General features: G+C 38.2%; 1 pseudogene; it reads right to left on the bottom strand.

Annotated features, from left to right (window-relative positions):
* Positions 1–37,087: 37,087 nt before the first annotated feature.
* LOC149177855 (signal peptidase complex subunit 2 pseudogene) lies at positions 37,088–37,657 on the bottom strand (annotated as a pseudogene).
* Positions 37,658–72,089: the final 34,432 nt, after the last annotated feature.

The following is a 72,089-nucleotide window of genomic DNA, read 5'->3' as shown; positions in this document are numbered from 1 at the left end:
AATTGGGCATTTCTTTGGGAGTCTAACCTGAAGATTTTGATACAATGTTTGTTAAGAGTTTTAGTTATATTCGGAGATTTTGATACAATGCTTATTAAGAGGTTTGATTGTATTTGGGTATGTGTCTTGAAATTTCTAGCTTTTTATTTTTGGTAAAATATTTTTAAATAAAAATTAATTTTTGTTTTGGTTTTTGTTTGGATTTAGGGTTATGTTAGACTCTTTTTTTCTTCTGGAATTTTTTTTAGAATTGTACATACATAATGTTAAGCTTGGTGGCTAGCTTTAGTGATTGAATGCTTTGAACATCATGCAAGAGGTGTCAAAGCCAATTCCTTGGAATCATGCCTTTTGTTGCAGGAGTCATTTAATGTCCTTGCCAAATTAAGAGCTATAACAAATGTTAATGGTAATGGGCTTGCATTGGATACTATTGACAACTATGGTGAAGTGCTTAAGCTTTTGTTTAGATTAGTGTATTATTTGTAGAATTGACGTTTTTTCAAATGAACAATTTTGATTCTCTTCTTATTCTACAATTGATTAACCCATAATAATTATAGGTAAATGAACATTAGTTAAATAAAGAAAAGACCTATTAATTTTATATTTAAATCTTATATCTTTGAGGATAGATCAAGAAAGCCGATACATTCTTCAAAATTGCCTTGCTGAACAAATTCAGTGTTAGTGTTAACAATTTTTTTTAAGTGCTCATTCAAATCATTGGCTAAATATACACTAGGCAAAATCCTGCCCTGCTATGAAATTATTGGTTAAAGATATGCTATACAAAATCCTTGAATAACAACCCATTAATGAGGCTTGTAAATAAAATATAGGAAAAGATGGAAAAGTAATTTTAATCATCTTTGTGTTAATAAGTTGACAAAGACATCACTATTAACTTTACAATATAGTCCACAATATTGTTAAGTATGAGATCCCAAGTTCAAAAATACTTGTAAGTTAATGTAATCTACTCCATGGTTGTTGGCAATATGTCCTTTTTGTGTGTTATATAGCATTTTTAAATGTGAAGAAAATTTATAAAGGTCAAAATTTCAAGAAATGAGGTAAAGAAGTTATCACAGTGTTTTCATTATGATGTTTTTGTTTACAATTTTGTAATTATAATAAGCATGCTTATTGAATTTGACCTAAATGATATTAAAATTAGTTATGGTTATTTGAAAGGAAAAATAATAATAATTAGTAGTAATAATAACTCTAATCTATGAATAATAATAATTAATAATAATATTATTGGGGTTATCTTACTTGGCAAGAGGAAGAGTAGGACAGGTATGGAAAGAGAAGAAAAAGGAGTGGGAGAGAGAAAAATATGAAGAAAAAGAGGAGGAAGAAGATTTGGGTAGGGTAAGAAAAATAGGAATGAAAAGAAAATGGAGGAGGAGGTGGGAGGAAAGGAAAGGGAAAGAGGAATGATATGGATAAAAGAGAGGAAAATTAGGACGGGAAAAGGAGGAGGGAGATAGAGAAGTAAAAGAGGGTGGGGGATGAATGTGAAGGAAAAATGATAGGGAGTTGAGGGAGAAAAAGAGGAAGAGGGAGAGGAAGGAGAAGCCAAGGGAGTTTAAGAAGGGGATGATCATAATGACTAGAGGAAGAAAGAGGAGATGGACAGGAAGAATGGTGGAACCTCAGATTTATGTGAAAATTAAGTGATAAAGACCTTTTTCACTCTATGTTTGAAATTGATAGATAGGGACACACTATAATTGCTTATGTCCTTTTTTCCAAATCCCATGCAATTTTGTTGTCTTAGTGTCATTTAAGTGATGCACAACCCATATTTGTATTGATTTTTTTGACACAATGGAAAATGTTATGTTGTATTGATATTGTAGAGCATTGGGAAGGTATGTTTTAATAAATAATTTAGTGATGTTTTAAGCAATAGTTGTAATCTTTTCTTTATTATAAAGTAGGGAAAACGCAATGAGAACGAGTCCAAGATGATACAATCACTAATAGTTGTCTTCTCTACGCAGGGAAAGGTAAAAGCAGGAAGGCGCAACGCAAAACGAGAATTTGATGAGAAGATAACGGCGGTCCCTCCAATTCTAAATAAGGTTCAGACCAGGTCGAGTAAATCAAGGAAGATCAGTCCGGAACGAGATGAAGGACTGCCAGTTCGGAAATACAGGCCGAGTAAAGGAAGGCGTTAACAGTTTAGCGGATCACTCAGGATCAAAGATCCTGAGGGATCGCTACGTTCAATCGTTTTGTCGTCTGGTGAACTCCGCCGTTAATTGTATAAAAGGGGGGCAGCATTGAAGATTAAGGAGTTGGGAATTATTTTGTATCTTTAACTTTCTGTTCACGGATTTTACTGTCAGTTGAACTCAGACTATTGAGTCTCTCTGAGACTTAGTTTTGTACTCTCGTTGATGCGTTAATATAATATCTTTGGTGTTAATTTCTCCCTGCGTCTGAAGTAGTTTATGGCAGTGCGCCATTGGAAGCTTCGGGCCCGGCTCCAACGGACACTGGCTGATTGTACCATTACAATTCTGTTTTGTGTGGTTTGTTTCTTATAATCTGTTATGATTGCATGTCGTTTCATACTTATTCATCTGTAGATTTCTTGTTATAAATCTCTGTAACAAGTTTACATCATACTTTCAGGATTCTTCGCATACTGTTGATCTAAGTTGTTTGCATCAATTACAGAATTCATAAGTAGAATATTTCAGCTACAGGTGATTGGGGGTAATGGACTATTGGTGATTATCGCAGATCATGTACATATGATTGACGTTTCCTGTCTTTAATGATTTGCTGTTCCATTTGATATGTATATGATTGACGTTTCCTGTCTTTAATAATTTGCTGTTCCATTTGATTAAGCTGCAAACTTGTATAAACGATTGCTTTCCCTTTGTATGTAAGTGTGTGCCAAGCATTGGAAGTGTTGACCTCGAGAGACTTAGTTTCTTTACTGCCGTTCCATTTACTGCCGTTCCTTTTTATTGCTATTCCATTTCTGAAGTTGCTGTTCCATTCTGTTTTCTTGTTGTTCCTTTTTGCTTGCATTTATTGAAGTGGCATGAGAGGAGGATCAAGGCTGTTGTGAGATACAGCAGACGCTATAATGCTCCCAGATTGTGATCCATACTCCTTCATCAGTTTCTAGGGGGATAGGTTACTAATTCCATACCCTCGACCGACGAAGTTGCTGCGTGTGTGATTTCTTTATGCACAAGTAATTTAGCATAGCCTAGCATCCATTTACTCTTGTATTCTTTAGATCTATACTACGAAGCATTATCCTGACAAATAGCCTCAAATTGAGATATCCTTTACAATAACAAAACGCTCCCGGATTGACTTGTAATGTGAGATAACTAGAGGTGAAAAAGACCGTTGTTACAGCTCCACATTTTGGCGCCGTTGCCGGGGAAAGGGTATAGCCATTTGTCTTTTAACAGGGTAGTGTGCGAATCTGTTAGGGGAGAACTGGATTTTAAAAACGGAAGGTAAGAACCTGCGTGCGGAGCATGTAAAAGCCCTGCTCCACCGTCTGCTTTCCTAGCAGAATTGATTTAGTAGTTTAATTGGAGTGCATGACTAAGCAGAAAAAGCCAGAAAAGAATCAAAAGCCTCCATCCAAAATCGAAAAAGCCAAGGGGTCGGCGACCCTTGGACGAAAGACCTTTATAGACGAAATTTATAAGAAAGCCGAATCTCAGCCATCAGTAGGTTATAGGAAAGTAAACTCTAAACAACCTGCTAGTTCCCTTCAGGCCTCAGAATCACCATCTGAAGCCTTTGCTGAGGTGCACAGTCAGACAGAGGAGCAGGACTTTCAAGAACTTGAAAATTCGACTCCTGGACCAGTGCACGAAGGAAATTTTAGCAACCTTTGCGAAGGAGAAGGAGAAACAGGGGAAATCGAGGAACCTAGATCTCCTATTGAACCAAACCAGCCTTTAAACAGTCCGGATAAAGGAAGCGCTGCAAAAATCCTCGTTGAAGGAATTCATTCACCTCAGACAGTAGGGGCCATCATTATCCCTGATAAAGGGAGTGCTGTAAAAACAGTTCCCACTAAGATTACCCCTCCTCAACCAAGGAATACTCTCTTAGAAATTCCTGAAGATTACTGGCATATATTTGATTCCATGGCGCAGAATCAGCCAAATACCCAAACCTCTACTTTGCAATATCCCATAGTAGATTCCGCTGTGAATGCACCAATGAAGGCAATTCCGCTTCAACATATCCCGACGTTTCATGGACTCACATCAGAAGACCCTGATGCGTTTTTATTCGAATTTGATGTGTTATGCAGGGGATACGATTACACCACTGACCCCCAGAAGCTAAAGTTGTTTCCCTCTACCTTGAAGGGAGTGGCTCTGAGATGGTTCATGGGTTTAGGTGGTGGAGTCATAAACAATTGGGAAGAAATGAAAGTGGCCTTCTTAAAAAAATATCAGGATTACTGTAGATCAAGAGAACTAAAGGATGAAATCTTTCAAATGTCAGCCAGACCAAACGAAACTTTAGAAGAATATGTAGAACGTTTCCAATATAACTTGCAAAGATCTCCCTATGCATTGTTACCTCTGCTCGATCACGTGTTGAAAACTGCATTGATTAGAGGTATGAAAGAGCAATGGATTGAAACGTTGAATATTATGGGAAAAGGAGACATTTATCAGGAAAATTTTGCTGACATCATTAATCTGTGTATCAGGAGCTCAAGAGGCAGCACAAGGATAAAACCAGCAGAATATGATCGCTTCACTAGAGACAATAGAACATCAACAGAAGGAGTATCACGAGTGGAACTTGGAAATCTGCTAGAAAATTTTAAAACTGATATCATGGGGACATTAACTACACAGCTTGATATTGTGCAGGCTAAACAGAAGCAAGCAGAGGCGGAACAGAATCTGGCAATTTTCTGCCCTCGGTGCAGGAAGAAACATAGCCAGAAAGAATGCCCGCTCGATACAGTTCAAATATGTGCTATTTGTACCAAGGACCATCTGACTGAAAGCTGTCCCTCGCTTCTTGGTTTGAAGGCGGTGTACAAAGAAGCAGAAGAGGAACCAGAATCAGCATATTTTATTAACCAGCGTCGTCAATGGCAGCCTAGGCAATCTGGTATGTTTCAAGATCCCTCCTCTTCTTTTCAATCTCCGCAATTTAATGCTCAGCAACAGAATATGTGGCAAAATCAGTCTCAGCACCTGTTTTCAAATTGGTCGCCTCAAATGTTTCCTACTCCGAACCCTTGGATGAACCAAGCTGGTTGGCCAAACTTTCCTTATCCTCCACCATGTTGGCCAAATAATTCATATCCTCCGCAGTGGACCCCTTCCACTTCGCAAAGTTCACCCTGGCAGAGCAACTGGCCAAGATCGACATATCAAACACCAGGATCAATTCCGCTCCCTCAACCAACTCTGCCAGCCTTGCAACAAAATCCCCAGCCCAACCTAAGACCGCAGCTCCCAGCCCAACCCAACCCTAATCCAAATAATCGACCAGTTCAATCTCTTCAAATTATAGAATCTTCCGAGATTGAATCTGCTCTGCAGGAGTGCAATGATCTTCAGTTGAGATCTGGGCGAATAATAGAAACTGAGGGACATAGAACCGCTCATATTGAAAACCAGTTACCGATAGAACAACCATCACAACAAGAAGATGTAAGTAAAGACCAGGATCATCAGCAAGTAATTACATCTTCTCCACCTTTCCCAGAACGACTGGCCATTCCGAGACAAATGCAATATCCGGATTTTGATATTCTGGGAGAACTCCAAAACTTGTATATAAGAATTCCATTTCTTCAGGCTATACAGGATATCCCCATATATGCAAAAACCATAAAAGACCTGTGTAGCAGAAAATCAAAAAGAAATATAACCCCTAACCCTAGAGTCCAGGTAGTCGGCACCTTATCCGACCTCTTATCAGGGAAAGAAACACCAATTAAATATGAGGATCCTGGAAACCCAATTGTCACTGTTCAAGTCCGTGGGCAGACCCTGACCAACGTTTTAGTAGATCTAGGGGCTGCAATTAATATCCTGACAACATCAACCTGCCAGAAGCTTGGAATCACATCGGTAGAGCCTACTTCCACTTTACTAGAGCTAGCTGACCGATCAGTAATAAGACCAGAAGGCACCTTGTATGATGTCATGGTTTCAGTGGACTCTTGGGAATACCCGACCGATTTTCTGGTGATTAATCCAAAAACCCGACTAGATGGACATCCGCTAATTCTAGGTAGACCATGGCTCGCTACTGCTGACGCCTACATTGGATGCCGGCAGGGAAACATGACCATAACCAGAGGGCCGGATATCAAAAATTTAATCTTGTACCCGCCAGCCCAGCCAAGCATCACACCTCATATATCACTGACCAATCTGCGCCCTGCCTCATATATTACTGATAATATTAGACCACCATTAACAGTCCAGGAAGCGCTAGATTTTAAAGATCAAACGGAAGATGATGCCATCAACAAATTCATTAATCAAACAGAATCCACATCGTATACACAATGCTTTATGATAAAAGCGGCATTTGATAACGAATTAGAGGAAGATCCTCTAAAAGATGACCATGACCCAATTATACCTGTAACCTCTGTTGCTAACAGCAAAGTAGTGCAAATTGAACCGGGCAAAACTCTAAATATTAACGCTAATCTGACACCAGAGCAAGAGACCAAACTCATCCAGCTGCTACGAAAGTATCAGGAGGCATTTGCTTGGGACTATCCCGATATGAAAGGGATTGATCCCCAGCTATGTACACATCGTATCTATATCGAGAAAGATGCAAGACCTGTTCGCCAACCACAGAGAAGACTCAATCCCCATTTAAAAGATGTTGTAAAAGATGAGCTGCAGAAATTATTAGACGTTAATTTTATTTATCCTATTTCTAACAGCAAATGGGTCTCCCCACTTGTGGTAGTACCTAAAAAGAACGGGAAATGGAGGATCTGTGTCGATTACAGAGAATTAAACAAAGCTACACAAAAAGATCACTTCCCTCTCCCTTTCATAGACCAGGTATTGGACACCTTAGCAGGCAAGAAATTCTTTTCTTTCTTGGATGGCTTCAGCGGATATAACCAGATTCAGATTGCCCCTGAAGACCAGGACAAGACTACCTTTACTTGCCCCTGGGGAACGTTCGCCTACTGAGTCTTACCCTTTGGATTATGTAATGCTCCGGCTACATTCCAACGGGCTGTTCTTAGCATCTTTGCAGATTTAATTAATGATGGATTGGAAGTCTATGTGGATGATTTCACACCATATGGAGATGACTTTGATCCAGCCCTGGACACTCTCGAAAAAGTTCTAGAGCGCTGTATCGCTACCAGGCTTTGCTTGAGTCACGAAAAATGTTACATGATGATGACCGAAGGACTCATTCTGGGACATTACATCTCAGCAGCTGGCATTCAGGTAGACCCGGCTAAAATTCAAATACTCATGCTTATCCCAACCCCCACTAATCAAACAGAGGTACGCAGTTTTCTTGGTTTTTTTGGGTATTATAGACGATTTATACAACATTACTCACATATTGCCGCACCCCTACATGCATTAACTGGAAATGTTGATTTCTTATGGACAGAGAAATGTGATCGAGCCTTCACAGAATTAAAGAAGTTGCTATCTACAGCTCCAGTTCTCAGAGGACCTAATTGGAACTTACCATTCCAAATTTCAACCGACGCCTCAGACACAGCAATCGGTGCAGTTTTGGGCCAAGAAGAAGAGAAAAGACCATACGCTATCTATTACATCAGCAAAAATTTGGCTCCGACTGAATTAAATTACACTGTCACCGAAAAAGAATTTTTAGCTGTGATACATGCTATTAATAAATTTAGACACTATATTACAGGCTATCCCGTTATTTTGTATACAGACCATTCTGCTATTAGGTATTTAGCAAACAAGCCTGTTACAAATGGAAGAATAACCAGGTGGTTGATCTTGTTGCAGGAATTCGACATTACAATCAGAGACCGACTGGGGAAGGAGAACCCTGTAGCTGATTTTCTTTCACGAATACCAAAATCAGTTGAAACAGCAGCAGTTGAGGACCAATTCCCAGATGAACACTTATTTGCTGTCGCTGTTCAGACTCCCTGGTACGCTGATGTGGCTAATTATCTTGCAGTAGGTAAGCTTCCAAAACATTTAACTCCCAATGAACGGAAACAGATCGTCTAGAAAAGCAATCGATTTTCGTGGGTTGGGGGCTATCTGTTTCACACAGGCGCAGATATGGAAATCAGAAGATGTATTCGAGAAGACGAAATCTTTGATATCTTGAAAGCCTGCCATGACGGGCCATGTGGAGGACATTTCGCTGAACGAAGAACAGCACACAAAGTATTACAAACGGGATATTACTAGCCTACAATTTTCAAAGATGCCAAAAAATTTGTCCAGGCCTGTGATAGTTGTCAGCGTGCAGGACGACCTGGCCCAGCAGACGAAATGCCTTTGCGGCCTCAATTAGTGATCGAAGCTTTCGAACGCTGGGCTCTGGACTTTGTTGGACCCATCAACCCCCCATCAAACCAAAAAACCTACATTTTGGTGGCAACTGAATATGTTACCAAATGGGTTGAGGCGGAGGCATTATCCAGAGCCACAGAGGAGTCGGTAATACAGTTCTTGTTCCATTTGTTTGTACGTTATGGTCTTCCAAGGGAAGTGGTTACAGATGGAGGACCACAATTTGTGGGACATAAATTAGCTGCAACACTCAATAACCATCACATCCACCACAAAATTACTACCCCATACCATCCGCAGGCAAATGGGCAAGTCGAGAACAGTAATAAGATAATAGAGTCAATTTTGACAAAAACTATTGCCTCACATCGCCGCGATTGGGCCGCCCGACTACCGGAGGCACTGTGGGCTTATCGAACCACATGGAGAAGTACCACCGGCTATTCACCATATCACTTAGTGTTTGGAAAGCAACCCATTTTTCCTATAGAATTTGAGATCCAAACCCTGCGAACTGCCCAAGAAGTTGGATTGGATTTAAGTGAAGCACAGAAAAATCGATTACAGCAAATTAATGAGTTGGACGAAACAAGGCTCGCTGCATTACAGAATACAGCACTCATCCAGCAGCAGCGAGCCAAGTGGCATGATGCGCTCATCAAAAACAAGATATTTCACGAAGGAGACTGGGCTCTGTTATATGATTCTAGATTTCAGGATTTCCCAGGGAAGCTTCAGACTCGATGGTTGGGACCATACGAGATTCAAAAAGTCCATGACAATGGGACCCTTACTTTGATTACAATCGATGGATCTGGATATACATTTAAGGTAAACGGCCACCGAGTCCGTCTGTATCGCAAACCGCTCACTCGGGAATCATTTTGCCAGCAGCTACGCCAAGATACTAACATCGAGATTATGGGAGAGGAAGCAAAAACTTCCTCCCCTATAGATTGGTAAGAAGTTCATTCTTTATTACCACATTTTGTATATAAGATTGTAAATTTTGTATATATGTTTCGAGTGTGTGTTTTCGCTGTTCCTTTTCAAAAGGAACAGCACTTGCGTGTTTTGCTGTTCCTTTTCAAAAGGAACAGCACTCTTGAATTTTTGCTGTTCCTTTTCAAAAGGAACAGCACTTTTTGCTGTTCCTTTTCAAAAGGAACAACACTCGTGTGTTTTGCTGTTCCTTTTCAACAGGAACAGCACTTGTGTGTTTTGCTGTTCCTTTTCAAAAGGAACAGCACTTGCGTGTTTTGCTGTTCCTTTTCAAAAGGAACAGCACTTTTGAATTTTTGCTGTTCCTTTTTCAAAAGGAACGACACCCTTGAGTTTTTGCTGTCCCTTTTCAAAAGGAACAACACTTTTGAATTTTTGCTGTTCCTTTTCAAAAGGAACAACACTTTTGAATTTTTTGCTGTTCCTTTTTAGAAGGAACAACATTTGTGTGTTTTTTTCAGTTCTTTTTTTAGCAAGCAGCATTTGAGTGCTTTTGTTATCTTAGGACATTGCATCAAAAGAACCCTCCCACCCTCCCTTGTAAGAAAGAAATAGTATGCCCTCGTCCTTTCTATAAGAAGAAAACGTTGTCCATCCTTTTCCCGAGGCCATAAGTAGCAGCTATATATTTATGCAACAAATATAAAAGGCATGATATATCGAGATCAGCACATCATAAATCGCTATCTATAACAGCCCTAGTATTGATGCAACAAAGGAAGGATCCATACACTCATCATTTTTTTCAGCCATAAGTCTCACCTCCTCTGCCCTGTTGGAAAATTTCATCATGTTACGTTCCTACAATTTTCTTCATTATTACTTGGAAATAAGAATAGAAAATTTATATCTTCCTATTGGGATAACAAGACTTCTTCCGCCATTCCCACTATTAAGGAGGGCTGAACCACCCTTATGTGTAACTATACAAGAGCAAAAGTCCATCTCAAAAGAAAAAAAAGCAAAAGCAAAATAAAAAGAAATTATTTGTCAAATGCAGGATAGGGGGTTTCATTAAAGAACCAGCCTACTATGATCATAAGATTGGAAGCGAAGTGGCATTCCCATCATGGCCACCACACCAGGGATATGGTCCAAAAGGTTCATTATAGAAACAAACCTTGGAACAAGGGGTCTCATCACGAGCCAGCCTGCCCACGTTTCGCGCCTCTCTGGTGAATGGCGTCATGGTTATCTGGTTACCAAGCCAGCATGATGGCCTGCATGTTGACAAGAATTGCTCTTCAAAACTACACAAAGGACTATGGTTCCGGGGTGAAATAAACAACTCTGCCACGGTTATAAACACCGGTCGGCAGCAGAGCTCTGTTAATGGTATTGGAGTCATAACATATACACCAATTTGGATCTTATTAAATATTTCTTTCTATCCTCGTAATAATTATATCTTACACCTTAATGGATACGTCACATGAACATCTATCATTACCAATTATGGCAAAGGCATTGACTATGACTATCTCAGACTTTCCATGAGTGCTAGACGTCCTATCCTTATGTTCTGCATCACATCACGAAGGCTTATGTTAAACGCGATCTATCTGTCGCATCGATCTCGGTATTTCTTTGTCTAATCTGAAACATGGCAAAATTTTATAAGCTGTTCCATTATGACTCGGTGACGGGATGACCGCCTTCTTCTATTTGACGGCTGAGGCAGCCTATCATTTTGCGCGGGGGGGGAGGTGACTTCATTACTCCGCCGGCCACGTGTTAACACATCATTCAGAAATGATATGATACGAAGGTACGATATGCGTTAACGGCATGACAATGCTATTTTTGCAAAAGTTGTTATTTATGATTAATTATTCATGCATGCTCTGTGTCTCTTCTTTTTTTTGCCGCGATTACGTTCTTTGCATTGCTGTTCCATCTAGACCCTGAAACAGAACCATGGGGGGAAAGGCTATCAGAAGCGAGCCGAGCGAGCTAGTAGTCTCCGAAGCCGCTCGGAAGATCTTAGAAAAGGCAGGGTGGTTAACTTATTTTGGCCGCCTGCGCAAATCAAATGAAATAGTGGCCATGGAATTCCTGCAGAATTTGCAGGAAGAACACTCAGTGGTAGGTGGGAAGCAGATAGCAGTCACGAAGGAAATAATCGCGGAAGTAACCGGATTACCAGACTCAGGTCCAATATGGATGACAAAGAAAGAAAGACTGCAAAAGATCGTAGAAATCTTCCAAGATGAAGGGCAGAAGCTGACAGTGAAGGGAAAAGGAGTGTTGCCGACAACACTGGGAGAACCTTGGAGCGAACTGGCAAAGGTAGTACAGAGCTACATCACCTGCGAAGGGCGAAAAGATGTGGTAAGGCCGCGTCACCTTAAGCTCTTAGCTGTGTTAAAAGGAAAATGTGTTGTGAATCTCCCTGCATTGTTAAATTCATTGCTGCATGATGCCTCTCGGAGCCTGAAAAAGGCACACCATGAAGATGCAGTGGTTAGCCACCACGGGTTGATCTGCCTGATAGTGACATACAGTCTCGCTCAGCAGCAGAGTAGCTGGCGGGAACTTATTACAGCAATTGGAGGGGAAGTAGCATCACCATCCCCAAAGGCGAAGCACCCCGCTAGCACATCTGAAACACCTAAAAAACCCAGAGAATCGCCAAAACCTAAGCAACCCTCGGGCACAACCGAGCAAACGAAGAAACACATAAAGCTACGGAAACAAAAATGTACCCCTAAAGTAACTAGACATGCAGAAAAATGTAAGGAATTGCCCGCAGAAAGACGTGCTACCTTAAAGCGAAGGCATTCCTCTGGCACGCCAGAACAGTTTGAAAAAAGCAGAAAGGTGGAGGTGGAAGAACAGGTGGCCAACACACCCGAACAGCCCGAGAGGCCTAGAAAGTCAACTCGGTTGGCAAAGATAAGAGGTAGGCTGGAAAAAATCCAGCCAAACATTGACCAGCCGATTGAAATAATAGAGGAACCTCCAGCGCCAGAACAAATACCTGGGGAAAATGTGGGACAAACAGAGAACGAAGTAGAAGCTGAAGAAGGAAATAAGAATGATGACTCTGCGGCTAAGACCAGCGATCCAGAGGCAGCTACTGAGCAGCCAATTCAGGAGAAGGAGATGGAACAATTGGGGGGTAGCCATCCACAAACCCCTGTGGAGGAAGAAGAGCTGGCCACCATCTTGGCCAGCCTTAGAGGTTATCCTTCACCCTCCAGTCCGGCAGAGCCTCCCGAAGGACCCTCTGAGGAAGAGACGCGTGAAGAATTGCATGATGGAATGGCAGGGGAAGAAAACCCCCCTGTCGTTGACAAAGAAAATGTGAATACCAATCAGGAACAAGCCATTCCCAAAACACCAGAAGGAAATCCACCTGCTGATGGCGTGGAGAATGAAAATGTTTGTCGGGAACAGGACGTTCCCCGAATGACAGAAGAAACCCTCGATGAAAGAGGAGCAGAACTGAGGGCCACTCATGTGCCCACAGACGAGGAAAGAGAAATTAAGAAGTTGAGAAGAAAACAGCAGAAATTGCTGAATATTATAACCCAGCTTCGGCAGAAAATTCGAAGTCTGAAAGCCAGCTTGAGAATAAGGAGGACTGTAAGAAGAAAAAGAAGGACAAATACAGCTGGGTCCTGTCAGAGGAGAAGGCAGAGCACTTATAGGCATCTAGTAGGTCGATATTCTGCCAACAAACCTGCAGCTGTTCCAATTAGTACTGAGGAACAAAATGCTGTTCCATCTGGAACAGAGCACCAGAATGCCGTTCCTATTGACATAGAGGAGCAGGCTGATATTCCAAACAGCCCATTAGAACCAACTGCCGTTCCAATTAAAACTGAGCCACAAGACGACATCACATTTACAGAGGGACCATCGTACCCCTTTATACACGTCAAGAAGGAAGGGGAAAATAGAGCAGTTCACACTGAGACACCACCTTCAGGGAAAATTAAGCGACGAAATGTGAAGGTCCAGGCGAAACTTCCTGCCTCCAAGGAATCATGGGAAAGGGATCCAAAAACCAAGGCCTTGCGCCGCGAGATAAGACAGGCCCAACAGGAGGCTGAACAGCTACGGGAACAAATGATTCCTCGAGAAAAATACGAGGAACTGTAACAAGCAGTTGAGCAGAGGATCCCTCGAGAGAAATATGAGGAACTGCAACAAGCAGTTGAACAAATGATTCCTCGAGAAAAATATGAGGAGCTGCAACAAGAAGTTGAGCAGAGGATTCCTCGAGAAAAATACGAAGAATTGCAGCAGAGGGCTGAGCAGTTAGAGGAACAAAGGATCCCTCTGGAAAAACATGAATAACTCCAACAGCAGCTGAGAAACATGAGTCAATCGGAGAGTCAGGCTTTTGAAGGATGGCAGAAGGAACAGGAAAAGGTTGCTAAGGTAACACGTCGACTAGATGCTGTTATTAAACAATTGGACACTGTATGTTCGCTGTATGATGATGTTTTGACTTGCAGGGCCCCCACGAAGAATTATGCTTTATTCCTCCTTGAAAGATACCTAAGATTGAAAATAAAAGCTGTCAGGGCAGGTGCCCCCATTCAGATTAATACTGTTAATGATTTTATTGATTGTTGCAAACATTATGGGGTTAAGGTCCAACGATTATTATGCGAATTTTATTTGCACAATATGGTGCTTGAGCAGGAAACTGATCTAAACCCTGGTCCCTTTGTGGGAGATATACAGCTGCAAGCCTTTGTTTCATTCGGGGTCAATCAGTTAAAGTGGCTCAGGGCTTACAATGCCTTTCAGAGGCAGGAGCACAGCCTAGATCTATGGGTCAGGGCTGAGCCTCAAGACCCAGTTCGCCTATGGCAATCACACAAAAGCCTTATGAGAAACCCAAGCGTTATGGAACTACTAGGACCCATGCATGAGGAGTTGATCCGAAATAGCTTAGAATACTTTCTGGTTATTAAAGATTCCGCCTTGGAGGCTGCCAAATTCCGTTATCGGATTTCCACCCCAAGCATCCAGCTCAGGGAGCCCTTCAAATATGAGAACTTTGAGCTGGCTGCTGAACGATTGCCCTTTTATGGCCAGTGCATTCTGCAAGCTGGACCATCATGGTTAGGATACCGGTTCCGTAGCCCAATTATCTGGCACCCTGCACCGGGGTACCAGGCCTTGTATAATATGCCTGCAGATCAGTTGCATTACTTCTTTGATAATCTGGTTGCCTATCATGGTTGCAGACCTCCTCATGAAGTACCCTCTCCAGCCTATTCTCTTACTGCTCTCCATGTTAATTATAACGTTTTCATGAGGCCATGAAACAGAGTAAGTCGGGGGGTGTGTAGATCATTGGGAAGGTATGTTTTAATAAATAATTTAGTGATGTTTTAAGCAATAGTTGTAATCTTTTCTTTATTATAAAGTAGGGAAAACGCAATGAGAATGATTCCAAGATGATCCAATCACTAATAGTTGTCTTCTCTACGCAGGGAAAGGTAAAAGCAGGAAGGCGCAACGCAAAACGAGAATTTGATGAGAAGATAACGATGGTCCCTCCAATTCTAAATAAGGTTCAGACCAGGTCGAGTAAATCAAGGAAGATCAGTCCGGAACGAGATGAAGGACTGCCAGTTCGGAAATACAGGCCGAGTAAAGGAAGGCGTTAACAGTTTAGCGGATCACTCAGGATCAAAGATCCTGAGGGATCGCTACGTTCAATCGTTTTGTCGTCTGGTGAACTCCGCCGTTAATTGTATAAAAGGGGGGCAGCATTGAAGATTAAGGAGTTGGGAATTATTTTGTATCTTTAACTTTCTGTTCACGGATTTTACTGTCAGTTGAACTCAGACTATTGAGTCTCTCTGAGACTTAGTTTTGTACTCTCGTTGATGCGTTAATATAATATCTTTGGTGTTAATTTCTCCCTGCGTCTGAAGTAGTTTACGGCAGTGCGCCATTGGAAGCTTCGGGCCCGGCTCCAACGGACACTGGCTGATTGTACCATTACAATTCTGCTTTGTGTGGTTTGTTTCTTATAATCTGTTATGATTGCATGTCGTTTCATACTTATTCATCTGTAGCTTTCCTGTTATAAATCTCTGTAACAAGTTTACATCATACTTTCAGGATTCTTCGCATACTATTGATCTAAGTTGTTTGCATCAATTACAGAATTCATAAGTAGAATATTTCAGCTACAGGTGATTGGGGGTAATGGACTATTGGTGATTATCGCAGATCATGTACATATGATTGACGTTTCCTGTCTTTAATGATTTGCTGTTCCATTTGATATGTATATGATTGACGTTTCCTGTCTTTAATAATTTGCTGTTCCATTTGATTAAGCTGCAAACTTGTATAAACGATTGCTTTCCCTTTGTATGTAAGTGTGTGCCAAGGATTGGAAGTGTTGACCTCGCGAGACTTAGTTTCTTTACTGCCATTCCATTTACTGCCGTTCCTTTTATTGCTGTTCCATTTCTGAAGTTGCTGTTCCATTCTGTTTTCTTGTTGTTCCTTTTTGCTTGCATTTATTGAAGTGGCATGAGAGGAGGATCAAGGCTGTTGTGAGATATAGCAGACGCTATAATGCTCCCAGATCGTGATCCATACTCCTTCATCAGTTTCTAGGGGGATAGGTTACTAATTCCATACCCTCGACCGACGAAGTTGCTGCGTGTGTGATTTCTTTATGCACAAGTAATTTAGCATAGCCTAGCATCCATTTACTCTTGTATTCTTTAGATCTATACTACGAAGCATTATCCTGACAAATAGCCTCAAATTGAGATATCCTTTACAATAACAAAACGCTCCCAGATTGACTTGTAATGTGAGATAACTAGAGGTGAAAAAGACCCTTGTTACAGCTCCACAGATATCAATTTCATTTTTTGAGTTGAAATATTAATATAATAAATTATGTTTATAATATTAAATAAAATAATTGGAAAATCATCATCATCATATTATAATAATAATGATGATGACGACAATAATAATAATATTGAATAAATTGAATAATAATAATAATTTAATTGAATTTTATAGCGTAGCTAGACACTGAATAATAATAATAGATACATTTGAAACATATATATAGTTAGATGTGCACATAGAAGGAGATAGTATGGTCAAATGTATGGATCATTTTTTTTAACAATTATAAACCATTGAGAAAACAACCTACGATGGGCTGCACCTTAATATGAAAAACGAAGTAGATGCTAAATTTAGTAAATATCACACGTTGAAAACTCACTTTCCCTATTGTTAGCGATAATTTCTAATGTTAGAAGAAATGGACTTTGAGAAGTCACAATGTTATAAAACATGAGGTATAGGGAATGGCATAGGGTAACTAATATTTTCATTATTTATTAATATGTAAACTATCGTGGATATTCTGTCGGACAATTCATCACAATGTATCTATTAAAAAAAATTGGAATTTATACTATGAAGGGTTACTTCCTTTAGAGCCTGAATTTGTTATTATTGATTTCGTTGTTAATGCAAAAATAGAGAATAGTGAAATACACGTAGAGACACACCAATCACATTGAACACCAAGATGTGCTCTAGAAAACCCAATTCAAAGGTGAGACTACTATGCTTTTTTCGGTTTGGAATGGAAATAATGAAAATATAAAGAAGACACTATCTATGGAATTACCTAAGTGTTGTGACTCATGGTCTGCTACAAAATACTAACCTCCTATGTCCTTATCTCTCTCTATCCACTCTCATCTACTTTTCTCTACCATGGAATAAAATGAGCTTCGATAGAATAGAGCCTCTTTTCTTCATAGTGGCCTAATTATAACACAACTTGATGACCAACTAGGGTTAAGTTTGACCCCTTCAACTTTCAATTAGAGTTATAATTTTGACCCTTCAAGAGTTTTCTTTATAGTCTTCACATAAATAGCCCCATTTCCATGAAAAATGGGGGTTAAAATGGCATCCTTTCAAATTATGGTGATCAATCATAATAGGTCAACTTCCGAGATACATAAATTTTGCATCCAAACACTAATTGGTGTCTTTATTGTAGCGTCGGAAAGGTTTTTGAGTGTAAAATAATGTCACAAGGTCCTATGCTTAAGCGATAAAGTTTTACTCCAATAAACGTTATATAATGATTCAAATTAGCCCATAAAGTTTTATATCACAATTCTCCAAACTGGGTCCTGTCAATAACACTGCTCTTGTAAGCCAATTCCTTCAAAATTTCCACTTTGAAAGCGTTGAAATGGATGAAAAATTATAGAGTGATCCAATCCACATCATTTATCATCACAAAATGTGTCATTAGTGGATGGTGATGTTATATGAGATAACCATGATGATGCTTGCACACATATGAGAGGACTTAAGGAATCTATACATATTTATATATCTGTGGATTTGTTCTAGGTCTACTTTTTCTCCTTCAATATTTTCTAGTTTTCTTATCCAAAGTGAAGAAAATAAGATATATTTGGTTCCCTGTTGATTTTTTTTCACCTTTTTTTTCTTATTTGAAGGCATTAACTTGGGAAATGAGGTCCTCACTTTTCAATCTATTACATTGTGTAGGTTTAAAATTTTTCTTAGCATGTTTAAATATTAATACAACAAATTTATTTCGTAGTCTATGGAGATGTACATAATTTAAAATTAATAATATTTATTAAGTTAGACTCTTATTTAAAGATTTGTTAGGTTTCCTTAATTGATTAATTATCAAGAGACCTTTAATCTAATTCATCTACTTGCATAAGCGACCAATAACATAAGTAATTCTCTATGTTTGCATTGTAATTTCTTCGAGATATGTGTTGTTTATCTATTTTCTTGTTGCTTATAATTACAAGAAGCTAAAAGTAAATAAAAATACATTGGCAATTTTTAATAATTTATCATTTTGTCATTTCCTTCAAGAAATTTTTCATGTTCAACAATTTCCCCTTTTCATTTATGCCATTTATTTTAATGCAATTTTTCATGTTCAACAGTATCCCCTCATTCATTGCATACAAAGATTACAAAATAGATTAGATTAGACTAGGACCTTGGAGTTAGGCATCCATATAGCACTTCAAGGTTGAAAAAAATGGAAGACAGTTATCCAATAGAGCCTAAAAGTCCTTTATAGTGAGAGTGTTTTACCAGTACAAGGGATGCACCATATTTTTGATGTTAATACTTAGGGTGGGTTGACATATTTTCATGAGTCTCCTAGTTTATTCAAATTTTGCTTCATCTATTAGGTAGGTAAACCATTATCCATGACTTCTAAAGAGACATTTTAGTGGTTAGTCATTATCTTGGACACAACTTACTATGACTACTCATTCATTTGTTCACTTGTCTTGCCTTGTTCATGGATTTTGTCACACTTGACAATAAATCATTTGGAGGCACCCTTTTTGCTCCTATGGATTGTTTTTGTTTTCTTAATATAAGTGTGTGCTTTTGTTTTTTGTTTAAATATAATATTTAATTGACAAACAATCATTGATATAATTACTATCAATTAAACAAAAGGATAATAATGCTCTTAGTACATCACTTCAACTTCAAAAGATTGTAACATGTTTTCTCACTTGGATTTGATTTGATGTAAATCCAAATAGTTTTGTGTACCCAATCATGATGAGTTTTGTATTTATTCCTCAACATATATTAAATTTTGTCATCCACATGAATTTCATACAAAACTAAGCAATACTTTTTCAATGCCTATGACTACCCCCCATAATATTGTGTATATATATGTATGAGAGAGAGAGAGAGAGAGAGAGAGTTGCATTTATGACTCTAGTATCGAACAAAAAACACTCGTTTGGTGCATTGTGGTACATTATATATATATATATATATATATATATATATATATATATATATATATATGGAAATGAATAGATTATCCAAGTATAACCAAAAACAAACTATGCAACAATAAATATTGGAACACATAGAGATACTGGGCGGGGGGGCATGCGGGCGGGGTGAACCAATATCAAAACAAAGACATCAATGATTATAACGATAAATAATAATGAACACAAATACTTATTTTCAAAATATTTTTATAAGAATGTTTGAGTACAATGTATGATGACATCAATACTCCTTAACAAATCTAGGCTCCAACCCAAACATACAAGTCTATGCACCAACTTGGTCTACATCATAAGGACACCAATCCTCAACGACAACTATAAGCACCATCATGTACCTTTTGTAGGCTCCAACCTACATGAGATTCCAATCCCCCAAACTGAGCACCAATTCAGTGAGTGTGGGTACCAACCCATGGGAGACTCCTATGACAACCCCAATTATTTTTCACTCATGTATGCAATGTAAATAATTTTATAAAAAAATGGGGTTGAGTAATGGGACACAAATTCCAAAGGCTAGGGAGATTACTTGCTAGCATATTTGTAAATTGTCCCTTACAATAGAAAAATACGAGTTGGTACATAACAATTGATAGCTGGGCAAAAGGGACAATTTGTATTTTCTTATCAGCTATGCTTTTTACAGCAGTGGACAAGAAAAATGGGACAAGAAATTTTAAAAAGGAAAAAGGGTGGGTTTCCCGCTAGTATTGAGTGTTGGCCACCCATTGTAACTAATTAAACAACATTTAACACCCTAGGAATAAACATGAAGGTGGCATCCTCCATATTGGATGACAAGATTCTACTGGCATGAGTCACCATCTAAAAAGAGAATCCAAACAGTAAGAAAAAAGATCAACATACAGATGGGGGACAACACAACAACTATGGGAAAAGACAATTCACAATGGCTAGGACAAGGCAAAAAAAAAAACAAGAGAAGAAAGCCAGTGGTTTTATTTTCCAAGGAGAAGCATAGAGGACAAGAGAGAAGTCAAATTACTGAAGGAAGAGAATAGAGAAAGAGGATTCGAATTGAAAAAAGGAAGACTGAACTTTGAATTACAAAGGATATACATTCGAAGAGGAGAAGAGAAGCAAAGCTAGAGTGAGTAGAACATAAAGGAAAATAAGTGGAAAAGTTAGGAATAATGTAGAGCAACAAAAAAACAACTTTTGGTTGGCAAGAAGTCAGGAAGAAATCATTCCCGATGAGGAAGTAATTTCCTCTCAAGTTCCCATTGATCAAAGGGTGGAGATGGTGTTTTTTAAAAATCCCCGAGGGTTGGGATGGAGGAATTATACCTGGAAAATTTCTTGGAAAATTTCTGAAGGATTCCTTGTTGTATGTTTGATTTTGTTGCGGTTATGGAGTCCTCAAGTTGGGTGGAACCATAGTGCCAAATTTGAAGGGTGGAGACAACAAGTCTCTAGACTCCTTGTGTACTTTGTTCCTTGTAACTCAGTTGGTGGGTGGAGGTGGAAGAATCTTTAGAGTCCTTGATTCAACTGGTAGTTGTGTTCAAATCCCTGAGCAAAAGGCCCCTCGGTCTCTAGAATATGGCTTGGGGGTGATAGATGAAAGTGAGAACCGACGACAACTATCAATGGTTGGGTGGAGAGTCATTGTCCCAGACTTAATTGCCCAATATTTTTCAAGATAAGTGTTCTTTATGTTTTCAATGATAATGAGTGTGTATTTTCATTTTAGATGTGAGTTAATATCACCATTGCATGAAACTTGGTTGAGTTTTAATGCTCTTATAAGCTAACTGGTATGTGGTTGATACCACTGAAAATATGTTGGAATCAAGCAATGAGTTCATAAATTGTGAGCTGAATTTATTTATAATGCTCATCTAAGTTTATGTCTCAATAATGTGTGTGCGTTTCTTACTCTATAATAGTAAACAATATAGATATTCTAACATGACTATAACAACATACTCCTTGTTTCACTATAAGCTCTCATTGGTACTAACCATGAATCTATGTTGTAATGCTGATATATTCTTCCTCTCTAAGTCTATTGGTCTGTTTACCTCATATGGATGCTAATCCAAGTATTCCAGTGAATATGCACATGATTTTGGGCATGTACTCCTATTTTCTTATTGTTTGAGTAGGGATAACATCTTGCTTCTTTGTGTTGTAATGAGATTGCCTAATAAGTCTTGATGATCTAGTTTTATGTCCTCGACTAGACGTCAATTTCAAGACCTGTGATGTGCATTCATTGTTTTTGATAGAGATAATTGAAAATCTCTATAAGGAATCATAATTATGAATAAGCCAAGCCTGAGAAGAGCTTTATTTACTGCATTTAGAATGTAGAAGTTTCAATGGGAAACTATAGGAGTATGCATTTTGTTAATTACAATGCTTATATATGTAATTTCGTTATCATCCCATGTTGCAATGAAGATATACCGTTGAAAGGAAACATAATATGAGACTCCAATGATATAATATTGACAATATAGAATGAACACTGGGTCTTTATAATATATATATCTGGAGAGAGAGAGAGAGAGAGAGAGAGAGAGAGAGAGAGAGGTGTATCTAGATTATGACGAATAAGCATAAGTGTAGGAAATCCCATATTCTAGCCATCCGAGATACCAAACGACTCTCACAACCATAAGAAGTGTTATTATTGGCCTAATTTGATGAAAAAAGCGATTGATTTTGTTGCTAATTGCACATAACGCCATCAAGTGAAGGATGAATGTAAACATTTAGCAGGTTTATTGCAGCCCATTCCCATTCTACAATGGAAGTGGGAAGTAATCTCCATGGATTTCATCACTGATTTTCCAAGAACCTCCAGGCAACATGATGCAATTATTGCGGTGATTGACAATTTGAGCAAGGTGTCTCATTTTGTGGCGGTTAAATCCACCAATTCAACTAGTGAGGTGGCTTAATTTTTCATAAAGGAGATTGTGAGATTGCATGGAGTTCCCAAGAAAATCATTTCAGATAGCGATGCCAAGTTCACTTCAATTTTTTTGAAGGAACTTTTTGCAGGCTTGGGGACAGAATTGGCCTTTAGTACAACTTATCATCCAAAGGCTGATGGGAAAAAAGAGAGGACAAATAGGATCCTCGAAGACATGTTGAGGATGTATATTATGCATCAACCCAAGAAGTGGGAAGAATATCTTCCTCTTATAGATTTTGCATACAATAATGGGTACCAAGAATCAAAATGAGCCCATTTGAGGCACTTAATAGAAGGAGTTGGAATACTCCTATCAGATGGAATGATCCCATGAACAAGGACCTCATTGGGCCTGATATGTTGAAAGAGATGGAGCAACAAATGCAAATCATAAGACAAAATTTGAATGTGGCATAGGACAAGAAGAAAAACTCTGCAAATCAGCATAGGGTGCATAAATAATTCCAAGTTGGGGAACATGTTTACTTGAGGATTAAACCCAAGAAAAGTTCCTTAAAGATTGGGTCATGAGCCAAGTTGGAAGCACACTTTTTTGGAACTTTTTAGATCCTTCAAAGGATTGGACCAATGTCTTATAGGATGGCCTTACCTCCATTAGTAAAATTCCATGATGTTTTCCATGTTTCTTTACTTAAAAGATGTGTACAAGATTCTAATCATGTGTCAATTGATTGGTTTGTGCTACATGTGGAACCAGAGGGAGCATTCCAGCTAGAGAAACCATGCATCCTAGAACAGAGGAAAATCACGCTCCATAATCGAGAAATAGAGAAAGTCAAAGTGTAGTGGAGGCATTTTAGGCTTGATGAAGCCCCTTGGGAAATCACTGATTCAATGAGGGCAACTGTTCACACCTAATCTTCAACGGTTGGGTAAACTGGAACGTGAACAGTCATCAAGAAGATGAACTGATCCATCCCATTTTATGTATATAAATGATAGTTATCTAATGAAATAATCAATCAGTTTTCTTCTACCCATTCTGGAGTTACCCTGGCCTGACATGGTATCAGAGCGCAGGTCCCAGATTCCTTGTAACTCCTCTGGCCATAACGCCTCTGTCTGAACGTTTGCCTGGCGCCTCTGTCTGAACGTTTGCCTGGCGCCTCTGCCTGAACGCTTGTCTCTGCCTCTGCCAGCGCTAACGCTTGTCTCTGCCTCTGCCAGCGCTAACGCTTGTCTCTGGTTAGAATATCATTTGGTCTCTGAAAATTGACACGCCCTTTTCTTGGATGTTATCACTATGGAGTAATTTGTCGTTGAAAATTCAGAAATGGCTACATTTCCCATTGCAAACCGCAGATAGCATGTTTTTTTGATTTGAATATGCGCTGTTTTAGAATACGCACTGTCTGGTTGTTAATGCAACAGGCGCAGATATACAATTAGTGTGTTGTCCATTGGTTTCTTAGAGAGAGGAGGCCCTGCTCCCATCTGCACTGTTCTTGGTTAATCGTTGTGCGCTGTTCTTGAAGTCTTGAATATCTGGTTGCTGAGGTTCTCGAAATTGCTAGTAATGCTGCCCGAGATGGTGATGGTGGCGACGACAACGGTGGTGGAGACACCTGATATCAGTGCAGTGACTTGGTAAATGCTAGTGTGTTTCATACATAAATGCTATTGAACACTATGCGTTGTTTTCATATTTGGCTGCTTTCTCCACGCTGGTATAAACACTCCATCCATACGCTGTATATCACACTACTCCATCCATACGCTGCTTCTCTCTCCACGCTGGTATATCACGCTGCTCTCTCCATTGCCAGACCTGCTTTCACATAAGTCCGCTCGCTGGTCTTGATTTGTGTCCCTAGAAGACTTGCTTGAAAGTCTAGAAGTTGAGTTTGAAAAGAGAGAGGTCTGTCATTCTACAAGTGCACAGCTCAAGGTTCTTGCCAGCCCGTACACACCCAAAATGTGTGTTAGCTATGCAGCCGAACTGAGACTAGACACATTTTTTTAATTAGAGCATCAGGCATCATTGAAGACTGAGAGACAAAAAAAAGGAAAGAGATGTATTTTCCAATGAGAAAGTATGCAGTAAAGGTGTAAAGCATAGGATTTGAGCATAGGGATGATATTGCCTATTATATTTCCGTCCAAGTTTTTTGGAAAATTTCGATTTACATCAGAATTCCGATTCACTTTTGAGCAGTTGATATTGTTTATCTTTTATTTCTCTTGAATCACAACCATATTCTAATGCAAAAAAAAAAGGATGGTGATGGTTTTGATCTTTGTATATTAATTCAAGAAGGAAGAATAAGGCTGTATTATTTTTGAAACACATTTTTCCAGCAGAAGTATTTTTCTATCAGCAGAAGTATTTTTTTTACAGAATGCATTCAATCATCTCTATGGTAGGAATAGTTCTCACTGGCAAGGAGAACTATTCTGAATGGTCTCGGATGGTAAAACACACCCTCATCTACAATGAGTTGTGGAAAGGAGTGTGTGTCGGAGAAGAAGACAAAGACCCTGTGCAGCCTACATCAGATAAAGAACTTGTCATTTGGGAAAACAAGAACAGCAAAGCCTATGCATTGATCGTAGAATCTGTAAATGAAGAAGTAAGTCGTCATATTTCATCCTATTCCACTGCCTTTGAAGCTTTACAAAATCTGAAAGAACTCTATGATTCACATTCTGCACTTGAAGTTGTTCAGCTCATGATTAAACTCTTCACTCTTGAACTGAAAAATAATGATCCTCTTGCTCTTGCATCTGAAATAAAGTCTATAATGCATGATATTAAATCCACTAAGGTTGAGCTGGATATCTCTCTTATTTCCTTTCTCAAAGAACTCTATCCTACCTACTCCAATTATCTTGAGTCATTACAAGCAAATGGAAATCTTAAAGATATAACCTTTGACTCTCTTGTGAAAAAGTTTGCTGAAAGAGAGAAAGCCTTTGGAAAGAAGACTGTCCCTGAATCTTCTGAAGAGACTGTTTGCCTTGCTCATAAAGAAAAGCATCCTGCTCAAGATTCTACAAGAGGAAGAGGTGGACGAAGAGGAAGAGGAAGATACTTCAGAGGCAGGGGGGGCAGACATTCTCAAGGAGAAAAGGCAGATCTGCATTGCATTCGCTGCAAACGAAATGGATCACATGATGCTTCTACATGCAAGCTACCATGGGACAAAATTGAGCAGAAAAGAAACCACCAGAAAGGTAAAACTGATGACACAGACAAAGGTAAAGCACCTGAATCCGCTCACTATATTGAGGCACAATGTAACATTGGAGTAAATGAAGATTTGTTTAATGCTTCACTTGCTTCTTCGAAAAATGATTGGTTGCTTGATTCAAGAGCAACCTGTCATATGACTCATAGGAAAGATTCTTTTGAAGATTTCACTGACAATGTTGATGGAGCAGTATACTTTGCAGATTAGTCAAAAATCAAGCCATCAGGGCTTGGCACAATCAGGCTTAAACTGCCTGGTCTTCCATACTTTCTTCTGGATCATGTTCTATTTCTCCCACAGCTCAAGAGAAACTTGCTGTCCTTGGTCCACATCTGCCAGCAAGGTCACTCCATTCATATGTTTGATGGAAAGCTTGAGGTAAGAAAGGCATCTGACCACTCACTTGTCATGAGGGGAATAGAAGAAGAAAGAATTCTTAAACTGCAAGGAACCTCTGCTCATGCACAACATTTCTCATATATTTCTCATCATGAAGAAGGTACACTTCCATCAAGTTTATTATGGCATGATAGATTTGGACATTTAAACTATGACAGTCTCCGCTTATTAAAGAAAAATGGTGTTGCTGGTTTGCCTACAATTCCTAGAAAACATAAGCAATGTGATGCTTGCATTCTAGGAAAGCATAGCAAACAGTCTTTTCATGATTCACATTCAAGAGCACATAGGAAGCTTGAACTTATACATTCAGATTTATGTGGTCCAATGCCTGTTCCTTCTGCAAATGGAAATAAATATATCATGACATTTATTGATGATTACACCAGAATGTGTTGGGTTTATTTATTGAAGAACAAATCTGATGCTTTTCAAACATTCAAGAATTTTCATAAGTGGATTGAAAATGATGCACAATCTCATATTGGGTCTATTCACACTGATAATGGAAAAGAACATACATCAAATGAATTTGAAAATTATCTTCGCCAACATGGGATCAAACATCAAACAACTGTGCCTTATAATCCTCAATAGAATGGTGTAGCTGAAAGAATGAACAGAACAATCTTGAATATGGTACGATCCATGCTTTTCTTCAAAAATGTAAAGATAATGTTTTGGGCTGATGCTGTTCTATGTGCTGCATATATAAAGAATAGATGTCCATCTAGTGCTATAAGAAACAAGACTCCTTATGAATTGTGGTATGGACATGTTCCTTCGGTAAAACATCTCAGGATCTTTGGTTCCACCTATTATGCTTTAATACCAAAGGTACATAGAAACAAACTTGGTGCTAGAAGTCGTAAGTGTATCTTCCTGGGGTATTCAAACACCTCTAAAGCATACCGTCTCTATGATGAAGTAAATAAAAGGTTTGTTGTATCTAGAGATGTCATTTTTCTTGAATCATCCAAATCTGACAGTGTTGTTGAGCGGCAACTTGATCGCTTGGATAGATTCACAAAAACGAAATCATTTCAAGAGTTTGATAATCAGATTCCACATCTTGAAGGGGGGATTCCTATACTAGATCAACATGTGGAATCTTCTTCTGAAGAACAGATTCCTATACTAGATCAACATGTGGAATCTTCTTCTGAAGAATAGATTCCTATACTAGATCAACATGTGGAATCTTCTTCTGAAGAACAATCTCCATTGCATGAAACTCCAACACCGGATGATCCTTTAAGTGATGTAATTGATAGAATTGGGAGACTCAATCTTGATTCAGTCCCAACTCAATCAACAGAGCAGCCTGGACCATCTCAGAAAGGTCCCCCAAAGTGGCTGACAAAGACACTTGAAAGTGTTCATCCTGATGAAATTGGAAAAACAGGAACCAGAAATTCAAACCGACAAAATGGAGGTGATGTAGATGACTCTAATTCACCTGTTGATATGGATGTTACTTATGATTGTGAATTGAACTTGTTTACATATTTTGAACCAACTTCCTTCAAAGAAGCTGCTTCTCATGATGAATGGAAAGAAGTGATGCAGAAGGAGTATGATGCCCTCATAAAGAATGGCACTTGGAAGCTGGTTGATCGTCCATTTGGAACCAAACCAATTGGCTGCAAGTGGGTCTACAAGAACAAGTACAAAGCTGATGGCTCACTTGACAAGCACAAAGCTAGGCTTGTGGCAAAAGGTTTTGCACAGAAGGAAGGGGTCGATTATGAGGAAACTTTTGCCCCCACAGCAAAATGGGCCACCATCCGGACACTCTTTGCACTAGCTGCTCAGAACTGTTGGAAAGTCCATCAAATGGATGTAAAAACTGCATTCTTGAATGGAGATCTAAAAGAGAATGTTTTTATGTCCCAGCCTGAAGGATTTGCTGTGAAAGAACATGAACACAAAGTATGCAAACTTGTGAAGTCCTTGTATGGCCTCAAATAAGCACCACGAGCCTGGTATGAAAAACTAACTGAGCATCTTCTGAAACTCAACTTCAATCATTTTGATCTTGATGATGCAACTTTATTTGTCAAGAAAGTTGGCAAAACAGTTGTATATCTTGTGGTATATGTAGATGATCTTTTAATGACAGGGAACAATGAAAGCTATATTGCATCCATAAAGAAAGAATTAGGAAAAAGTTTTGAAATGACTGATTTTGGCTATGTTCATTACTATCTTGGCATTGAAGTAACCCAACATCCAAAATCCATATTTCTTTCTCAAAAGAAATACATTGGAGATTTGTTAAACAGATTTGGCATGACAGAGTGAAATCCTCTTTCTACTCCAATGGAACAAAACTTGAAGCTCACATCTATTGAAGGAAAGGAATTTGAGGATGCAACAAATTATAGACAGCTTGTAGGAAGTCTCATCTACCTCACTACTACCAGACTAGGCATTTCATTTGCTGTTGGAATCCTCTCCAGGTTTATGCAAAAGCCTTGTGAGGGACATTGGTCTGCTGCAAAAAGAGTTCTAAGGTACTTGAAGGGAACTCAAGACCTTGGAATCAAGTATACACAGGTGGACGACTTCAGCTTGATTGGATACTCTGATTCAGACTTCGATGGAGACAAAGAAACTGGGGTATCTACTTCAGGATATGCTATGAGTCTTGGATCAGGAGCTGTCACCTGGAGATCACGCAAACAATCAGTTCCAGCAGATTCCACAACAGAAGCAGAATACGTGGCAGCAGCTGAAGCAACGAAAGAAATTGTGTGGCTCAGGAAAATTCTTGAAGATTTGCAGGTAAAACAAGTACAATCAACTCCACTCATGATTGATAACACCTCTGCAATAAAGTTGGCCAAGAACCCAAAGTTCCATGATCGTACTAAGCACATCAATACTAAATATCATCTGATCCGACATCATGTTGAGGCCAAAACAATCCATCTTCGTCATTGTTCCACAAATGAGCAAATTGCAGACATCTTCACCAAAGCACTTGGAAGAGAAAAGCTTGAAAGATTCAGAACGATGCTTGGACTCACCAACATCCCTTCAGATTAAGGGGGGGAATGTTCACACCTAATCTTCAACGGTTGGGTAAACTGGAACGTGAACAGTCATCAAGAAGATGAACTGATCTGTCCCATTTTATGTATATAAATGATAGTTATCTAATGAAATAATCAATCAGTTTTCTTCTGCCCATTCTGGAGTTACCCTGGCCTAACAGCAACACATCCTCTTTTGTTTGTTAGTTGAAGAAAATGCATATAAATTGTGAATACTATACAAAGTCGTGTATATAAAACTCCATAAACAGTATGTTGTTGTTTTAATGATGTTTTATGTGTTGCATACAGGCAGACAACACTGAGGATGGTGTTCCCCCAAGGGAGAGGGGTTTGTGACATCCCCAATTATTTTGCACTTATGTATGCAATGTAAATATTTTTACAAAAAAAAGGTTTGAGTAATGGGTCACAAATTCTAGAGGTTGGGGAGGTTACTTGTTGTGAGATTTTTAAATTGTCGCTTACAATAGAAAAATCTAAGTTGGTACGTAACAACTAATAGCTGGGCAAAAGGGACAATTTCTATTTTCTTATAAGTTATGCTTTTTATAGTAGTGGAAAATAAATTTTAAAAAGGAAAAATGGTGAGGTGCCGATTGGTATGGTGTGCTGGCCACCCATTGCAACCAATTAAACAACATTTAACAACCTAGGAACAGACATGAAAGAGGCATTCTCCTTATCGGTTGACAAAATTTTGCTGGCAGGAGTCATTGTCTAAAAGGAGACATTCCAAACAACAAGCAAAAAGATCAATAGACAATTGGGGGACAACACAACAACCAAGGAAAAAGACAATTCACATTGGTTGGGACAACGCAAGAAAAAGAAGAAGAGAAGAAAGACAATGGTTTGATTTGCCAAGGAGGAGAGCAAATGAAAAGAGAGAAGTTGAATTATAAAGGCAAAGAATAAAGCAAGAGGTTTCAAACTACCAAAAGGAAGACTGAAATTTGAATTGTAGAGGACATGCATTCAAAGAGGAGAAGAGAAGTAAAGCAAGAAAGAGAGTAAAACACATAGGAAAAAAAGTGGATAAGTCGGGAAAAATGTAGAGCAACAAAAAAATAACTTTTGGTTGGTAAGAATTTAGGAAGAAATCATTCTAGGTGAGGAAGTAATTCCCTGTCGAGTCCCCATTGACTAGAGGGTGGAGATGGTATTTCTCAGAAATCCTTGAGGGCTTGGGTGGAATAATTATTCCTAGAATATTTTTGAAGGCTTCCTTTCTATATGGAGTCCTCAAGTTGGGTGCAACCACAGTGTCAAGTTATGAAGGATGGAGAAAACAAGTCTCTATACTCCTTGTGTACTTTTTTGTCTACAACTCAATGGGTGGGTGGAGGTGGAAGAATTTCTGGAGTCCTTGATTCAACTGGTGATTGTGTTCAAATCCTCGAGAAAAGACCCCTTAGTCTATGGAATCTGGCTCGGGGGTGATAACTGCAAGTGGGGACTAACTGCAGTTATCTATAATTGGGTGGAGAGTGATTCACTGCATGAAACTTGGTTGAGTTTTAATGCTCTTATAAGCTGACTGGTATGCTGTTGATACTACTGAAAAGATGCTGGAATCACGCGATGAGCACATAAATTGTGAGCTAGTTTTATTTATGATGCTAAACTAAGCTTATGTCTCAATAAATGTGTGCGCTGTAATGAGGTTGTCTCGTAAGTCTTGATTACCTAGTTTTATGTCCTGGACTAGATGTCAATTTCAAGACCCGTGATCTCCATTCATTTTTTTGGATAGAGATTGTTGACAGTCTCGATAAGGCATCATAATTACGAATAAGCCAAGCCTGAAAAGAGGTTTATTTACTGCATTTAAAATTTAAAAGTTTTAATGGGAAACTGTATGAGTATGTATTAAAAATTTCATTATTATCCCATGTTGTAATGAAGATATACCATTGAAAGGAAACATAATATCAGGCTGCAATTTATAATATTAACAATATAGAATGAGTACTGGGTCATATATATAGAGGCATATGCAGATGATGCCGAATAAGGATAAGTGTAGGATATCCCAGGTTTTTAATAGGGAGTAATCAACCTCGTGGATGTAAATATGGATTATATTGGTTATAAAACCTGTGTCTCTCTAGGTGTCTACTACAAGTATTAAACTATTTGTTGAACGAAATAGTACGTTTCATGCTAATAACGGAGTTCGCATAAATCACTGTGCAAAACAGTAAGGCTGTTCCGTTGCTCATAGTTGTGATTTTTATTGCAATTGGAACGCGTTGAAGGCGAGTATGAGAGTCTTATTCCATTAGAAGATCCAATATACATTCGTTACATTGAGAATGGAATTGTACGTTAACTTATATACAAATGGTGTGCAGATAATCTGCCGCATCTCGTAAAACTAATTCATTACATATCAAAACAACATAGTTTTAATACTTTGGAATCGGGGTGGGGAGTCAGACCTCATCACTAATTTGGTGCGCCACGAAGATAGGTCAGCCTGACCTTTGAGTCCGGGCTGATCTCATCCTCATGAATATAAGTTGGAAGTCGTGCCAACTGTGGCACAAGACTCGTTTTGGAACCAAGATCAAGATCGGGAGATGACGTTAAGTCTTGACCAGGGGTTAAATTTGACGGGTCCCCTTATCCATCAGAAAAATTTTCAATGACGGTTTTATTTTTAAATTGCACTTCATATGACTTTTAGTATTTATTTTTACCTTGCACAATATTTTTCATATAAAACATAATCAATAAAAAACATCATTTTTATTTAACACTTAATTTAATAATAGCAAACACTGAAATTTTCAATAAACAATCAAACACTCAATTCTATATATACAGGTGGCATTTTGTTTAGTATTGGCAGCAAGTTTACAGTAACATAAATATATTGAAATCCAAAAACATTTACTAAGATATAAGTTAACATAGATCGGTAGAAATCCAAAATTAAAAGCAGAAATCAATTATATCTATCATAAGAGCGTCTTGGCAGATTGTTGTGTTTGATTCATAAATGTTTAATTTTTTCTTGCCAATAAAATTATCTACAACGAAATTTCTTAAAACAACTTGACAAAGACTTTTAATACTAATCTGTTTTCTTTGCCATTGATTTCTGAGGATGAAGTAACTTCTACATTTATTTATTATAATTGATTTCTTAAAGCATCTTTCTGAGGATGAAGTAACTTCTACATTTATTTATTATAATTGATTTCTTAAAGCATCTTTTCTTGCCAATAAAATTATCTACAACGAAATTTCTTAAAGCAACTTGAGAAAGACTTTTGATACTAATTTTGTTTTATCTTCCGAGGATGAAGTAAAATTTACATTTTTTATTATAATTGATTTCTTAAAACATCTTGACAAAGACTTTTAATATTAATCTGTTTTCTCTGCCATGGATTTCTGAGGTTGAAGTAAACTCTACATTTATTTATTATAATTGATGAGTGCAAAGTGGATTGATTAACACAATACTTCATGTTCAACAGTAATCATTGGTATTCACATCTATTTAAGATTTGTGAGACTTCACCTTGGCAATCCTCAACTCTATGTATTGGTCTGTCAGTTAAGACAATCGTGTAGTTAAAGGTGAAATTCAGGATTAAAAATGCCATATTGATGTTTAAATGTGGCAATTGATTTTATGGTAAGAGAAATATACTATTCAACAGGTAAAACAATTGAAAGAAGATGATTTAATACAACGACCATATCTTTGACTCCACGCATAGTAACACCAACTAGAGCTTCAATTGTTAATTAAATGCAAAATTTCTGAAACAAATACATGAACTAAAGGGTTGTGTACTGTTTGATGCAAAACGTGAGTAATTTGGGACATAGAGAATGAACTTTGAAATGAATTCCCAACACGAGTTTTAGTTGTCTAATTAAATGCAAAATTCCTAGTGACAAGATCAAGTAAAAGAGTCTAGGCTTGTTCGTCCAAAAAAGAGTAGAGTCATTTAATTCACCAATAAATTAAGTTTGGCATTGTTGTAGAAAAATAGACGTGAGTTTGAGTACTTCAGAATTACTTGTTTCTCGCTTCTGCTAATTTGATTTTAATTACTTCGAATCTTAGGACACTTTCTCTTTTATATTAATTTATCTATTAATTCAAAAACAAAAAGTTTAAGCGGTTCCAATTAAATTGACAAATTAAATTAATTTTCACAATAAGACATAATGCACATAATACCATCACAAACCAAAGTAACATATATATATATATATATATATATATATATATATATATATATATATATATATATATATATATATAAACTAGAAAAAAAAATAAACCGATTCAAACAATAAGAATCTTTAACTATCAGTCAACTAACTCAGTTCAACGCTACAATACCAAGCTACCCCTTAAATTCAATAAGATCATTGAAACGACAAAGGTAAAGTAACCACAAAATAACAACGAAAAAATTGATTTCAAACTAAAAAGGAAAGCAATCTAAACAATCATAGTGTACTAACCAGCGCTCCATTTGGACCCTTTGAGTTTGTCATGAGGTCAAAAGTCCAGCACGCACTGCCACCAGATGAATCGAACTTGTTTCTCGTGTACATGATAACAGAAGATAAGCACTCTACTCTCAACAATGTAACCCTCTAACAAACCTCAACCTTTCCTTCTCTGCTATGCCCAACATCTAAAAGAAAGTGATTCATGCCTCCAGATTCATATTATAGGCAGACCCGACACTTTAAGTCAAGTTATTTCTGTCTCCTCCATTCAAATAAAGCAAGGAGAAAAAATAAACTTTTATAAGGCTTTTTGGTCAGGTTACATGATGAAACCAAGTGGAGTGCCCCTTAAATACTTTCGTTGTTCATGCTGAGGCTGCCTTGGTCATGAAGCCTCTACATTTTACAACCCGCAAAGAAAGGAGCTAGAAACGCATCAATGAATTCTGTGGATTTCATAGCAACAACATACAAACCAACAGGGGCTCACAATTTGCAAACACCAATGGCTCTATCTAAAAAATCAATGCCCACGCCAGATCCATTCATTGATCATAGTCACGAGAAGAACATCCCTCCTTTATGCTTACAGGGTGCTATAAACAATTGAACCCACTGACACCATTTTTCATGCTCCACGGTTTTGTCTCACACTTGAATTTCTTCAACCATTGAACCCCGTAAGCATGAATAAGGAAGCACTTCAACTATTTGTATGCTTCTGTTCAGGGTCTTTAGCCGGCTTGCGACGCCGAGCATTCATAACTCGTCCTGGTTCTTGTTGCATTTCATATGAGGGCGATATTTTGATGTATCGACTATGGCTATTAGCTTTTGGGTATTGGCTTCTGCTGTAAGCATTGGTGGTGGTTGTTAATTTGAATTTACCTACTTCATAGTATGGGTTCGTGTCTTCATTGATGGCATTGATCATCCCAGATCTTACCATTTATGTGGTACTTTATTAAATTTAGCTCTGGTTTTTCTGGTGTCTGAAGGTTTTATTGAAGATCTTGAAGCTTGTACTTAGGAGATCATCTTGCCACTCCACATATCCCAATGTCAACTTGATATAAATAAATTATATATATATATAATTAATTCGAAACTTCTTATTTTTTAATATGCCTGTCATTTTGACATTTTTAAAAATTATGTGCAAGTTACTCTTGACGTGTTTATTTGAGAATTAACTGTATTTTACGGGTAAAAACCCAGAAAACAGGTAAACGGGCGTCAATTTTAAAGCCTGGACTTGACGAGTGAGTGAAGGTATGGGCGACGATGCGAACATGACAAGGTTTGGAAGGTTGGGGTTGGGCTCAATGCGATGTGAGTGATAGTTGTTACCAAAGGTTTGGGCCGACCTTCCACTTGGAGCTTCGTGAAATACGCTTACCACAAGATTGGTGTTGGGTAACATATATTAGTATATATATAATTAGCAATTGCACCATGAGGTACAAAGGAATGTGGATAGGAGCAGTGGGGAACGTGATAGGCAATAATCTATCATGTTATGTCTTTCTTCTGCTCTGGTTCACTTATTCCTTGTGACTTGCTCTTATTTGTTTGTTGCTTGTGATTTTCTCCCTGTCTCCAACTCATCATGTGGCATATTTATAGGTGCACTCCTTTTTCTTGATTATTGTTAATGTCTCTTTGTTCAAACTGAGATCAACCCATTTCATCATGCCTCTTAATGAGGAAACCCCAAATTTTGTGTGAGATTCCCTATCCAACATCTTGCGAATGTGTGCACTTGCTCAATCTCTTGTGATATGTATTGAGCCAACTTTCCATTGTGGGCTCTTACCTTTCTAGTGTACCCATGATATGTTGTGTTCATTCCTTTTCCATGCACTCTGGCCTACAAAACCAATCCAAACACTTTGGAAATGCATCAATGCCATGCAACCTATGAGTTGCACACAACTATGATATGATGGGCTTGTTGCATTCACTATGCATGCCACCCACAAATTTCGACTCATCCATGTGTACCATGTACCCTTCTGAATGCCCATATACTAACCAGCACACCCATTTAACTAACAAAGTGCGCCAAATCCTCCTCATGAATCATCCATGCAGTGTGTGCATAGAAAAGTCCCCTTGTTTACTCACACAACGAAGATGATATTGCCTTTTTTGTTTTCTATATTTCATCAAAATAACACCAGTCAAACTCGTAGAAAAGTCCCCTTGCTTACTCACACAACCAAGATGATATTGTCTTTTTTGTTTTCTATATTTCATCAAAATAACACCACTGAAAAATGGTCTTAACCATGCAATTTCCAGCTTTCAAGGATTTTCTTTTATTTTGTTGTCATATAAAAGCACCAAATGACAACAAGGTCATTCCTTTTACTATCGTAAGTTGATTTCCTGAAATGTGTTTCTTCCCTCAATTGGTTTATCTAATGAACTTGTTGTTTCTTAGCTATGTCGATATTGCATCTATGGACAAAATATACCTTCACAACAATAGTATAAAAGTGCAAGGAGACTATTGTTTCCTGGCCATACACTAGCTTGAAAGGAGTATGACCAATTTATCTTTTGTATGCTATTCTATTCACATGTACTATTGCTTTCATGTATCATCCTAGTTATCTTAGTCGATTACACGTCTTCATTAATTGTTTATCCAATACTTTGTTGAATGACTCAACCACTTCATTAGTTTGTGGATAATAAGCTTAAAATTTTTTATGATCAATCAAATACTTTCTCCACAATACTTTGATCCTTTCGATAACAAAATGTGTTGCTTGATCACTAATAATGGTCTTCTTGGAACTTTTTGTTTGGTACACAATTTTGCTATTTTAGCTTTTGTTATTTTACTGAGTTATTCGACAATAATGACCTTGTATTTTTATTTCTCCCTTTTGCTCATTGTAGGAATGGTTCGACAAAATTGATTTCCAACATTTCAAAAGGTTTTATCAAATTTTAAGGCATTTCAACTTCCCACAACGTTCAACCCATTCACTAGAAAATGTGGCATTTACCTACATAGTTTTGATAGTCAAAGTGTAATTTTGGCCACCAAACACCATCGTGAAGAGAATATCCTGGGCCATTGTATTCACTAGATAATGTCGTCCTGTCAACCATGCATGTCTTTCATCTATTATCCATTTCCTTTGACGTTCTGCAACATATAAATGGAGGACATCATCTAGCCTCAACGTATATAGATACCATTCATTAATGTGAATGGTGCAAATTTCACTGCTGAGGCCTTATTTTTCTTTGATCTTTTATGGAATTTCTTTAGGTTCCTTCCCATCCTCTAATAATTACACAATTTCCCATTTGCATCTCGAGCAGCAATTGAGAGAATGTCAGCACAAGAAACCAGCACTCCTGGACATATTTTCTCTAATTCAGCTTTGGCATCGTCTATAACATCAAATCCACGAAGGCAGAGATTGGGAATTGCGTATTTTTTTGCCACATTATTTTTCGTAGAGTTTAACATAATCGATCGATCGCAACCCTGCAGTAACACGCAGGGTTGAATTTAGTAAATTGCTAATACTAATAACCAACAATTTTTTGTTTGGGATTACTTTGCCTTTGGAGACTCATTTCCATAATCATCCATTAGCCTATCCACATTATTTCATAAAAGAGTCTCAACCAAAACTCCATCTTTAGTAAACCACTTAGTAACACTCTTGGTAAACTCGACAGGTGAATTGGCCGCAATAGATTCAGGGTTGTACAAGTCAGAAAAACGGGCAAGCTTTGAAGAAACTGCCAAACTTGTGCTGCTAAATGATCTAGGGAAAGATCTGTGAAGAGAATAGTGTTCTTCTCTTTTGTATAAATTATAAAGTTACTACAACAATCCATTGAAGATAACATACAATATAATGCAACGAATAAGAAACTTTTTATTTTCTGGGAACTTCTTGAGATAAAACTGAGCTGCCAGGGCAATACCGATGATGATGACACCTATCGACATTTTGACATTACTCAACGCCACATTCTCCACATACCCTCGACTGAATAGTACCTCGGATGCCGTTTCATCAAGGAGAAGCTTGATGGCATTTGGATCGTTGAGATTAACCTTCTTCGGCGGCAAAGGAGCCTCAGATTTGTCTGTTGCAAAACCCTTGGTTGCCATTGTTCTTCCACTGCTGAATTTTTGCTGGTTTCTCGATATCATCAGATCAGTGTGATGAATTCGTTTTGCGTTTCCAACTTGACAATGACTATAAGACCATATTTCTGTGTTAAAATCTGTATGACCATATTTGGTGGAGCTAATAGAGAAGGCGTCGATGTTGTTGAGCCTGGAGGAGGAAGTAGGTCTCCACAATGTGACCTTTCTTGTGCCCCAGTATTCTTGCTTCGAAGGACCAGTGAAGCAGGAGAGCTTCAAAATAGTTGCATCGAAGGACCAACGAATGATCAACGAAGCAGGAGAACTTCAGGAGGTATTTTCTGGAGGTCGGGTAACTTGAAGATTTTACAGAGTTTAAAAACATCAATGTCATGCCCCGGCGGATCACGGGTAAGGGTCTTATATGAGAAGAAATCCATGAACGATTGAATTTAGCAGGGCGATTGATTTCAGCGTTCTTTGCGCAAAGCAGAACCTTCCGTTGCTTTAGTGCCCGCCTGGAAACAACACACGCGACTGGGATGTTCTGCACTGGAGAGGACTCGATCACGCGACGAATCGCGGGGATAATCGGACGCACATTTTCAATTCCGCCCGTTAGTTTTTAGTTGACCAGAAGGACGAAAAGGAAGGTCTCTGATTGGCTGGGTGAACAATGCTTTCCCGCCCAAATCCAAAAAAGGAAATGCCTATTGGGCGTAAATATATATTACACATGTGAAACACAGTTAATTCCCGAACACATCATGACAAGGCGAATTAGTGGAATATAAATATGGCACGTTATATATATACATGTATTCACCGCATCGAAGGTGTATGGTATATAATTTAAAATATATGAGGCAACACAGTGACTAAAGGTCATGTGTTGTGATTTTATTAAGTTGAGAGATTTATTTTACAGTTCAGTGTGATGTGTAAGGGTGTCGGTCTGTCATCAAAGTTGAAATTTTGTTCATGTTGAACAAAATAAATTTAAAAAGAAAATCTAAAAATTAAAAAAATTAAATAACTATAAAAAATATTTAAATAATGTCCACTCATAAAAAATTTTGCATGTGAAGAAATTGGATCCCTCTAGGCTCATGTTAAATCCATATTTAAGATGGATCTATGTTAGTGTAAAGTTACATGATGTGTGATGTGTATTAAAGGTCGTTTATGGAGTAAGCCATGTTAGTCGGCAATTGGTCGCACCATGGCTAAATAACTATTGAAGTTTGTAGGCATAATGTATATATGAATATAGACTATAGTCCCATTGTCACGAACATGAATTAAATAAGAAGGATTCCATTGGGACAAGCCATGTATGATTCAAAGAGTTCCGTCAGTGAACAATGTGGTACTTTGCCATGTAGGCGCCACATAGGAAAAAGAGGAAATAATAATTTTTAAATAATCAAACTTTAAAGGAGTATAACTTAAGATCTAGGAGTCTGAATTGGAAAAAAATTATATCACCGAAAACATCTCATCGAGACAAATGAAATGGTGATGTCGACTCTAAGTTCTAAGAATTTGTCTGAAAGACAAAAATAAAAAGGGTTATCCCATTTCTCTAATTGTACAAGAGAGATTGGATTAACAAGTGGACACTTCACCGAGGTTAAGGTGCGGTGCTACAGGTGGTATAAGAGCATCCAGGTTCAACACTTGATCTGGATGGGATCTATCACAGGCATGTAGAAACATACTCCTACAAAGGGGTCTCATGTTGATTTTTAGTAAATTAATATGACAAATATTAGGTGTTAGAAGCTAGTCTGAAATTATCTGAATGCATGCATGATCAATGTGAACACTGTGAATTGATTATGTAGCATGGACTAACAATTGATATGTTTCATTATTATTTGTTAAACACACATGGGCATCAAGAGTAATCTAAAGGATAAATCATGAGAGTGCAATTTTTATTAACAAATGATTTACATTTATAGTACAATATGTGACCGTTGGGTTTCACATCCCAAGGTCTCTTGGACTACTTTGTCTATTCGGCTTCCACACTAACCCATTAAGGATTAGGTGTCCAACATTCCTCGCCTTAATCCGAAGGGTTATGTATGAGTCCAAGAAGAGAGCTATAATACAAAATGTGCAAAAATGCATGGCAGCACTAGGCTGAATGTGCTCTCTGAAATGTTGGTATAAAGGGCGGTGGTTTAAGGATGATCACCAACATTGGAATGCTTAGTGCAGTTCCCGGAGCTCTTCCAAAACTGGCAAGAAGCTGAAGTCTTCTGCTAGAGGAAGTGCTCCTATTGTTTTAAAGAGGAAAACCTTCAACCAATAAAGGGAGGTCTCACCCCGTATAAAAGGGAGAACTTCAACCTGAAAAGGGAAGTCTCAACCTGTGATGGTTTAAGGATGACCAACAACTCTGGAATGCTTAATGCAATTCCTGGAACTCTTCCAAAACTGGCAAGAAGCTGGAGTCTTCTGCTAGAGGAAATGTTCTCAATTTTGTTTCTGGAATTCTTCCAAAACTGGCAAGAAGCTGAAGTCTTCTGCTAGAGGAAGTGTCCCACATTGCCAACTGAAGGCATGCTCAGGGGCATCTTTGCTTCTGGCTACAACTCTGAAACTGGTGTGGCAGGTTGTGGCTCAGGCTCGCTTGATGTGGCTTTGAAGCTTGTAGATGACCATCATTTCCCCCCCTGTCAGATACAAGGTGAGATGATCGAGAAAACTCAACTGCAAGACTATTCAATACTCTGGAACAAGTTCTGACATGTGTTTGGAATATCTTCTTGGCTGTTGATGCCCATTGCCAAGAAGCGATCCATCCAAGATGAATCTTTGTTCTTGCAAGATGTTTATTTCTGAAGCATCTGTGTGAAGAATGACTGGTTTTATGACAGTGCTTACATGGATGAAGATCGAAACAGTGATCTTTCAAATGGCCAACTCAGTCACAGTGTTGGCATTTCACTATCGGTTGTTGTTGTTGTTGTTGTTGTTGTGGAAGAGGGGCAGAGTCTGGAACAGCTAGAGGTGAACTGTCATGAATGAATCCAGCACTCTGAAACTGAATGGGCTTTGAGTAGTCAGGAATATGAAAGGACAAGTCCTTGTCATATCCAAGACTGGTTCTATGCTTGTTGTGGACAAGCTATTCCCAAGGTCTGATGATGGGCTTGGGAATCGCAGACTGAGTTTTTGCATCTGCATGTACAACTATTGCTTTATTTGAATGAACTGTAACATTATTGACTTGCTGCTGATGGGTGGTTGTCTCAATGTTCTGAACAAAAACAGGTTTAGAATGATGTCTATTTTGATGTAGCTCTTCTTGTTGTAGCTATGATTCAAGCTGCAAAAAATCGATCTTTTCCTATGCATTACGTAGGCAGCTCTGAATGTCACAGAGAGTGTCTTTGTTGATGTTGACTATGTTTTCGACACTAGAATGTATTAGTGTGTTCAGTAACTCTAATACTCCATAAATTCTTCCCATTTTATCAAAAAATCAAACTCTGTTAAATACACTTAGTTTAACCTTTTTTTCAAAGATATTAGAAGTTGCTCCTCTTTCAATTTGCACCAAGTTTTGGCTGAATGGTAAAATCATACAACTTTTGGAATAAGGTGATATCTTCTATATACTTTAATACTCCATTAGGCAGAATAATTTATCTTCAAAGCTATCTCAATCCAAATTCACAAGAAATATCAAAGATATATGTGAACAAATTATTTTCATCTTCATGGCATTTTCGCAATTATTGTCAATGGAATCTACAGAAGACTATTGAGCAATTCCACAAATGAATCAACTGTTATAGTAATGCACCAAATTATTCAATCTACAAAAGTCAATTGAAAGTATTCTGCATAACCTTTTTTTTTTTTTTTGTACACAAATGTTCACGATCGTCATTGTTCAAAGCATGTAGTTCAAGTTCAATGCATATACTAGAATGAAATTCAACACACCATTCCCATGCTGCATTCCCACTATTCAAAGTACAATATTGAGCTTCACATCGATCACTCCAACCAGAATGAGAAAATTTGTGTCGAACCTAAGCTTGAATCCCTTCAAATAGATTGAGATCACCTCGAACACAGGGTCCCCCTGCCTTATCGCGTATAGAACTGCACCGATGCCACCAATAACCAACCCTGTTACAATTTGTGAATCTTGAATACTCGTTCAGTTTTGAAGTGTAAATCTCCACATTTCTTTCATTTGAGGTCATGAGTTTGAATCCTCATTCTAACTTTCATGTGTTGTGCCAAAATCTGATTGGAAGAGATGCAGGCTAGCCTAATTTGAAACACGCGTACTTAAAATAGCACGGGTGGCAACAAGCAAATATTCATTCTCTTGGATCCGTTCATAACATCTGTTAGGGTAGTGTAATGGTGGGCTTTCTGTGGAAGAAACAACAGTCTTTGATTCACGGATAGGAATGAACGCATGCACCAACTTCAACAGCATTGACCAACTCAATGTAGGGTTTGAAGAGGGTTCAACATCACTTCAACGCACTCCAGAACTTTAATGTAATCAGTCAACACTCCACTATCAGATCCTAACAGAACGCACAGAGCAACATATACACGGTGATGAACCAATGAACCAACGTTATTCAATGTTCTCAACGCATTGGCAGGAGTTTTGACCAGAACCAAAAAGAATGCACAACATTCATTCAATTAAACAAAGTAACCTTCACTCCTCGGCGATGCAAAGAATTAACGCATTTTCTGCATACCAGTGAACAGTCTCTGGTATACAAGCGTGTTATTTAGCGTATGCCTAAAAACTTCATCGTATAGCCAAAAAACAAACGTTACCAACTTTATATGCCAAGAACAATGTTAATATAATGCTATGAAACAACGTTACCACAATGCAGCTGCGCAATAAACTCTCCAGGGTGGTCCGTTGACAAAAACTGAGAATTTCAAGCATTCCATAATATAATCGGTTATTTGATGTGGCAGAGTAGTGCCTAGAGCATTTTTTTTTGTTTTTTTGTTTTTTTGTTTTTTTAGTCTATAAGTAAACTACACAAACATCAGACGACAATCCATTCCTAGGCGAACCACAGGGAATATGCTTCATGGCAGCAGCACAGTGAAATACGATGGCCTGGACAACAAATTGATAGAACCGGAAGCGGTCGTGGAAGCAGAAGATGAAGAGGCACCGCTAAAGCTTGCATGGGTAGGCGAAAGTGTTATGTGGACAGCAACGTTGAAAGTTGATGAAGATTAAGGCGAATCGAAATGGCGTGTGGGATAATGGGATCTGTGAAGGGCACCGCTCTACCCGAAACCAATTGACTGTTAATTGGAATCCTCATGCCGCTGCGTAGTAAACTTTTCAGCATGGTCTAGAGGATTCAGAATTAATTATGGCAAACAGGCGCACAAGGGCAGTGGACAGAGATGTCAGTCAGGAATAGCATTAGTAGCAAAAACGTACATAGTGACAGAGATGTCATTTAGGAAAGGCAGCGGATTTCTGGCAAACAATGAATTAATGGAGCGTTATAGGTAATGGGCAGAGATGGCAGGTCTGAGCAAGGAGAGGTTTTTAGAAGACAAGTGAATAAAAATAGCGCTGGAGAAATAACAGATTGTAGCTAAAATTTAGCTGAGACAATATTCATGAGAAAATATTCATGTTGTTCATGGCAGAAATAAACTGCACAAAAAGGCCATAAAACAAATGGCTCAAATTAATTATGCAGGGCAGGAATACGCCTGCTCTGATACCATGTTAAACACACATGGGCAGCAAGAGTAATCTAAAGGATAAATCATGAGAGTGAAATTTTTATTAACAAATGATTTACATTTATAGTGCAATATGTGACCGTTGGGTTTCACATCCCAAGGTCTCTTGGACTACTTTGTCTATTCGGCTTCCACACTAACCCATTGAGGATTAGGTGTCCAACATTATTGATGAGCTAATAACTTGTATTGACATTTATATTTTGTTAACTCTGTAGGCATGCATATTGATGTTAATAATTGTTGATTGACTGTCATTGGTGTACTAACATGGATTGTTTGTTACAGATGGCCTTCTTATAAGAGCTCTACAAAAAGCAAGAGCATGTGCATGATTTCTTACCATCCACTTATATCATAATGTCTCTAACAATTGTGTGTGAATGAAAACACATCAAAAGTAGCAAACTATAGTAAAAATACAAAAGAATGAGGATTGGAATGGTGCAACATAGCTTTGATCAGTCACAACATGGAAATGAAGAAGCCAAGACAAATGAAGCAGAAAGATCAGTTTGCCAAGGGGGGGGCGAATCTCCTGAATGGATGGATACTTTGAAGAGCCTAAGGGCCGAGGTTAGAGGCTTCGAGGCAGAAAATGAAGGGTTGGTAAGATCTTAGTAGATGCAAGATGAGATAAATTCAAGGTAGATAATGAAAGGTTGGTAAGAGCTCAGGAGAGGAATGACGAGATAAATGTAGTCATACTGTAAAGCCTCTAAGACTTACAGAGGGAAAGGCTACATGAGCTGGGAACTAGTCATAGATACAAGAGAAGACTTCAGGAGTCTGAAGAGAAGACAAATGGGGCAAATGGTAGCAGGTCCAGGAAGAGGCATAGGTGGGAAAGTGAAGAAACCATGAGACAAATTTCACCACTGAGTATCATGAAGGAAGAACTAGCAATTATGTGCATCATTCTGGTAGATATTCCAGTTTTACCTCAGGGAGCCACCACCATCATCATCATCATCAAATAAGGAGAGAAAAGGACCATATGCTTGAGGAATTTAAGAAATTCAATTTGCCCACATTTGATGGAGACATGAAGAAATTTGAAGATGCAAAAGCTTAGTTTCTTGGCATGAAGAAATTATTCAGAATCCATGATTATTCTGAGAACATGAAAGACAATATTTCCACTTATAGTTTGAAGGGACAAGCAAACATATGGTGGGAAGATTTGAAGAATGTCAGAGGCATCGTTGAAGAAGAGTTGATTTGGAATGATTTTGAAAAGCTCTTAAGAAATCAATAATTATCAAAGCAATACTATGATAGCAAAATTTTATGCACTTGAACTGCAAGAAAACTAGAGTACGAAAAATACGAAACGATATAACCCGAAACACAAAAATATCACATGAAATGAGACAAGTTGCAAATATATTTTATTATGTAGAAGCATAATACAATGTTCATTTTCCTCTTCGAGGGGGAAATATCCAACAGAGCAAAGCTCAATTACAATAAGACTTTATGATTCTTCCCTTACTATCTAAAACTATTTATAGCTTAATGGCATCCAAAACCCTAACTACTATTGGTCCCTTTCATAACATAAGTTAACCACTTTATTTATTAACTATGACCCATTTATAACTAATTGTGGTCCATTTTCTATAATGTGGGTCAACCACTTACAATTATTATTAGTGCGGATAACTTCTTACGGGATTTATTGACTCAACTAACTAACTATGACTTTGACTAGGTCCCTTGGGCTTATTACGTAAATAAGGGGTTAGGGTTGGACCCTGACATGCCCCCCCCCATCAAAAGTAGCCTTGTCCTCAAGGCTGAAGTTGCGGAAACTACTAAAGAATAGTGGCTAGTTCCCATGTCATATCTTTTGGAGAGGTGTCTTTTCACTTGATGAGGACTTCCTTGATCGTGCGACCATAGAGATGTCTTTCGCAAGTATCAAGGACCTATTATGGTTGGAGCCAAAGTGAACCTTCCTCATCCAATTATGGCAAACTTGTTTGAACCTTGCAATTATTCCCCACAACTTTCTTGAGGCACGATACATGGAAGACTTGGTGGATTTTTGAAGTAGCTGGCAAGGCCAGTTTGTAAGCGTCTTCTCCTATACACTGAAGTACCTGATAAGGCCCATAGAATTTTGGTGCTAGTTTTTGGCAGCCATTTTCTTTGAGAGAGGTTTGCTTATACGGTTGGAGTTGTAGGAACACTTGGTAACCTACTTAAAATGACCTCTCGGAACGATGTTGTTTGGCTTGTTGCTTCATTCTATAGGAGCTGATCAATTGCATGTACTTTGGAACATTCAGGGATATAAGAAGCTGGTGAAGGTAGGAGTTGGTCATACGCTACCTCATATGTCGTCATATTGGTGGCTTCATGATAGTTAGTATTATACCACCATTCAACTAAAGACAACCGTTGTACCCATAGATGCTTCTTGTCTGAAGTGAAGCACCACATATAGGTCTCCAAACATTTGTTGACTGCTTCTGTTTGGGGATATTAAGTTGTACTCAGTTGGAGTTGCGTGCCTTGGAGCTTGAAAAGTTCCTGCTAAAATTTGGTGGAAAAAGTGGGGACTTGATTAGACACAATGGAATTCATCATGCCATGTAGTATGAATATTTGGTCCATGAAAAATTGAGCCACTAATGTTGGGGTAAATGGGTGTGGTAAGCGCAAAAATGAGCATATTTGGAAAGTCTATTAACCATCACCACGATGACTGATTTGTTGTTGGACTTTGGGAGACGTGTAATGAAATCTGTGGAAACATCCGTCCATATGGAAGTATGGAGTGGTAATGGTCTTAAGGTTCCCGATAGCTTGATCATTTCCCCTTTGTTGTGTTGGCATACATCACATTCAGCTACAAAATTAAGAATGTTGTTCTTCATACTAGTCCAAAAGAAATAGCGACATGCTCGTACATAAGTCTTCTGAAAGCCTGAATGTCCTGCAATTGAAGAGGAGTGCAGCTCTTCCAAGATGCGGTTTTTGAGGGTGGAGGTCTGGGATAACACTACCCAATCCTTGTAATGAAGAACCTCATCCTTCTAAGAGTAGTCTTTTGAGGCATTAGAATCTGCTCTTAAGTTATTAATGAGCTGGGATTGAGAGGGGTGGCAGAACCATTCATGACAGGCCTCTTCAATCCAAGCTGGTATGGGTAGAGAAAGTGATAAAAGTGTGCCCTTATCCTCAAATTGGTGCAATAAGGCATCAAGCACTACATTGTCACACCCCTTCTTGTAAATTATCTCACAATCATATCTCAACATTTTTTCAATCCATTTATTTTGTTGTGGCGATGATAGGCGTTGCTCTAGAAAATATTTTAGGCTATGATGGTCAGTGTGGATTTGGAAAGATCGCCCTAATAAGTATGGTCGCCAAATTTCTATTACATGTAAGATGGTCATCATTTCTTTCTCATATGTAGATTGACCCATATGTTTGTCACTGAGTTGTTGACTATTGAAAGCCAATGGTCTACCTTCCTACATTAAAATTGTGCCAATGCCCGTACCTAAACCATCACATTCAATCACAAAAGATTTGCTGAAGTCTGGTAAGGCCAATACTGGAGTGGAGCACATGGCCTGTTTGAGAGCCAAGAAGGCCCGCTGAGTTGCGCTAGTCCAAAGAAATTAATTTTTCTTGAGAAGATTAGTGAGGGGTCTACAAATGCATCCATAATTGTAGACAAATTTGCAATAATAGCCTGTGAGATCCAAGAATCCCCACAAACTCTTCAAGGTTTTTGGTCTGGGCCAATATTGCATTGCCTAAATATTTTTTTGGATCAACCCTCACTCTGTCACGACCCACAATGTGTCCCAAATACTCTACTTCTTCCATGCCAAAGGAGTGCTTGGATAATTTGACAAATAACTTGTGACTTGGAGCAATTGTAATATCTGGTCAACACGCTGAAGGTGTTTGTCCCATGTTATGCTATAGATAAGAATGTCATAAAAAAATACCAAGACAAATTTTCTGAGATATGGTTTTAGAAGGTGGTTCATGAGGCTCTGAAAAGTGGATGGAGCATTACAGAGACCAAATGGCATGACCAGGAATTCATAATGGCCTTCATGAGTTTAGAAGGTTGTCTTGGGAATGTCAACTTCCTTCATGCGTATTTGGTGATAGCCCGATTGAAGGTCTAGCTTGGTAAAAAAATTTAGCACCATGTGGTTCATCAAGCAGATCATTAACTACTAGAATAGGAAATTTTTCCTTGATAGTGAGCTTGTTAAGGGCCCTAAAGTCGGGACACATGCACCATTCTCCATATTTCTTTAGAACCATGACCACTGGAGATGAATAAGGGTTGGTGTTGGGATGAATAACACCAACTTCGAGGAGTTCCTTGATGATTTTTTCAATTTCATTCTTTTGTGCAAAAGGATATCGATATGGGTGGAAATTTAGCGGTTGGGCACCTGGGACCAAAGGGATGCTATGATCATGTTCACCCCTAGAGGGTGGGATATCCTTAGGCTTGTTAAAGACAAACTGGTGGCAATCTAATACCTGTTGCATATCAGAATGAATATGAGGATGAGTGGATTCAATGGCTTGGATGGCATTAAATTGGGCTACTAGCCCATGATTTCCCTTTTTTAAAAGCTTCTCCATATGATGCGAGCTGATGATAATAGGAGCACCTGCCTAGATTCCCCTCAATGTATGAGTGTGACCGTTTTGCTTAAAGATCATATATAACTCCGGGAAATCCATTTTGATAGGGCCCAGTGTGCGGAGCCATTCAACACCAAGGACAATGTCACAACCACCCATTTCAATGGAAAACATGTGGGTTTTGAGGTGATAATCCCCCATCTGAAGCTTAATATTTTCTTAGCGTCCTTCACATTTCATGGTTCCCCCATCAACGATAAGAAATTGGAAATTATATACCACCTGTACAAAACAATGAAACTTCTGCTACTCTCTTATGGACAAAGTTATGAGTGATACCACTATCAATCAACACCACTACTGGTGGATGCTTAATGAAACCTCAGATTTTGAGAGTATGGGGCGAAGAAATTCCAGACAAGGCATGTAGTGATATAACCAGATCATCTAGCATCACTGTGAGATCATTGTTTGGGTTAGTTTTGGGTTCACCTTCTTCTTCCTTAGGCACTTCAGTGGATGAAGCTTCATCGACCGAGCTGTTTTAAGTAGCATAAATTTGAAAGAATTTTTGTTCCTTGCATTTATGTCCTGGGGAGTACTTGTCATCACAGTAGTAACAAAGTACTTGTTTCCTTCTTTCGACCATTTCTGTTGGTGACACATTTTGAGCTTGAAGTGTTTTGGCGGGATGTGCCTTTGCAATGAAGTTTGGATGATTGGACTGGGAATTTAAGGTAACTTCTACATCTAAGGCCTTTTGGCATGCGTCCAACCAAGTAGAAGGGTGATGCATTCAAGCATGGGTTTGAATGTCTTCCTTTAGGTCACTAATGAAACATTCTAAGTAAAAGCCATCTCCTAGTCCATCAGTTCTAATGTCCAATTGTTCAAAAGCTGCAATGTAGTCCCTTACTGTACCTGTTTTCCTGAGCTTAGTGAGACAATCCAAAAAGTGAGATTCTCGATCAAAGTGGTCACAGATGGCGTTTGAGAACATGTTACAAGATGGCCTCACTGGATAACATTTTTGATGCCACTGCCACCACTTCCATCTCTCTTGGTCCAAGTAAAGGGCTCCCACATGTAGTTTAGTTCCATCTTCCTAGATATTATTAAGGAAAAAATAATGTTCCATCTATGCCACCCATACTATGGGGTTAGAGCCATCGAATTTGTACATGTCCAACTTGGGTGTTTGGTGGCTCAAAAATTGGTGATCTCCATGGAAATGAATGTGATGGTTGGATTCTCCTTCTATGTGTGCATCAACACTATGTTCTTCCCTCACAGGTTCGCGAGGCATATTTATAGTGGCCAATCCTTGTGTTAGTAGGGAGGTAATGGTTTCCTGGAAGTCATTGAATTTTTTCTTGAGGTTGTCGACCTTCTCGGTAGCCCTTTCCGTAACCATAACTTGAGACCTGGTACCGAAGATACACTAACCCCAGTCATATTTAGAGCTTACTTAATAGTAGTATGCTTGGAAAGAGGGCAAGCTTAGGAGTCTAGTGACATGGGTCACTTGAAGCTGTGTCGGGAAAAATTTGGGACCGCCTGCAAATTGGGGGATTAGAAGTGAATGGTACCACCATGACCATCTCATCATCTTGAAACTTATGGGTTAGGTCTCTTACAAGTGTCTGGATATGGCCGCAATTTTTTCTTTAACTCTGAAAGCAGTTTTACTCCTAAATGATCAATACTATAATGGTCGAATTCTAGAAAGCTTGATACTACCAAAACATCCTACGAAAATCAAGCCTAGACTGTAGTAATATAAACTCCAAGGTCTTGGTATTGCAGAATTTGCTACAATAATCTGATCTAGACTATGGCGGCCAAAACCCTCACTACACAAAGAGTCTGATTTGCATTGTGAAAAGCCTAACTGTTGAAGTTGATCTAATCTAAGGTTAGGTTTTAGATTACCTTAAGGGGCTTCCGATATACCAAAGGGTACATGGAAGTGCAGTCTGTGCATGAATCTGTTTAATGTGCTACTGCTAGAAGGGATACCTACAGGGGTTACACGGGAGTCCAACAAGCATGACCACCTCTTGTAGTTCCTACATGCATGCCTCCACAAATCCGCAGGTTTATGCGCTCAATGACATCCTGTGGTTTAAAGATGCTGAAACACGCCTCTAGCCTAAAAAATTTTCTGCGAAAATGGGAGGTATAGCTGGCCCTAGAAAGTGCTATGATACCACTTGTTATGAAATTGACTTGCGAGAAAACAAGAATACTAGAAATATGAAACAATATAGCCCGAAACACAAAAATATCACATGAAATGAGACAAGCGACAAAGATATTTTATTATTCAGAAGCATAATACAATGTTCACTTGCCTCTTCCAGGGGGCAACCTCAAACAAAGCATAGCTCAATTACAATAAGACTCGATGATTCTTCCCTTACTATCTAATACTATTTATAGCTTAATGACATCCAAAATCTTAACTACTAGTGGTCCCTTACATAATACGGGTTAACCAATTTATTTATTAACTATGGCCCATTTATAACTAATTATGGTCCCTTTTCTATAATGCGGGTCAACCATTCACAATTATTATTAGTGCGGATAACCACTTGCAGGTTTTATTGACTCAACTAACTAACTATGACTCTGACTAGGCCCCTTAGAATTATTACATAAATAAGGGGTTAGGGTTGGACCCTAACATGAAATAATTTTTTTTTATGAGCTCAAGATGGGACAAATGATAGATGATGAGTATGTCACCAAGTTCCTGTAATTGCTGAAAAATGTGCCATATCTTAAATATGAGAAGGCCAAAATCTAGAGATTTATTAGTGGGTTGCATATTGCATTCAAAGGTTGAATTGAATTTTTGGAACCTAGGACATTGAATGATGCCATTAAGAAACTAAAACATTGGTATGAGCAGGAAACGTGCAGACCAGAAATTAAAGGCGATTGGAAATCAAGGAGCAACACTCGAAATAAAAAGAAATGGACCAAGAAAACTGCAGAAAAAACGAAAGTAAGCACCTAGTCAATGCAAATCGATTTCAACAGAAAACTAGTCCAACTGTTGAAGGTAGTGCAAATCATCCAGTGGGAGAGCACCACAACGCTGAGACAAAATAGAAATTAAAAGGTTGAACCTATGGTGAGAACCACTTGAAATGAGACTTCCCATACTAGAAAAATGCAAGGCCAAAAATTTACAGTGCCCAAGAAGCTCTATATGTAGGAGATGTGGCTTAGAGTTTACTTAGAATTTACACAACTGTGGGCAATTGCTAGGCAGACCACCAAGCATCCATCATTGAGATGGAAGGTAAGTTGAATAATCAATTTGTTTCCATTTTAATTGATCTCATTTTTAACTACAACTATGTCAATTGAGAACTTGTGGAAAAATGCAAATTGATTAAAGAATTACACACAGAGCCATGGTTAGTTCAATTTGAAAAATGAAAAAAAAATGAGAAAAATCAATTATTGGGTGAAATGATGTGCATTTGAGCTCAAAAACATGCCCAACACAGCAAATTTAAATTTTCTTTCATTGGGTGTGTATAGTATATTATTAGGCATGGACTGGCTGTACACACACAAAACTAAGGTCAATTGTTTGGAAAAGTAATTGAATGCTTGGATGATATTGGGGAAAGAATATTTTTACAGGGTAAGCAAAAGCTAATTTCGTGAGGCTGATCAAAACAAAGCAAGCCAAAGTTAGTTACTAGAAGGGATACAAATTATACATTGTCCAAATTTCCCGTGATAAGGAAGCTAGTGACAATGTTGGGCAAGAAGAAATCGGGGTGCTAAAGAAGTATATGGAGCTATAGCAATATGAGGATGTATTTTCAGCTGATATTTTGGGTTTATCTCCTCATACACAAATTGATTTCTCTATCAAATTGGTGCTTGGAGCACACCAACGTGCAAAATACCGTACCAAATGAGTAATCCTGAGTTAGTTTAGTTAAAACTGTATCTTAAAGAGATGCTTGATAAATGCCATATTTTTCCAAGTGTGTCATTGTGGGGAGCTCCAGTATTATTTGTGATGAAAAAGGATGGTACACTAAGACTTTGTATTCACTAGAAGAAATTAAATAAGGTGACAATCAAGAACCAATAATTGTTTCCATTGATTAATGATTTATTCGATTAATCGAGAGGAGCAACAATCTTCTCCAAGATTGATTTGAGGTCCGAGTATCATTACGTGTGCATCAAAGAGAAAGGTGTCCATAAAAGTTATTTTTGGACAAGATATGGGCACTATGAGCTTGTAGTGGTACCGTTTGGGCTTACTAATTCCCTTGCCACTTTCATGTGCTTAATGAACAATGTGATGCATCCTTACTTGGACAAGTTTATGATTGTCTTTGTTGATGACATATTGGTGTATTCAAGAACTGAAGAAGAGCATGAAAAGCACCTGGTTGTAGTGCTACAAGTTCTAAGGGAACACAAGCTTTATGCAAAGCTTAACAAATGTGAATTATTCCAGTCACAGATACATTACTTTGGGCACATTGTCTCTAATGAAGGGATATCAGTCAATCCAGAAAAACATCAAGGCCATAATGGAGTGGCCAACATTGAAGAATGTGAATGAGGTTAGATCATTCATGAGACTACCAAGCTACTATAGATGGTTTATCAGAAACTTCTCCAAGATAAACCACCCCATTATATCCTTACAAAGGAAAGGAAATAAGTTTGAGTGGAAAAACGAATGTACAACAAGCTTCGAAAAAATGAAGTACTTCCTGACTAATGCACCAGAATTGAGGATTGCATGTCCAAGCAAAGACTTTGTGTTATGTACAAATGCATTCAAGGAAGGACTTGGTGGAGTCTTGATGCAGGAAGGACAGGTAGTTTTCTGAGTCACATAAATTAAATGAGCATGAAGTGAATTATGTGACTCACGTTAGCTGTCATTATTCATGCATTGAATATGTGAAGGCATTACCTCATCGAAAAACGATTTACACTCATGGCAAATCATGGTGGAATCAAATATTTGTTTGACCAACCTAAGTTGAATGTAATACAAGCTAGGTGGCTGGCCATACTTAGCGAGTTCGACTTTGAGATAAAGTACATCAAAGGAAAAGAGAACAAGGTTGTCGATGCACTCAGTAGAAGTATTCAATTGAATCACCTGGAAACCATAGGTTGTATGGATTCGACTTGGTAGAAAGGGTAACAAATACAAGGAAACATGATCATTAATATCAACAAATGAAGGATAAACTACAACAAGATTGTGAGGATGAGTAATATCATCTCACAGATGAGGGTCTAATTAGATCCAATAGCAAAATTTATGTACCAAATGATGATGAATTGAAGAGGCTCATAATGAGAGAATTCTATACTAAGCCATATTCCGACCATCTGGGATACCAAACTACTCTCATAACCATGAAAAGTGTTATTATTGGCCTAATTTAAAGAAAGAAGTGGTTGGTTTTGTTGCTAAATGCATATAATGCTAACAAGTGAAGGATGAATGTAAACATCTAGTAGGTTTATTGCAGCCCATTCCCATTCCAGAATGGAAGTGGGAAGTAATCTCCATTGATTTCATCATCGTTTTGCCAAGAACCTCCAGACAAAATGATGAAAATATGGTGGTGATTGAAAAATTGAGCAAGGTGGCTCATTTTTTGGCAGTTAAATCCACCAATTCAACTAGTGAGGTGGCTCTAATTTTCATAAAGGAGATTGTGAGATTGCATGGAGTTCCAAGAAAATCATTTCAAATAGAGATGCCAAGTTGTCTTCGAAGTTTTGGAAGGAACTCTTTGCAGGCTTGGGGGTAGAATTGGCCTTCAGTACAACTTATCATCCACGGATGGATGGGAAAATAGAGAGGACAAATAAGATCCTCAAAGCCATGTTGAGGATGCATGTTATGCATTAGCCCCAAAAGTGGGAAGACTATCATCCTCTTATATAGTTTTCATACAATAATGGGTACTATGAATCCATAAAAATGAGCCCATTTGAGGCACTTTATGGAAGGAGTTGATTAACTGCTATCTGTTGAAATATGGAAACAAGAATATTCCAATTTAATTTGTCCTTGAATTAAATTGTGAATTAAAATCGAATTTAGTCTTAATAGCTACTTGGAAATAATTAATTAATATATTTTAAATTAATTAGTTGGAGAAATTCAAGTTAGAAGTCTTTCTGAAGACATGCAAGAGTTATCCCTTAAATTAAGGAGATAAGATTGAGTTATATTTGAGTTGTAATTAGTTAACTCAATTTATTGAGTTAAGTCCAGTTAAGTTAGTTTCAAACTGTTTGAGGAACTAATAGTGAGTTAACATGCAGTTGATGCATTAATGCACTCAACTAGTGCTACTCCAATTAACTGAAGACTCCCTCATCAGAAACTCATGCATGTCTATTCTGAGAAAGACCTAGTCAAGATTAATGTTCAAGGAAAGTGTACTATCAGTTGCATGTGTTTTCTCATGGAGAAAACTCATGCATGTAGTCAAGGATTCATCCTTGAGGATTGCGCAGTTTTGAAGGCTTGTTTTTCCACTTGGCAATAGGCTAATCATCCACAAGGAACAACACATGGAAATAGGAGCTTGGAGGGTAGAGAGGAAGGCTAGAGAGAATCCAAGAGTGCCTGTGAGCATATGTGAGGATTGTACTGAGAGCTGGCTAGCTGTGAGAGCTAAGGCTTTGTATAATTCCTATGTATTTCCACCATGTATGATAATACAATAGTGTGGAATTTTTACCTGATACTTTCCCCAAAGTATTTTCATATGTATTGTGCCATTGATTCTTCTTCTTCTAGTTATATTTTTCAGCTCAATCTTTAAGCTTTCACAAATTGATAGTAGAAGTAGGTTATAGTATTCTGCTTTGATTTATATTGCATTATCGAGTTAACCTATCACAGATTTTCTACATGATATTAGAGTTGTGAACAGTATACTGAGAAGAGAATTCAAAGTTTGAAGTTCAAGGTTGCAGGTGAAAATCGAATTCATATCATACTTCAAGGTTGGCCAATAGCGTTCTATGGCTTGAGACTCGAGTATGCCTTGGAAGGTAGCTCGAATTACATAGCATGGAAAGATAGAATGGACTTTGTATTAGAAGACAATGGCTTGAAGGAATTCATTGATCAAGAAATCCCAAAGCCAACTTCCACTAATGCACAAGAGTTGGCTAAGTGGAAGAAGAGTGTGGTGAAGGCAAGACGGATCATCCTTGAGGGAGTTCGAGACCATATTGTCTCGAGTCTCCATGGGAAGGATACTCCATTTTCAATGTGGAAGACATTGAAGGACCTCTATTAGAACAGTAGCGACCAGAGGAAATTGGCACTCAAGGATAAGCTTCAAAGAATCAAGATGGAGAAGGGTGATACTATTTCCACACATCTGAACAAGCTCACCACCTGCAGAGATGAGCTTGGAAATGTGGGAATAACTACTGTCAATGATGATATGGTGAGCCTCGCTCTCCTTGGCCTTCCAAAGAGTTGGAATAGCTACCAGGACTCTATGAATGGAAGGCAGAAACTGCTGGATTGGGAACAACTGTGGTCGGATCTTATGCAAGAGGAGATCAGGAGGAGCACACAAGATGGTTCTTCATCCAAGAATGATGATGAAGAAAATCTAGCCTTAGCAAGTAAGGAAAGGGAAGGGAAGGGGAAGGCTTCCCATTTCAAATCGAATTCTTCTCATGGAGGGAAGAAGGGTGACATGTCTAAAGTAAGATGCTTTAATTGTCACAAGATGGGACATTATACGACTAACTTCCCATCAAAGAAGTCCAAGAATGGATCCTCGGAAGGTGAGGCATTAGCCTCTCAGTTCAAAATGGACTTTACCCTCATTGTGATGATGGGTTGTGTCTGGTATCTTGACAGTGGAGCCTCATTCCACATGACCGGTGATAAAAAATTATTCAGTACCTTGGAGGAGAAAGACCTCAAGATGTGCATAGAGATGGGTGATGACAGAAGGTATAATGTTTCAGGAGTGGGCACGGTTGCTTTTCAGAGGGAGCATGGAGCTCCTTTCACCTTGAAAGATGTGATGTATGTGCCTGGACTGAAGAAGAACTTAGTATCGGTCGTGATGTTGGAGGACAAAGGCTACGATGTTGTCTTCAGTAAAGGAAAGGTGTTCCTAAGACACATAGCCACAGGTCAGACCAAGAGGATAGGGATTCAGGTGAAGAATCTCTATAAACTAGAGGTAGATGATTGTGCAATATTGAGTACGAAAGCATAATTGGTGCAAAGCCAAGACATTGGCGAGTTGTGGCACAGGTAGTTGGGCCATTTGCATCATGGGGCTTTGAAGATAATGCAACAGATATCTACAAGACTTCCCAAAGGTAAACTTGAGCAAGTTGACACATGCAAAGGTTGTACCTTGGGAAAGTACACCAAGTATTCTTTTCATGATCGAGACAGTGGAGCAGAGGCTATCTTAGAGCGAGTTCATACTGATTTGTGTGGACCATTCTCAATGGCATCCACAACAAAGCAAAGGTATTATGTGATTTTCATTGATGACTAGTCTCGTAAATGTTAGATTTATTTCATGCAGAAGAAGGACCAAACTTTCACAAAGTTTTGTGAGTTCAAAGCTTTGGTCGAGAAAGAGTTAGGGAAGAATATCAAGGCCTTGGGAAGTGACAATGGTGGAGAATGTGTCTCTCAAGAGTTTAAGGACTTCTATGCAGCAGAAGGAATTAAACGATAGTTGACGACACCTCATAACCCACAACAGAATGGGGTGGCCAAGAGGAAGAACAAAACTATTTTAGGGGCAACACGGGTAATGTTGCATGACCAAGGCCTACCACTTCACTTGTGGGTTGAGGCATGCAACATAGCAGTCTATTTGCAGAATATAAGCCCACATCGCATACTTGGGATGAAGACACCAGAGGAAGAATTCTCTGGTAAGAGACCAGATGTGGGTCACTTCAGGATCTTTGGCTCATCGGTATATTTCCATGTGAAAAAGGATGTATGGAAGAAGCTTGAGCCAACAACAGAGTTGGGGATATTTTTGGGGTACACTGATACATCTCACAACTATAGGGTGTACTTGCCTACCAGTCAGAGGACAGTGGTTCGCAAAGATCTCAATTTTGATGAGCAGAAGGCCATGTGAGTTTCCCTTGAGAGGGAGCTCCAACTACAGGTTGTGGAGGAACTGTTGGTTCCTAAGGAGGATGAGCCTCAGACTGATGTGGAGTAGCCACATGCAGAGGTTCCAGGAGTGGAGACATCCACTCAAGGTGAGTATTCCAAATATGGACGGAAGCACACAAGAGAAGCTGACAGATTGTTGGAGGATGTGAGAGAGAATGTGGGAGCACCATCTTCTCAGTGCAAACAGAGGAGGTCACCTGAGAGGTACACTAGATACATGGCCCTTGCTGGGGAATGTGTTGAGACCGAGCCATCTTCCTTTGAGGAAGCAGTGCATGAACTGATTTCGGTTGGTGCTATGGTGGAGGAGTATGACTCCATAGTTCATAACCGTGTTTGGGACGTGGTTCCAAGACCAGAGAACAAGTCATTTGTGAGTTCCCATTAACTTTACAAGGTAAAGCAAGCTGTTGATGGTAGTGTGGAGAAGCATAAGGCAATATTTTTTGCCCGTGGCTTTTCACAGGTCGAGGGATTGACTATGATGAGACTTTTTCTCCTTTCACAAGGTACTCATCTATGAGATCTATGTCGGCACTATTAGCATAGATGTGTTGGAAGATCCATCAGATGGATGTGAAGACTGCATAACTCAATGGCCAGATTGAGGACGAGGTGTACATAGAGCAATCAGAAGGTTTTGAGACCTTCAATCAGGATTCACATGTGTGCTGACTCAAGAGAGCATTGTACGGGCAGAAGCAAGCACCTTGTGCTTGGTACACCAGGATAGACAACTACTTCACCAAGTTGGGCTTCACAAAGAGTGAAGTGGATGCGAATCTGTACCACATCGTGGTGAAAGGTAAGTTGTTGATCATCGTACTTTATGTTGATAATCTCATATTGACTGGTGATGATTAGTTGATCGTGTCTTGCAAGGAGGAACTTGCAAGATAATTCGAGATGAAAGACATGGGTCTCATGCATTACTTCCTTGGCATGGAAGTGTGGCAGAAGGATGGGGAGTTGTTTGTGTCTCATGGCAAGTATACCAATGAGATACTCAGGAGATTGCACATGGAGAAGTGCAAGCCCATGCAGACTCCTCTAGTAGGTAACTGGAGGAAGGAGGTTTCTACTTCAAGAGAAGTGGTAGAGGCTACTGTGTACAGGTAGCTTGTGGGTTCACTGATGTACTTAATGAACACACAACCAGATTTGTGCTATGCAGTGAACCAGTTGAGTCAAGCGATGGTTCAGCCTACCAAGATGTTTTGGAAGGCGACAAAGCATGTATTGAGATACCTCAGAGGCACATCTCAGTATGGATTATGGTACAAACGGACAGAGGGAGTGGAGCTATAGGGCTTCACTGATGCAAATTGGGCAGGGAGTCCATCAGATCGTAAGAGCACATCAGGAGGGATTTTCAACCTTGGGTCAGCGGTAGTTTCTTGGTACAACAGGAAACAGAGGTTGATTAGGAAAAATACATGGCTGTAAGTCAGGCATCATGTGAGGCCATCTAGATGCGGAAAATCCTATTTGTATCAAACTCTCTGAGAATCCAGTATTTCATGATAGGTCCAAGCACATCGACATCTGGTATCATCATCTCAGAGACTGTGTAGTGAGGAGGATCATGTTGTTGCAACATATTTCGACAGAGGAGAAAGATGCTAACATTTTGACAAAGGCATTGTCAAAGTGTAAATTCGAGTTCCATAGAGACAGGGTCGGGGTGGCAAATAATCCCTTTCTTGTTGACAGGGATTGTTGAAATATGGCAACAAGAATATTCCAATTTAATTTGTCCTTGAATTAAATTGTGAATTAAAATCGAATTTAGTCTTAACAGCTACTTGGAAATAATTAATTAATTTCTTTTAAATTAATTAGTTGGAGAAATTCAAGTTAAAAGTCTTTTTGAAGTCATGCAAGAGTTATCCCTTAAATTAAGGAGATAAGATTGAGTTATATTTGAGTTGTAATTAGTTAACTCAGTTTACTGAGTTAAGTCCAGTTAAATTATTTCCAAACTGTTTGAGGAACTAATAGTGACTTAACAGTGAGTTGATGCATTAATGCACTCAACTAGTGCTACTCCAATTAACTAAAGATTCCCTTATCAGAAACTCATGCATGTTTATTTTGAGAAAGAACCAGTTGAGATTAATGTTCAAGGATAATGTACTATCAGTTGCATGTGTTTTCTCATGGAGAAAACTCATGCATGCAGTCAAGGATTCATCCTTGAGGATTGCGCAGTTTTGAAGGCTTGTTTTTCCACTTGGTAATAAGCTAATCATCCACAAGGAACATCGCAAGGAAATAGGGGCTTGGAGGGCAGAGAGGAAGGCTAGAGAGAATCTAAGATTTCCTGTGAGCATATGTGAGGATTGTACTAAGAGCTGGCTAGCTGTGAGAGCTAAGGCTTTGTATAATTCCTATGTATTTCCACCATGTATGATAATACAATAGTGTGGGGTTTTTATCTGAGACTTTCCCCAAAGTATTTTCATGTGTATTGTGCCATTGGTTCTTCTTCTTCTGGTTATATTGTTCAGCTCGATCTTTGAGCTTCCACAAATTGATAGTAGAAGTAGGTTATAGTATTCTTCTTTGATTTATATTGCATTATCGGGTTAACCTATCACAGATTTTCTACACTATCAGCTAGAACAATCCAATGAACAAGGTATTTATTGGGCTTGATATGATGAAAGATATGGAGCAACAAATGTAGATCATAAGACATAATTTGAAGGCAACATAGGACATACATAAAATCTATGGAGATCAACATAGGGTGCATAAATAATTCCAAGTTGGGGAACATGTTTACTTGAGGATTAAATCCAAGAAAAATTCCTTAAAGATTGGGTCATATGCCAAGTTTGCACCATGGTTTTTTGGAAATTTTGAGATCCTTGAAGGGATTGGACTAGTGGCTTATAGACTGGCCTTACCTCCATTAGTAAAATTCATGATATTTTCCAAGTTTCTTTTCTTAAAAGATATGAACAAGATTCTAATAATGTGATTGATTGGTCTATGCTACAAATGGAGCCAAAGTGAGAGTTCAAGTTAGAGCTACTATGCATCCTATACCAAAGGAACATCATGCTTTGGAAGTGAGCAATAGAGCAAGTCAAAGTGCAATGGAGGCTTTTGGGGTTCGAGGAAGCCACTTGGAAAATGTATGATTCAATGAGGGAAGCATATCCTTTTTTGTTTGATGGTTGAAGCAAATGTAAATAAATTGTAAATACTATACATAGTTGTGTATATAAAACTCCACAAATAGTATGTTGTTTGTTTTAATTATGTTTTATGTGTTGCATATAGACAAAGAACACCAAGTACAATGTTCCCCCAAGGGGGAGGGGTTTATGACATCCCCAATTATTTTGCGCTTATGTATGCAATGTAAATACTTTTACAAAAAAAAATGGGCTGAGTAATGGGTCATGGATTCTAGAGGCTGGGGAGGTTACTTGCTAGGGGATTTTTAAATTGTTCGTTACAATGAAAAATATGAGCTGGTACATAACAACTAATAGCTGGGCAAAAGGGACAATTTTTATTTTCTTATCAATTTTGTTTTTTATAGCAGCAGACAAGAAACTAGGACATGCTATTTTAAAAAGAAAAAAGGGTGTGTTTCCAGCTAATATGGCGTGCTCGCCAGCCATTGCAACCAATTAAAAAATATTTAACAACCTAGGAATAGACAAGAACTGGCATCCTCCATATTGGATGACAAGATTCTGTTGATAGGAGCCATTGTCTAAAAGGAGACAATCCAAACAATAAGCAAAAATATCAACATACAGTTGGGGGACAATGCAAGAACCAAGGAAAAAGACAATTCGTATTTGTTGGGACAACACAGGAAAAAAATAGAGAAGAAATATGGTGGTTCGATTTTCCAAGTAGGAGTGCATAAGACAAGAGAGAAGTCAAATTACTGAAGGAAGAGAATAGATAAAGAGGATTTAAATTGTGAAAAAGGGAGATTGAACATCGAACTACAGAGGAAAAACATTCGAAGGGGAGAAGAAAAGTATAGATAGAGAGAGTAGAACACAGAGGAAAATATGTGGAAAGGTTAGGAAAAATGTAGGGTAGCATGGTTTTTTTTTGTTGGAAAGAAGTTAGGAAGAAACCATTCTAGGTGAGGAAGTAATTTCCTCTCAAGTCCCCATTGACCAGAGGGTGAAGATGGTGTTTCTCAGAAATCCCTGAGGGCTAGTTTGGAGGAATTATTCTTGGAATATTTCTGAAGGATTTTTTGCTATATTTTTGAGTTTGTTGTGATTTTGGAGGCCTCAAGTTGGGTGGCACCACAATGTAAAATTCGGAAGGATGGAGACAATAAGTCTCTAGACTCCCTGTGTTCTTTGTTGTTTGCAACTCAATTGATGGTTGGAGGTGGAAGAATATTTAGAGTCCCTGATTCAACTAGTGGTTGTGTTCAAATACCTGAGAAAAATAACCCTAAGTCTCTGGAATCTGGCTTAGGGGCAATAGTTGCAAGTGAGGGCTAGATGCAACTATTTGTGGTTGGGTGGAGAGTCATTTTCCTAGCCTTAGTTTCCCAGTAGTTTTCAAGATAAGTGTTCTTTAGGTTTTCAATGATAATGAGTATGTATTTTCATTTCAGATGTGAGCTAATGTCACCATTGCATGAAACTTGGTTGAGTTTTAATGCTCTTATAAGCTGACTGGTATGCTGTTGATACTACTGAAAATATGTTGGAATCAAGCAAGGAGTCCATAAATTGTTAGCTAGTTTTAGCTATGATGCTCAACTAAGCTTATGTCTCAATAATGTGTTTGTGCTACTTACTCTTTAACAATAAACAATATGGAGATTCTAACATGACTATAGCAACACACTCCTTGTTTTTCTATAAGCTCTCATTGGTACTAATCATGGCTCCGTGTTGTAATGCTGATAAATTCTTCTTCTCTAAGTCTATTGGTCAATTTACTTCATATGGATGCTACTCCAAGTCTTCCAATGAATATTCTTAGGATTTTGTGTTCGTAATCCAATTTTCTTGTTGTTTGAGTAAGGATAACATCCCGCTTCTTTGTAGTGCAATGAGGTTGTCTTTTAAGTCTTGATGACCTAGTTTTATGTCATGGACTAGATGCCACTTTCAAGGCCTATGATGTGCATTCATTGTTTTTGATAGAGATAGTTGATAGTCTCCATAAGGCATCATAATTACGAATAAACCAAACTTGAGAAGAGGTTTATTTACTGCACTTAAAATTTAAAAGTTTCAATGGGAAACTATAGGAGTATGTATTATGTTAATTTTGCGCCTATATATGTAATTTCATTATTATCCCATGTTGTAATGAGTATATACGATTCAAAGGAAACATAACATCATACTCCAATTTATAATATTAACAATATAGAATGAGTACCGGGTCTTATATATATATATATATATATATATATATATCTTGTTATTACCTTTTATATCTTATGCCTTAAGCAATTATACAAATACAACACATAAAGATCAAATGAGATATCCAAGATCAACACCAAGGCCATTTTGCCACCAAGAGACCAAGTCCAAAACCTCCTCCAAGTTACCTTTAAATAGTCAAAGTAAATGCCTTCAAGTCACCTCCAAATTGTTAAAGTCAACGCCAGTCAAATCTATCCCAAACTAGTCAAATCTAAAAAATTTCAGATTTGCAATTAGGAGGCCAAAATTCGGCCTATGGCAACCTTAGAAATTCAGCTTCTTGTTACATAAATTATAGTCACATGTGTGAGCTGATCCAAGGTCAAAATTTATTCAATCTTGGAATATTTTTCTTGTCCTTTGACTTTGTCCTTCTCTCTTCTTTGACTCGGTTTCTCTTGCTTCTTTGCTTGCTTTAGATCTTTTTCTTGTTGGTTGAATGTGTGTACTCCAAGAAGGCTGAACTTGCTTCTTATATATAGCTATCCAGGAGGTCAAACAAGTGACTTTTGGGGGACTAGTCTGACTTGGTCAAATTGTGGACTTATGGATCAACATAAAATTCATTTTTTCTTCTTTTTATAAATGTCCAAATGGGACATGACTCAAGTACATTTTCTTTTGACTCATAATAAATTATTTTTGACTCTTTTGACTCACTAAGCATGAATAACATGCTATGACAAAAATATTATAAATATAATAAATATGTCAATGACAAATTTACATTATGAAGACTGAAATCAATTCTCATTAAAAGAGGTTTGTATCTCAAGAAATTTGATCCATAACTACACTTTCTAAGCTGGTTTAATTATTAATTATAATTATTTATAAATATAAATATAGTTATCCTCGGATGCAGGTGAATAGCTGGCACAAAAGTACGTATTCAGCGTGGAGGGTGGACACGTGGCCATCCACAAGCGCCAACTTTTACGACTGCAGGTGGGTGAAGGGGCATAGCCTAAACATATGGGTGCGATATGCGATCGGATCGCATCGCAACGTCGCGTTGGCAGGAGCGAAAGGGCGGAGCCAAAACATATGGGTGCGATATGCGATTTGCGATCAGATCGCATCACAACGTCGCGTCGGCGGAAGAGAAAAGGTGGAGCACTAACATATGGTTGCGATTTGTGATTTGTGATCGGATCACGCATCACAACATCGCATCGGTGGGAGCAAAAGGGCAGAGCCAAAACATATGGGTGCGATATGCGATTTGCGATCGCATTGCAACATCGCGTCGCATCGCAACGGCGCATCGCAACGTCACATCGCATCGCAACGTCGCGTCGGCGGAAGAGGAAAGGTGGAGCACTAACATATGGTTGCGCTTTGCGCTTTGCGATCGGATCACATCGTAGAATCGAAATCGGCAGAAATCAAGAGTACCGACAGAGGTAGCGGGCATGGAGGCGATTTGTGATTAGATCGCATAGCAAGAGAAAGAAAAACTATTTGCAGTGGTGGTTATACCACCTCTTCTTCATGTCTTCTTGGTTAATTTCTGGTTTCTGTATCTGCTCTCTTGCTTACTGTAATTTGTTTTCCCTGGGACAGTTTTGATGCGCTGAGTGCTCTCGATTGATGATGCCCGAGGCCTCGACCCCCTGTATTATTATTTTGTTTTTCAGTTAATAGAATTAGTCTTTGTCGAGAAAAAAAAATATGAATATAGTTATTAATTTTACATAGCTATTAAGTTTACTTATGAACATCAAATATAAAGAAACTTTTTAATAAAATAATTAATTAGGTGAGGGGAAATCATGGATCAAATATAATATTACAATATTATATGTTACCCAATATTTATTACCACCCCCATCCAATAAAAAGTGGCCATGGGTGGAGGGAAATATTAATTGAAAATGGGGGAAATATTGGGTAAGATGAATATTATAATATTATATTTTACCCAATATGACCTAGTAAAAAATAAATGGTGGTAGACAAAAATATTAGATAAAATGTAATAATTATATTTTTCCTAATATTTTCCCCACCTCTGAACATATCACAAATGCACAACGTGAACATGTCAATAATTTTTTTTTACTTTTATAGGCTACATGGTGTTGGGCATTGGATAATCTAGACAAATGCACGATGTGAACATATCAATAAAAAAGTTTTACCTTTATAGGCTACATGGTGTTGGGCAACGGATAATCTAGCACTCCTTGTGTGTTTTGTGGCATGTGCTTAACCGCCTCACGAAGTTCCATTAACTCTGGTGATGCACCCATTTACTAACACTTATGGGTTTTAGTGTAACAACAATCATGATTCCAACAAGTGGTATCAAAGCCAAAGGTCTCGAGTTCGAATCACACCTAACTCGTGCGAGGGGGAGATTATTGGGCATTGGATAATCCAACGCTCCTCATGTGTTTTGTGACATGTGCTTCACTGACTCTCGAAGATCCGTTAACTCTGGCGTTTCGTCCATTTACTAACACCAACGGGTTTTGGTGTAACGACAATCATGATTCCAACACACGGATTCATTGCCATCATTTTTTATAACTAATTATGTATCTAAATATAACATCAAACTAAGATGGATCTAGGCTACTTTAATTTCTCCCTAAAATAGGTTATATTCCACATGAATACTATGGGTCAATACCATGGATTCTTAAAACCATGGGTCAATACCATGGGCCATTTTTTATTTTTATATATCCCTCATACTAAAAGCTATTCATAATGACTCAACAAGATAATGTCAAGGTGAAATGTTCATATAAGAAAGAATCCATATTGATAAGCATCAACGTCATAACCAACATTGTCACATTACCAAAGCCTTAACAAGTAATTTTTATCTCTCCACTAGATCAGAGCACAATGTTGGGAGACATTCCATAGGATACCACACTACCTCTCTAAGGCACATACTCCACCTATGGTCACCAGAGTATGTCCTCCACAAGACCATTTCCCTCAAAGAAATGTTAGTTGACCAAACCATTCTTTATCCATGTCCATGTACTTGACTTTGTGTTAGTCCTAATCCATCACAATACATGACTTAAAAATGTCCATCCAAGATGCTTGTCCAATCCAGCATTCTCCTTATCCATGTCCATGTACTTGACTTACGAATGTTAGTCCTTGTCATAATACACGACACAAGGAGAATAAGGTGTCCAACCTCACTCCCTCTCAAATAGGGAGGAGATAGCTGCAAACCCAAGCTTGTGTCAGAAATACTCATACTTCTCTTACATCAACTACCTGTTCTTCCGTCAAGATCTATTGTAGCTTCCTGCTCTTATCAACACCATGCTATAGAATCGTAAAGTGATTTCGACCTTCTATAAAAAGCAGTTTCTCTGATAATATTCAAACAACTTTTGATCATTACGAAGTATCATAGTTGAATCCAACACATCATCAAACAATTCATCGAACATTTTATGGAGCCACTACTGCTTCACAACTAACTGCACAAATTGCCAAATATTTTGCCTCTGCAATGCCATGGTGCAACATAATCCTACCTTATTCTATCTCAAAAATTCATATCAGATCCCAAGCATAAACAACCATCAATAGTACCTTATTTCATCATCAATATTATCAACCCAATCAATGGTCAACCATGAAACTTTTTGCTTTGCCATCCATGATAATATCCCAATAATAAATAATAAATAATAAATATATATATATATATATATATTTATTATAACTATATGAAATTAACCAAGTATATATATATTTTAAAATAATAAATCCAAAAATTATAGCCTAAGTTCTTATAAATCAAAACAATGGATTGTCTTGACTCATAGAAGTAAAGTTCTTTCCCATAACCAAGTAAAAAACATAAAAAGAAAAATAAATAAATAAATATTTAAAATAATAAATCCAAAAATTATAGCCTAAGCTCCTATAAATCAAAACAACGGATTGTCTGGACTCATAGAAGTAAAGTTCTTTCCAACACCTCCTTAACAAGTATTTGATCCTTTGGTAATTGGCCTTTGATAAAGTATGAACATGTTTGATTCTCAATAAACCTGAGTAAACAAAATCCAATTGAATAACCCTAAATACCGTTGTAATCATTCAATAGGTGGTAATAAAATAGTGTTTTGGATTTGAAGGAGGTTCTTCTTCTAATTAATAATAACCAACGTATAGTTACCAAAATCTTATAGCTTGCATCGTCTTTTAATTCTATAAAATTATTGCTACCTTTACTTGCACTGGCTTCGAATCTTTAAAAAAATGGGAGATAAAAAGGTAAAATACTCCTCCCAATTTGTAGATTGAATCTAACCACCGATGGGCCCCATTAAAGTACACCTACAAATGGAACATTTTTATCATCACCTATCGCACATGCCTAGTGGGTTTGGAGATTGTACGAGATTTGAATGGTTGGGATGCTTCTCAAACTTGTGCTATAATCTGGAAAGTAGCCAATAATTTTTCTTCGAAGATTATTGTATTATGTGCTATCTCTATTTACTATAAAATTAGGAACGTTAATGTCTTATATTTTCAAATCCTTTTTTCCTATTTTAAATCCTTTTTTCCATAGGAATGTTAATGTCTTTTCTTCTTTCTTTTTCCCTTTTTTTTTTCCAAATTAGGTTTTTAAGTAAACTTTTACACACTTTTATACAATATTTAGTCTATTATTTGTCTTTTCCTCGGTAGGGACTATAGCATTCGCCTCACGGTCAAATTGCATTGCCTGTGCAATATTTTTCTCTTTTTTACAATTTTAACCAAAGTTTTGAGAAAATGTTGATTTTTCCTATTTTCCATAAATTCAAAAATAATTTTTATTTTTATGGAAATCTTATTTCTAATTTTTTATTGGCCTAACAACTTATGATGGGACATAATTCCCTTGGTGGAGAGTATTTTATGTTTGGTATTTGTCAGTGCTTGACAATTGATTTAAAAAAAACTAATTTATTGAGTGGTTATCCTATCGGCGAGTGCTCTGACATTAACATTGACACTGACACTGTTATGGTACTACTCTTCCCGATGGTGATAGAACTTAAGTCCTTTACGTAGGGGGAGGAAGGGGGGCTACAGAAGTTGTTGTTCGAAGATATTTTTACAAATTTCCAGATCGTATATCGTATGAATGTTTATGAAGGATGGAGTATGTGTAGGAGAATGAGAAATATTATTATATTTTGTTGTGTAGAGCTTTTAGTGTATAGCGTATGAAGTATGTGTGGGGAAGAAGTTGTGTAGTGCTTTGATTTTAGAGCTATGAACCTTTTCGGAAGACCAAGTATGTGCGAGAGAACGTAATGATTAATATTGTTAATTTCCATTGTGTGGGGTGGTGCATAGGGTATTGTTAAATTATTAATGTTATTTTTTGCGCAAAATGGATTTGCTGTGAAATGCAACACATATGCATTTGTGTTATATTGGAAGCATATGTGTTTTCTATTGACAATAAATAATTTGGAAAACAGGGTATGTGCGGGAGAATGAGGGGTTTTGCAAGTACTTTGACAATGTGTTATTGCTCTAAGCATTGGTGTTAGAATTGAATCTTTGCGGAGAATGAGGTATGTGCAGGATATTTCATTGTGCCAAACTTTTACTGTGCTAAGCTTTCATTGTGCTGAGCTTTTACGATGGAAGATGAGGTATTTTCAGGAGAATGGGGGGTGCATAGGGAAATTAACGTTAAATTATTAATGTTAATCTATTATTATTATTATTATGTTTCATTGCGCAGAGCTTTGACTATGCAGAAGATGGGATATATTTATCCATTTCCCGAACAAATCTTCACTTGATATTTTGTTGTGCAGAGATATTTTTACAAATTTCCAGATCGTATATTGTATATCATTCGAATGTTTACGGAGGATAGGGTATATGTAGTAGAATGAGGAATTTTATTATGTTCCATTGTGCGGAGCTTTTTTTTCCAAGGAAAAAAATGGACTTTCTATTAAGGCAATAAAAAGTTACATTTTTAGATCCATTTAATCATTCATAATACTGTATGTCCATAAGATAAACATAGAGTAATTCATCTCTGGGTTGTACATAGAACAAACCCAAAAAACCAGAACAGAGCCAAGTCTAGTTCCAGGGCCTCCCTATTAGTGAGGAAAACGACCCAAACAAGAACATGGAAATTGTACAAAATTACGAAAATTAATGTTTCAAGAAAATACAATGTTATTGTCTCCTGTAAAACCAATCAGTATAAAAAAAGAGACCATAGCTTGTGCAGAGAAAAAGCTTTTGAAAAAGGGCTTCTCCTCTCGATTTGGAGGCATAAGGTTGTTGATCCGACACACAGATCCTATCCTTATCAGCTTTTGTTATGTGCCAGTCACCCACATCCAATTGCAGACCCTCCTTAGAAAGGAGGTCTACGACTAAGTTCTTCTCCCTGTAAATATGATAGACATTTATAAAGTCAAAATTTGTTTTAGATGTAAGACTTATTCTAGTAACAGAATCAAAATATAATTTTGACATATTTGTTCACATTAAACAATTTACATTCAGTGAGTCTCCAAAAATCTGGACCGATCCCATCCTCATGTGAGTAAGCTAGCAAAGTAAGAGTTTTAAGGATTGAAGTTCTGCATAATTATTTGTTCCTGAGCCAAGGCCCAACGAAGATTTTAAATTTTTTGGTTGTTGATGTGAATGACAAAGCTCACCCCACAAATGTCTTGTGGATCGGACACACCATCAAAATAGGCCCATGGTATATCACCCCTGATCTGTTCTTCTCTTGTTCACCTAGAAATCTTTACAGGATTTGGTAAGGGGATAAGAGCATAGATTGAGGCACTTTCTACAGCAATAGGAACATGAGCAGGGACCAAATCCTTAAAGATGCTCCTGTTTTGAGCCAACCAAATGCCCCATGAGATTATTAAAGGGAGATTTTTCATATTTTCCTCCTAAACCTCATCCCACCATCTTTGCCAGGCATCACACATGTTTTCCCCATTCCAAGTATGAGTCTTCCCCAGTAATCTCAATCTTTCTGCCTAAGTTCTAATATTGAAAGGGCACTTTAAAAAAAGTTGTTGTATTGATTCCTCCTTACTTTTGCATAAGGTGCACCAACCTGGACCCTTCTTATTTCTTTTTTGTAGGTTATCCCATGTAGGGATTTTGTTTCTTAAGATACACAAGAAAAAGATTCTTGATTTTGCAGGACTTTTTAATTTCCATAGAGGTTTAAACCACCACTCATGTGCTCCCCATGCCCTTCTTACCATTAGGTAGGAGTAGCCAAACTTTGGAGAATATTTTCCTGTGGGAGCATGGACCCATCTCAGCACATCCGGGCGATCCCTTAGATGAACATTTGTTCTGTGGAGATCTCTAATATAATTTTGCCATTCCTCTTTCCATTGGGGTTCCATTTGCAGTTCCTTCGCTGATTTCCATACTTGTTTCCATATTATCGACTGACCTTCCCTTGCAATTTGATTCAAGAAGACTAAGCCCTATGTATGTAAACATGTCATGACCTCTCTTGATAGGGCATACCCCTCATTGCATCCTACCCACGGGTCTAGACCTAATCTAATCTTCTCTCCATTTCCAATGTGCCAGGCCAATCCTTCTTCTATGATCCTAAAGGATTCCAAAGTTGCCTTCCATACTACTGAAGCATGTGGAGACTTCTTTTCAGGGTTCCTCAACCATTCATCCATGGGAGTCAGGTCTATATATTTCCTTTTGATGAATATCATCCACAAATTCTCCATTGATATTAGCCTCCACCCCAATTTTGCTGCTAGTGAAGATGCAAAGGCTGGTAGGTATTTAATGCCCCATCCACCCCATTCCTTTGGTCTAGCTACTTTTTCCCAGGCCGCCCATGGCAACACTGAATCCTCCTTTGATCTGGACCATAGGAATCTAATGCATATTTTCCTTATTCATGGAAATATTCCTTTTGGGATCCATGTCAATGCAATCCAGTACACAGGGATGGCCACAAGGAATGATTTAATCAAAACCAACCTCCTCAATCTCGACAACCATTTATAACTCCAGTGTTTGATCCGGTTTTCAATTTTAGCCACAAGCTAGTACCAATCTTGTTTCCTGTAAGAGTTTGGTTTTAGATGAAATCCCAATTACTTGAAGCTTTCCTTCATTGACTTAGATTCAAAAGGGAGGGTTGATGTAATCCTCATGATTTTAGTCCCTGAGAAGCCTTCAAGAATCAAAGATGATTTTTGAGCATTGATACACATACCTGTAGCTACTAGGAACAAATCAAGAGATACTTTTATGTGCTGAATGTCACTTCTACTTTGAATCAAAAATTATTTTTGAGCATTGATACACATACCTGTAGCTACTAGGAACAGATCAAGAGATGTTTTTATGTGCTGAATGTCACTTTTACTTCCGTCATTGAATAAAAGAATATCATCAACAAATAACAAATGAGAGATATGCAGGTTTATAGCAACCTAAGTTTTGGAGGATTCTATTCAGTGGCAGAATAGAGCCTTGAGGGACAGCGTAGATCCCCAAGGGTGTGATTTTCGGGGGTCGGCTATTTTAAGAAAGCTTTCTGGGTTTTTCTGGGTTTTTTTAGTAGAGTCTGATTCTAGAGTTTCAGCATTTTCTGAGGAGGGGAACAACCCCAAATCCACATTTGATTTCCAGTAGTAGCAGCAACACGACAGTTCTCCAGCAGCTTGGATGCAGTTCAGAGAGAGGCCATTCCTTTGCTATTTTGATTGTATTTCTTCACTTGCCCAGTGCAAGTTGAGGTGCCATCTTTCTGATCACCTCCTGTACTCAGTCCATTACTCAGTATAATAAAATGGCTTAACATTTCTCTTTGCATTTCTTGAGTATCTGCTTATATTTCATGTTTATATCATTATATGTTGCACCACTGTTATTTTTATCACTTTGAGCTTCCCGGTTACTATATCATTTGTACGTATTTTGTTGGAGTTTGCCGGGGTTTGAGGAATATCCCGGAAAAGGGATATTACAGTGGTACCAGAGCATAGATCTGGCTCAGTGTGTGGAGCTAGCAATCTATGAAACTGGGGGAAAAGCCCTATATCTGTTATAGAGGTAGGAGATACAGAGACACCGGGCATAGGTTGGAGAACACCTACGGAGAGGGAGACTGTGTTTGGGTGGTGGACACAGAACAAGAAGAGCCTGTAGTGAACGCAGAACAGGAGGAGCCTGTGGTGGACGCAGAACAGGAGGATCCGATGGTAGATGATAACGGGAAGAGATTTGAGGACATGCTCCTCAAATCAGTACAGGATTTGTCAAGGCAGATCAAGGTGATGGGGCAGAGATTCACGGCAATGGAGGCTAGACAACATGAGAACCCACGGGTTTTCCAGGTTGGTGAGGGATC

Source organism: Pinus tabuliformis, chromosome 4_1, assembly GCF_031772625.1.
Source record: "Pinus tabuliformis cultivar Carrire ecotype Pingquan chromosome 4_1, CPIR1, whole genome shotgun sequence".
NCBI classification, from domain to species: domain Eukaryota; kingdom Viridiplantae; phylum Streptophyta; class Pinopsida; order Pinales; family Pinaceae; genus Pinus; species Pinus tabuliformis.
This window is presented reverse-complemented; position numbering and strand designations above follow the sequence as displayed.